Below are 72,089 nucleotides of genomic sequence, written 5' to 3'. Positions count from 1 at the left end.
ATATTCAGTGTTCTTGCTGAAGCATTACAGGCAAATTTTGGGATGGTCACTAAAATAACTCATAATGACCATCACCTTCCTTCATATGTTCTCATTACTTGTAATGTGAAATGCTATTACGCAGACACATATTTATCACTCGTAGTGTTTGTTTATTGTTCACTTAACATAGTGACATGTTCCTCTACCACAGCATCGTGATTACAGTGGTTTTCCTTTACAGACTTGGGATTTCTTCCTGCTGAAACTTCTCCTTATGAGAAGTGAATCTACAGATTCAGAAAAAGAGCCCCATTTAGTAGAATGTGAGAGGAACATCGAAAGGTGTGAGCATCTCTATTACTAATTACTAAACGGCTAACCCAGCCAATGCTGCATGTCACAATTGCAGGTTGCTTATTAAACAGCTTACAGGAACAACAAAAATGTGTTTTTCAGTATTTTTTGGACAAATGTAAAAACTTAAATTGCTATGTAATGTACTCATTATGAGACATAGTCTTACGTTGAAGATTTAACATTGTAAGACTAGTATTACAGTTATAAACCGTGTGTGTGTGTGTGTGTGTGTGTGTCGAGGCAGCATAACTCACTGCACGCAAATTACCCATACTCTGTTCATCTGTTCATCCAGTATTTGAGATGAGAACACTTAGTGACTTACAACAAACTTTACTCATAATTTCAAATCTACATGAACCTTTTTCTCACTGATGTTGTTGTTGTTGTTGTTGTCTTCAGTCCTGAGACTGGTTTGATACCCTCCACAAAATAATGAAAAAAAAATATTTATTACATTTTTGCAGTTCCTGCAGTGAAACTGCCTCTTAACAGCATTAAACTTAATTAATTTATTACTGCTTTACTACTAACCTTCTTTGCAACACATTTTGAGGTCAGTATCCACATATATCACTGAATGTACCTGTAAAATTATATCATTGTATGACGTAATTTGTGAGATATGACACCATAAGCATTTAGATGCATGAAAAACTAGCTGTTGCTTAAAACAGATTCCAAATTACCCATACTATACTTATCCAGTGATTAATAATGAGAGAACTTAATGACTTCCAACAAACTTTAACCTTAATAAATCCATCAAAAAAAGTTAAGCATATAAATGGTTCTCGTATCTTGAAATAACATAGATGTCTTATACTGTATTTTTTGTTAATACAGAATATTGCACAAAGGAAAACTACACTATATGTTCATTTTCAATCAGTTATGAAGTGAAAAAGGAACATTATTTGAAAAAAAAAAAAAATTGCAATCTCCCACAGCATCAAAAAACAGTGCACTGTGTAGTAATGTGCAAGTCCTCCAAAAACTTTCAGGCACTCTCAAATGCAATGGGACATGCTCAGTACCAACCCGTTGCAGGCCTTTTGAGACATATTTTTCCCACTCCTCAGTAGGAGCATTCCTGAGAGCTTCAATCGTTTATGGAGGATGTTGATGACTAGAAATCGCTGTTTTGAGCAAGCTCTGTGCATGCTCTATGCAATTCGTATCCTGTGAGTGTGCTGGTGAATCCGTTCTTCGGATCCCACGTCCTGTCCGAAACCAACACAAACTGCGAGCACGATGAGATCGGGCGTTATCATCTTGTAGAGTAAACCCTTCCCCTACAGTCTCTGCAAAACCACTGATTATGGATCGGAAAATGTTGTTTTAAAAACGACTCAGCCACCAGATTGTTGGTGACGTTCTACAATTGTTGAGGGATGATTATGTTCCCCCGTTCACCTCCGTATGCAAACAGAGTTATCATCAAGGTGCAAGTCCATTTGCACATCGTCTATGAACAGCATTTTGGTCCAATGGTCTCGTGTCCAACATTCATGTGCCCTAAGCCCTCTTACACGAATACTCCTGTGATGTGGACGGAGTGGTGGAGTCTTGAAAGATCCTTGACCATACAGCCCCCTACAGGGAAGTCTGCTGCACACAGTTTGGGTACTTGCGGTAACCCCTGTGGCTTCTCTAAACTTATGGCGCAGTGTAGTTGCTGTCTTTGTAGGGTGTGTCTGTGCACATTTAATTATGTTCTGGTCCTGAGCTGCTGTAGTTTTGTGTGGACAGCCTTCGTGATGTTGATCCGCTATTGAATGTGTTTCCTGGAACTTCCTCCACAGTCTGGAGACAACACTTTGATTAATGTGAAAAATATGGGACATACAATGCCGGCATTGCATTCAGTTGGTGGACTATGGTGAGGTTGGGTTATGTCATTTGTGGGGGGGGGGGGGGGGGGAGAGAGGCGAAGACAGGAAGAGTGGCTGGGGAAGAATAGCTAGTGGCTCAGAGGGAGGCAGCAGGTTTGCCAACTATGAATGCGGGGGAGAGGAGTGCTAGGTGTGCAGGCTATAGTTGAGACAGCATAAGAAGATCTCTGACAGCTCACAACGCCATTGCTGGCACTCGCCAGCGAAACACTAATGGCAACGTGCACAAATAGTAGCTGTGTACAAAGTTCTGACAACACTGAAGCATTGCTGTAGAGACATTTACAAAATGGCATTACGTAATTGGTTCACGTAAGCCCACAAAGCTAGTGCGCCCTGCCCGCTGCAGTCAGGGATCAACTATAGGCACATGATGCGTGGGTGCCGGAGCCGGTGAGGCGCACCGGTGATGTGGGGGCATAGTTTGGTAGTGGGTGTCAGAACAGAAGAAGGGGAAATTGTTTGATAGAGGGTGTGGGGACAGTGGGTTAAACGTAATTCCATACTTTTTCTTGCTTGGGTGCTTAACGTCAGATATTTAAAAATTAGCTCATTTGTAAAGTAATCAGAAGTTTAAAGCTGTGTTATACGTGGGAGTTTGATTAGTAAAAGAATCAGGGACTTAGTGGTAATGTACTGATGGGTACTGTTGTTTATTACTTATACCATCTCTTATCTGAAATCTGTCCTGTGCCTTGTCTCATATGCTCTCTGTTAGTGTTCGTCATGTAACACAAATATAAAATAACTGAACAGGGTGATAATGTTGTCCACACCAAGAGGGCTTAACGCTCACTGGTTTTCATTTGTCAAAAGTGGTACAAAAATTTTAGCGCACGCTCTTTGCAGCCCCTCGGTTTGACATCCACTGGGAGGAGACAAAATACATCTGCCTCTCTCTTTTTCTCATTTAATTTAGAATAACTGGAAATGAAATGGCAACAGAGATAAAATTCCTTAAGTGAGCACCTAATTGATAATAAAGAATACTTGATGAGAAAAATAAAGATGATAATTTTATGTCATACCCCAAAACTAAACAGAAAGAGCTACGTCACAGCCAGGGGAGTTGTGATGTGTTACAACCTCGCCCACTTTTAAGTATGTTTTCATATGTATATTGTGAGGCAATAATGTATCCACTGAATATTACAAGCATCTGATGCCCTAGAACAAAACCCAGCCAGTAGGATACCATTTTATTATTCAAAAACCACATAATTGAGATGAGGCTTTTGAATACTGCAAATGTTACTTCAGGTAAAGTTGGGCAGTCCTGTTGTTCAGTGTAAATTTGATCTGCAGAGTAGGCAGCTTTTGTAGGTAGTCATTTTGTGCTATTTCATTCAAAAGATTAATATAGATAACTTTTTTGTTGGATGGTTTATTGCCGCTGGAAATTCGTCCAAAGATGAAGTAGTTTTGCCTCATTCCTCATTGTTTTCAATAGTGAAGAAAGGAATGCAGATGTGTCCACGAATCTTTTGAAGATATTGTATTGGATGATGTCCCAAAACTACAATCACAGATGAAAACATAAAAAAAAAAGCTGAGTATTATATTCTACAATGGATGATTATGAATGTCCAACGTATTCGTCACCTTAAGCATATTCAATGAAGATTGCGGATTGCTGAACAACATCAAAAATCAGAATAAAGTATCAGGGCAATATCTGAAGTGTTTTAAAAAGAATGTAAGTTTTTTTGGTGCTGTTTAGTTACTGTGGATGAGACAAGAGTCCACAGTTTCAACCTAGAAGAAAACAGCAATAAAAAAAAAGGGGGTTGAGGCCCACTCTGCACCACAAAATGTGATGTCACATTCATTTGCTTGGAAAATTTACAGCTAGCATTTACTGGGATGCAAAAGGGATTTCTCTCATCAATTGCCTCACAAAGAGTAAAATAGCATCTGTAGAATGCTGTGAAATTATCGTAGACTGACTAGATGGGGAAAAAAATCTTTCATCGGGACAATCTTGTTACCCTCAGAGGTGTTCTACAGTGGAAAACTGAATGGCATTAGAAACAGGCTTGTGTCATTTACCAGATTTTGCTAAACTGTTTTCCACGTACTCCTGCGTCTAAAGATATTTATGGTTGAAAATGTTGAGAGCCAGTGGAATGCAGCTATAGATGCCTATTTGTAGACCTTGCAGAATCACACTTAAAGCATGAAATGAACTCATCAAAACATATGACATAATACTCTGACCTCTGAATGCATCCCTTAACATTTCACCTTGCCCCCATATTGCTCAGTGGTCTTGTGACATTATGAGTACCATCTGTTAAACAAATAAAATTATAAATAACTACACATGGGCCAGAAACTGGTGCAAAACATTTCCCTTCTTGAAATTAACGTTCATAGAGTTTATTTGAAGAACTTGGTAACTGCAGTATTAAACGAGTGTAAGTGGGTGGTGACAATACAGCTACAGTGTTAATCAGTTAGTGTCAAATTAATTTTTGTTAAATTTTTTATGTTTACTACTTTTACCTTGTTTGTTATATTGAAAAAGAAGCATTTAAAGTGAAGAAAGTTAATTTTTTACCATTCTTGTTTTAATACAATATATTATACCATGTACGTAATGCTAAGCACAATTGAGAACAAAATGTACATTCATATGAAATGATTACACATTCTTGTACTGAAAGAAACAAATTAAACACGAATTCACAGTTGTTGTTGTGGTCTTCAGTCCTGAGACTGGTTTGATGCAGCTCTCCATGCTACTCTATCCTGTGCAAGCTTCTTCATCTCCCAGTACCTACTGCAACCTACATCCTTCTGAATCTGCTTAGTGTATGCATCTCTTGGTCTCCCCCTACGATTTTTACCCTCCACGCTGCCCTCCAATACTAAATTGGTGATCCCTTGATGCCTCAGAACATGTCCTACCAACCGATCCCTTCTTCTGGTCAAGTTGTGCCACAAACTCCTCTTCTCCCCAATCCTGTTCAGTACCTCCTCATTAGTTATGTGATCTACCCATCTAATCTTCAGCATTCTTCTGTAGCACCACATTTCGAAAGCTTCTATTCTCTTCTTGTCCAAACTATTTATCGTCCATGTTTCACTTCCATACATGGCTACACTCCATACAAATACTTTCAGAAAAGACTTCCTGACACTTAAATCTATACTCGATGTTAACAAATTTCTCTTCTTCAGAAACGCTTTCCTTGCCATTGCCAGTCTACATTTTATATCCTCTCTACTTCGACCATCATCAGTTATTTTGCTCCCCAAATAGCAAAACTCCTTTACTACTTTAAGTGTCTCATTTCCTAATCTAATACCCTCAACATCACCCGACTTAATTCGACTACATTCCATTATCCTCGTTTTGCTTTTGTTAATGTTCATCTTATATCCTCCCTTCGAGACACCATCCATTCCATTCAACTGCTCTTCCAAGTCCTTTGCTGTCTCTGACAGAATTACAATGTCATCGGCGAACCTCAAAGTTTTTATTTCTTCTCCATGGATTTTAATACCTACTCCGAATTTTTCTTTTGTTTCCTTTACTGCTTGCTCAATATACAGATTGAATAACATCGGGGAGAGGCTACAACCCTGTCTTACTCCCTTCCCAACCACTGCTTCCCTTTCGTACCCTCGACTCTTTATAACTGCTATCTGGTTTCTGTACAAATTGTAAATAGCCTTTCGCTCCCTGTATTTTACCCCTGCCACCTTTAGAATTTGAAAGAGAGTATTCCAGTCAACATTGTCAAAAGCTTTCTCTAAGTCTACAAATGCTAGAAACGTAGGTTTGCCTTTCCTTAATCTTTCTTCTAAGATAAGTCGTAAGGTCAGTATTGCCTCACGTGTCCCAGTATTTCTACGGAATCCATACTGATCTTCCCCGAGGTCGGCTTCTACTAGTTTTTCCATCCGTCTGTAAAGAATTCGTGTTAGTATTTTGCAGCTGTGGCTTATTAAACTGATTGTTCGGTAATTCTCACATCTGTCAACACCTGCTTTCTTTGGGATTGGAATTATTATATTCTTCTTGAAGTCTGAGGGTATTTCGCCTTTTTCATACATCTTGCTCACCAGATGGTAGAGTTTTGTCAGGACTGGCTCTCCCAAGGCTGTCAGTAGTTCCAATGGAATGTTGTCTACTCCGGTGGCCTTGTTTCGACTCAGGTCTTTCAGTGCTCTGTCAAACTCTTCACGCAGTATCGTATCTCCCATTTCATCTTCATCTACATCCTCTTCCATTTCCATAATATTGTCCTCAAGTACATCGCCCTTGTATAGACCCTCTATATACTCCTTCCACCTTTCTGCTTTCCCTTCTTTGCTTAGAACTGGGTTTCCATCTGAGCTCTTGATGTTCATAAAAGTGGTTCTCTTATCTCCAAAGGTCTCTTTAATTTTCCTGTAGGCAGTATCTATCTTACCCCTAGTAAGATAAGCCTCTACATCCTTACATTTGTCCTCTAGCCATCCCTGCTTAGCCATTTTGCACTTCCTGTCGATCTCATTTTTGAGACGTTTGTATTCCTTTTTGCCTGCTTCATTTACTGCATTTTTATATTTTCTCCTTTCATCAATTAAATTCAATATTTCTTCTGTTACCCAAGGATTTCTACTAGCCGTCGTCTTTTTACCTACTTGATCCTCTGCTGCCTTCACTACTTCATCCCTCAAAGCTACCCATTCTTCTTCTACTGTATTTCTTTCCCCCATTCCTGTCAATTGTTCCCTTATGCTCTCCCTGAAACTCTGTACAACCTCTGGTTCTTTCAGTTTATCCAGGTCCCATCTCCTTAAATTCCCACCTTTTTGCAGTTTCTTCAGTTTTAATCTACAGGTCATAACCAATAGATTGTGGTCAGAGTCCACATCTGCCCCTGGAAATGTCTTACAATTTAAAACCTGGTTCCTAAATCTCTGTCTTACCATTATATAATCAATCTGATACCTTTTAGTATCTCCAGGCTTCTTCCACGTATACAACCTTCTATCATGATTCTTAAACCAAGTGTTAGCTATGATTAAATTGTGCTCTGTGCAAAATTCTACCAGGCGGCTTCCTCTTTCATTTCTTAGCCCCAATCCATATTCACCTACTACGTTTCCTTCTCTCCCTTTTCCTACACTCGAATTCCGGTCACCCATAACTATTAAATTTTCGTCTCCCTTCACAATCTGAATAATTTCTTTTATTTCATCATACATTTCTTCAATTTCTTCGTCATCTGCAGAGCTAGTTGGCATATAAACTTGTACTACTGTAGTAGGTGTGGGCTTCGTATCTATCTTGGCCACAATAATGCGTTCACTAAGCTGTTTGTAGTAGCTTACCCGCATTCCTATTTTCCTATTCATTATTAAACCTACTCCTGCATTACCCCTATTTGACTTTGTGTTTATAACCCTGTAGTCACCTGACCAGAAGTCTTGTTCCTCCTGCCACCGAACTTCACTAATTCCCACTATATCTAACTTTAACCTATCCATTTCCCTTTTCAAATTTTCTGACCTACCTGCCCGATTAAGGGACCTGACATTCCACGCTCCGATCCGTAGAACGCAAGTTTTCTTTCTCCTGATAACGACATCCTCTTGAGTAGTCCCCGCCCGGAGATCCGAATGGGGGACTATTTTACCTCCGGAATATTTTACCCAAGAGGACGCCATCATCATTTAATCATACAGTAAAGCTGCATGCCGTCGGGAAAAATTACGGCCGTAGTTTCCCCTTGCTTTCAGCCGTTCGCAGTACCAGCACAGCAAGGCCGTTTTGGTTATTGTTACAAGGCCAGATCAGTCAATCATCCAGACTGTTGCCCTTGCAACTACTGAAAAGGCTGCTGCCCCTCTTCAGGAACCACACGTTTGTCTGGCCTCTCAACAGATACCCCTCCGTTGTGGTTGTACCTACGGTACGGCTATCTGTATCGATGAGGCACGCAAGCCTCCCCACCAATGGCAAGGTCCATGGTTCATGGGGGGGAATTCACAGTACAAATAAAAAACAAAAACAACTAATTATTTTTGGTGATCAGAAGCAAAACACTCAATATACAGGTATAGTCTCACATTATACTTCTTGCACTTGGTACTTGCTGATTTCTTACATCCCCTTCTTCTGAGTTCTTTTATTTTCATAATCAGGTGCTTCATTCCATGAAACTGGAGCTAGTGGACTTGTATTCTGTGTGGATGGAGGATCCAGGAACTTCAATGTGTTTCCTTGACCACTAAGAATTTCTTTTAACATTAATTATTGGGTTCAGAACAGCTTCTGTAGAAACAGTGAAATTGTCCTGCTATTTACACAACAACAGACCACGTTCTTTTCGTTTAGCAGAATTAATAGCACCTTTTTGTCTTTCTCTATTTCCTTCTTATTCGGAAGGGGACAATGTTGGGGGATACAGTTTTCTCTTAAAGTCCTGATGTCACCAAAACCTTGTTCCCTAAGCAAAATTAGAACAGCAGTAGGCATGGTAGAATAATTAGCATGTGTCCACGTGCGACCAATTCTCGAGTACCGTTCGTCAGCCTGGAGGCTGTACTGAGTTAGATTGACAGATGAGAGAAGACATAAAAAGTTGACCCGCAAAGTTCATTACAGGTTTGTTCGGTCAGCATAAGATACAGAAATGTTCAACAAACTGCAGTGTGAGCAGTACTAGAAAGACATTGTGCATTATGGGCAGCTTTACTTACAAAATTCCAAAAGCTCACATTTTAAAATGGGTCACAAAATGTATTAATTTCTCTGACATTCATTCCCACAGAATGGTAAGTGTTAAAAATGATGCGGGTACACAACAAACTCTTAGCCACACACTGTACAGAGTAGATGTAGACATGTAGGCAAAAGCTCACCATATACAGGAATGTGTGAGGACAGAATTGCACCAGGAATTGTTTTAAGTAAGGAGAAGTTTCCCGAAGTAATAAATCTAACTGCTGGATGATGTTGCAGCCTTCTGACAGAAATTTTGGCATGTAAGAATGTAACTGGAGTGAACACCTGCACTGGCTTTGAGTGTGCTGTGAAATTCCTGCAGTGGCGATTGTACACAGATTTTATCTCAGTGTCACTTAGCTGCGAGCTCCCAGTCCAGTTATGAGCAGCTCAGTGTGGTGAGTAAAGTAGTTTCCGAGCAGGAAAGAGTCATGCAAAGTTCCCTGCAGGTGTATGAACAGAAGCAGAAATGTCTGGCAGTCAAACTCTGCCTACTGTACTGAGCTAGGGCATAAAATGCTCAGTGGCACAGGTATGGTCCATAAACTTTGTTTGCAGTCAATGTAACAAGGAAAATCCACACAAGCATGTACTGGAAACTTAAATAAACTTAAGTTTCTGAGTTATCAACAGCAGGATGTAAATTCCACTCGAATGCACGGGATAACATGAAAATACACCTTGGCATGCTGAATTAGAAACCTTATTGCTTTTATCTTAAATCCAGTACACAAAAGTAAGGTCTGAGCAGAAGTCCTGCATAAATTTCTGGTAGTTTCTTGTGGTTTATTTTATTATTTATAAAAAGACTAGCTCAGAAAATGTCGCACACACTTAATTTATCATTATATAAATAATAATTTATTTTACATCATACAACATCAAATTAACATGCATTTTAGCATGCTTTGCATAATTTACGTAAATTGTCTGATGGGGTCATTAATTTTAAATTTTTACATCATGTAAGATACTTCACTTGTGGATGAGACCTATCATTTGGGGACAAAAAATGACACATTGTGCTGGGAGATATCAGATGAGGGTTCTGTGTGGAGAGACAGTACAGAGAGCCTGTGTTTCAGTTCTGGGTGCTGGCCAGCAACACAGTCGAAAGTCCTAAGTTTTGCGAGGGATGTCAATGTTGAACTCAGATGCTTTCGCGAAAGATTTTATGTTGTGAACTTTAACGTTTTTGTCAGGTGTCTTGACAGAATGGAGTAATAGGTATAGGAAATGAATTATGTTATTTATTTAGTGATGTACAGTAAAGTATTGAGAACACTGGCTAGTGATTACATTGCTATCTCAAGGGATTTGTTTTCTTTTTTTAAATAAACATTTTTATTTAAAACTACAAACTATAGTGTCATCTAGTTTACTCCATTAGCAACCAGCATTACATTATGGTACTTATGACAGGACTGGACTTTCACTGATTTCTTGCAAAACAATGAGCTTCTGTAATCTTGTTCCACCTGTTTAAGGCCTGTTGAAGATATTTTCTTTTATTCCTGTGTTATTAGTTGTGAGAAGCTGTCTATTACGGAGAATAATTGTCAGTTGAATTAAAACTACTTCTTCTTTTCTTCTTCTTCTTCTTCTTCTTTTTTCAGTCCAAATCTGATCACACAATGGATTTAGATTTAGTATAACTATTAAAATAATGTTCTATTGGGTTCAAGAACTGTAAATTGTTCCTTAAACTACCAGTCACATATCATTTATTTAAATTTAATCAATATTATTTGTGTCTTACAGACACATGCTAATTCTTGAGCTTTACACAAAAGTAATGCTAAGCAGTAATTAGAGCACTTGAATAATGTTTTGTGCACGAATTGCACTTTCTTACTTACTTAAGATTCTTCCAATAAATCTCTGTCTGGCATCTGCCTTTCCATGTCTAGATTTGTCCAGTCAGTCCACTTTAAAACTCACAGACATAATCTCCTAGATATTCAAATACTTCTATTCAATTCTTTTTCTGTATCAGGTGTTCCAGTCTCGTTATTAATTTGCTGCAACTGTCATATAATTGTGTATCTGATAATTTCACATCACCAATTTCTCTGCTGTGCATTAGCTGAGTAATTTTAAGAAGAAGAGTGGTAGTACAGACTCTACCCATGTACACAAATCAGAAATCCATTGGAACCAAAAGCACTTTTCAAGGATTGTACATATAGAGAAACATTTCATTTTGTGTTTCTGTCAACAATTTGTTCTCAAAACAAATCTTGTGCAATCTACGGTAAATTGTGTGAGGGTCTTCAATTTTTGTAGTCCTGTCTTCCTCAGCTGCGTGTAATATTACGGTATATTGATAATTTTTACTTATGGACCGTCTGACAGCAACTGAATAAAACACAATTTTAGTGCCATACGCATTTCGCCTTTATTTTCTGCAAGGCATCATCAGTGGCCTGGAATATGTACATATGTTAGCTATTTCATTTACATTTTTGTCACTGTGCCTATAGGTTATAAACAGTTCTGGTGGTTGGTATTTCCTATTAAGTAGTAATGTTTTGAACTGTACTTACTGGTTGCGTGGACAATTTCTTACATATTACGCTCCTGTTGCATTTTTGGTGTTGTTCTTCTTCTTATGTTCGCCAATTTGCGGTTTTTTCGACATTCCACAGCACTATGCACTGAACGCTTGTTTTAATGCAATGTTTTGGTTTCTGTTGTCGACTGTCAAATGTTTTTGCCAAAGATCGAATGTTATTGCCGAACTTATGAGTGTAACTATAGAAGTATCTGTGTGTGTGTGTGATGTATATTTTTTGTGCTGTGTGTGTCTGTATTTTGGTATGGTACAATATTTTTTTTTTTTTTTGCTGTGTATGTGTGTGTGTGTGTGTGTGTGTGTGTCCAGATGGTGTGGGGAAGAGTTTTTTTTGTTTTATGTTATCATTTCCTTTATTAAGTGTAGTAGAGAGCCTGTGCTGATGCGTGTTTGTTCATTTATCACATGTTTGTTTTCTGCTATGGCTTTCCGGATATGGAAGTTTTCTTGTGTTTGTATAAGATGTTTGTCATGGTTGCTTATTCTCATTATTTTCATTTCTTGTTCCATGTTTGTAGGATGATGGTTGTAGTGTTTTAAATGCTCTGCAAATGTGGAGTGGTTTGTTTCATACTTCCAACATCTGATATGTTCTTTGTATCTTGTTTCAAAATTCCTGCATGTCATGCCTATGTATACTGCATCACAACTTTGACATTCAAGTTTATATATTCCTGATTGTTGGAATTTGTCCCTCTTGGTAGCTGGCTGGCTTAGGTGTGATTGAAGGGTTTGCCCATGCTTATATGCTATTTTGAAGCCCTGTCTCTTTAAGATGTTTGCAACTCTGTGTGTCAGTTCATGTGTATAGGTCATGGTGTACCATCTGGTTCTTTTCTGTGTGGTGCTGTCATTGTGTATGTGTGTTGAGTGTGTTTGTAAGTTTTCAGCTTGTGAGTTCTTTTTTATTCTGGAAATGTTGAGTTTGTTTTTTATTTGTGTTTTTATTTTTTGATTGAGCCTGTGTACCACATGTGTGTCATACCCGTTGTTCCTAGCTATTTGTATGATTGTACTCATTTCTTGTTCATAGTTTCTCTTGCTGAGTGGGATTCTGTTTAATCTATGTAACATGTGTCTTAGTGCTGCAAGTTTCTGGCTGTGGGGGTGGTTGGATGTGGAATGTATTATTGTGTCTGTGGCTGTTGGTTTTCTAAAGATGTTAAATGTATGTTTGCCATTTTCTTTTTTAATTGTAATGTCAAGAAAATGTATTTGATTTTCTTTTTCAAGTGTGAGCTTTATGTTCTGATGAGCTTTGTTTATTTCTGAATGGAGTTCATCTATTCTTTCACTTGGCTCATCTACCAGACAAATAATGTCATCCACGTATCTGTACCAATATATGATTTTGAAACTTTCATTTGTGGTTATCTTTTCAAATATCTGATTTTCTAGGTGACTGATGAAAATGTTTGCTAGTGTTCCTGATATTGGGGATCCCATGGGCAGTCCATCAGTTTGTAGATAATATTCTTTTTCAAACTGAAAGTAGTTTTGTTCAGTTGTCAGTCTGAGCATATCTGTTATTTCTTTTATTGCTAAATGAAATAGCTAACATATGTACATATTCCAGCCCACTGATGATGCCTTGCAGAAAATAAAGGCGAAACGCGTATGGCACTAAAATTGTGTTTTATTCAGTTGCTGTATTTTATTATTAATTATCAATATACCGTAATAATGTGTGAGGGTCATTTTTAAAGTGAGAACCTATTTGCAATAGAGTATTTACGAAAGAAGATTATATCACAAACTACAGTAAGCACATTTTCCTTTTTTCAATTTAGTCACCAAAGAACATTTAAACATTTGTCAAGCCATTGCACCAGCTTTTGGATCCAAGCATCAAAGAATGCTGCTGCCTGACCGTCAAACCAGTTAGTGACAATTTTTTTCATCGTGTAATAATTTTCCAAGTGCTTTCCATCAAGAAATCCCTTCAGTTTTGGATTTTGGAAACAGATGAAAATCTGATGGTGCTAAGTCAGGGCGGTATGGCGGATGATCCAGTAATTCCCAATGAAACTTGTGCAGTCACGTCTTTATTCTTGCCGCAACGTGAGGCCGATCATTGTCGTGAAGCAGAATGACACAGCTAGAGAGCAGTCTCTGCTGGTGATTTTGAACAGCGTGCGCCTAAGCTTTAATAATGTTTCAAAGTTCGTATTAGTATTTATAGTCATTTCCCTTGACAGAAAGTCTAACAGAGGCATGCCTTTCTGGTCCCAAAACACCATGGCGATGATTTTCCATGTTGAAGATTCTCGTTTGAATTTTTGTGGTTTCATTGGGGAGTTTGAATGATGCCACTCACTGTATTGATGGTTATTCTCTGGAGTGTAGTGCGCAATCCATGTTTCATCACTGGTTACAGTGTGACTCAAGAACTCATCACCGTCCGTGTGATAGCACTCCAAAATGGACAAAGAATGTGCCATTCACTTTGTTTTATGTTCTTCTGTTAACATTTTTTCATCTTGCACAACTTTTTTGTAGTGAAGTTTGTTGATAACGGTGTGATAAGTTACTGATCGTGAAACTTGTGGAAATATCTGATGCTGTTCGTCAGTAGAGAAGCGTCTGTTTTGGCGAATTGCCTCATCAACTTTTTGTGTCGAGTGTTCATTCGTGGCTGTAGGCCATCCAGATTGTACTTCATCATGGACATTTGTCCTTTCTTCATTAAACAGCCTTCACCATTGAAATGTGGGACTTAGGGAAAGCAGGAAAAGGTGTGGGCGGGGCCTAATCAGTTACTGTTGGTTGTACAGTAAACACACTTTATTTAAGGAAATAATTTTTTTCAAACAGTCATTTTAAAAAGATTGACTGTAACACAAGCTACACTGATGGCTGAAGGCCTTATAAAGAAAGAATTCAAAATTATTTGTCGGCTGAGGGCCACAAGCAATACTTCAGAACAATTAACGACTGAAGGCCTGAATTACACATGAGAAAGACAATTACACGTTAAAGATACCAAAATAATTTTTAAAACAATCATTAAAAAATGACTGTAACAAAAGCTACACTGACAGCTGAAGGCTTTATTATGCAAGAATTCAAATTATTTGTCGGCTGAAGGCCACAAGCAATAGGAATAATTTAAACAAATATTATTTTTAAACAATTGACACAATCAGACCAAATAAAAAAGGGAGTGATCCACAGACAGTGCTCCAGGGATCGACCTGAGACAAGTGCCTGCGGTGAGACAGGCAGCCAAGAGTTACGCTCACCTAACAGGATGGCAACTCAAACTAGGGACAGTTTAAACGCCAATCAATTCTCTTACTAACTCCACCTAACGTGTGATAACCAGTACAGTGATGGAATAATTCAAGCGAGGGCGAAGTGACACACAGCACTGCGTCTTCAGAATCCACTGTTTAAAACATCGAAAGGCAGAAGGAACCACTACACCCAAGGTAGACAAAACAAACCACAATCCACACTGCAATCAAGGATGCTGTCAAACTACACTTCATGCTGGACAGCATCGGCAAGGTGAGGAAAAGTACACTGCCACAAAAATACACTAACCTCCAGGGCAGGTAAGTGGGGCGTTAGCGGCCACTAGGCAGTAAAATACCACTGGTTGCACTTCACCAAATATTAACACAAAATTCAAAACTAATAACAGGCAGTGGAAGACGGCTAATAGATTCCACCAACTCGACACTCTCTACTTGCTGCTGTTCATCTCACGGCGACCCTTGAGCAGCGACACACGAACGAATGGCGTGATCGCAAAATAGTGGAGGTTTCACTACTGGATTAATGTTCACTCAACTCAACGTGCTGGGTCCGGTGGACAATGTGGTTGTGGCCCTCATAACTACAGCCCCTCGATCCGGCAATGCCTGCATGCCACCAGCGGTCCCAGCATGTCCTCAAGCTGCCTAACCTCTCTGCTCCTCCGTCCCAACTGAACTACCAACACACATGACCCGGAAAACACTTCATGTCCTTCCAAAGATAGCACTGGTACTAGATATCAATAAACACTGCTGCTGCCCCTCACGGACAGACTACGCTAGCAAATGGGTAAACAGAAGAAGAAAACGAGACGCCACTATCCCTATTACACGATGCCAACCTACCAACTGTACCAACGCGAGCTGCACACGGCTCAACCTCCTCCCCGGAAACACCAGTCCGGTGGTAACCCAACAAGTGGCCTAACCAAACTTAATTTGATTAAGATGGACCCGGTATTGCTTACCAGTGCGATTGTCTTTAACCAGAAGATTAACTGGGCCTAAGATATGCATAATAGTACAGGGACCCAGGAAACAGGGTGAACTTACCAAGGTTTCTAACACGCACCTCCCTCCCGGTAAAATCACAGACATACACCTAGTCTCCTGGTTTACTCCTAAAGACTCATCGATTATCTCCTTGGTACGTCCCACTCTTTTACACAAAATACTCTTCCTGACAATGAGTTCATCCAAATGCTCACCCACTGAAAGCCGTTTCTTAACCGGCCCCAAGTGGGGTCCTGATCCTGGTGGTTGGCAATGTCGCTAAACAAATGAGGACTATTGCCTAACATGATGCAACTAAGATTGCATGCCGCAGCTTCTTGGGCGTCCTCATTAGATGGTTGTTCAGTAAATACACGGCTAAGGACATCTGCGAACGCATTCTCGGTGCCTCTAAATGTGCTTCACCTCGAATTTAAATGCCGAAATACGTACTGCCCACCTGGCGATACGGCCAGTTTTATGCGGCCTTGCTAACACCCAGATCAATGCTTGATTGTCAGTTTCTAGCTGAAATAGCGATACTTCTCCATCGTGAACAAGACAGCCAATGCCTCACGTTCGTAAACAGAATATTTAAGTTTGGCACTGGTCAACCGACGAGTCGTGTACGCTAATGGCTGCCTTTGACCCTCAGACTCCTGTAGAGGATGGGCGAAATACCCGCACTAGATGCATCAGTTTGTACAATAAAACTTTTTATTAAAATCAGGCACCCCGAGACTGGGTGGGTTGGCTATAGCTGTCTTTATGTGCTCAAATGTGGCCTCTTGGGCAGGCCCCCATTCAAAACACACGCCCCTTCTCAATGCAGTTCATTTAAAGGAGCCGCCAACTGAGCAAAATTAGGGACAAAATGTCTAAAATAATTTGCCACGCCTATGAACCTAACAATCCCATGTTTATCAGCAGGCAGCGGAAGAGCTCTCAATGCTTTAGTCAGCTCCTGGTCAATGGAAACGTTCTCGCCTGATACTAAGGATATCAGCTGCCTGGCTAATGTTAACTTACTGGGTTTAACAGTCAAACCGGCCCCTTGCAGCTTAGCAAAGACTTGCTGGATATGTTCCAAATGCTTCTGAAATGAACAGCTATGAATCACCCAGTTGTCCAAGTAATTATAAACACAGACTAATTATCCAGCAAACGAGTGATAATGGCTGCGCCAGTAGCCAAAACAATGGGAACCATGTTAAACTCAAATAGATTCCAATCAGTGCAAAATGCTGTAGCGTATTTACATTCTTCGGCTAAGGGAATCTGATAAAATAGGCTCGATTCAGATCGAGCATAGTGAACCAATTAGTGCTGGCAAACCAAGTAAAAGAGTTATGAAGATCAGGTAAAGGAACAGAGTCGAAGACAACTATGGTGTTCAGGTGCCAGTAGTCAACAACAGGCCGAAAATCTTGCCCCTGATCCTTAGGAGCAGGGAATATGGGGGAAGCATAAGCATATGTAGAAGGCCTAATAACACCTTGCTTGAGCATCTTAGAGATCTTTCCTCTTAGTATCTTTGTCTTAGGCAGTGAGAGACGATATGGGCTCTGCCTGATGGGAATATGGCCAGACAGATGAATATGGTATTCAGGAAAATTAGTAACCCCCAGTCTATCGCAGAGAAGCTCGGGGAACCTCTGTAACAAATCTCCAAGTTCAAAGGCCTGCTGTGAAGACAGATGAACAAGATCAGATTCATTAACCTTTGCATCAACAGCCAGCATGCCGACATTTCGATGCACCTTACGGTGAGCACATTCACAGAACCCAAACTTGTGAGCAGAAGTGAACTTAAAGAAGAAGGTGTACCCAGAATAATCCAAGACAGTGCCAGTTTTACTGATAAAATCACATTCCAAAATCAAATCAGCCAGCAGCTTTTTAACCAAGGCCAAAGACAAGGGCCAGGAGAAATCCCCAAACGAGATACTCCCTCAGACCCAACCATGCAGAGGCAACACCTGGCCATTGGCATCCCGACATCTCTGCACCGAAGAAGGGACCGACTTAAGTCTCGTAAGATGACCAAATTCAAGAAACCATTCCAAGCTAAACAACGAAAAGGAGCTACCAGAATCCAAAAGGGCACAAATAGGTTCACCACCTACTTGAGAACAGATATAAAGCAGGGGAGGTGATGATCGAGCAACGACATGGGCACCCCAAGGTTTAAAGGCTCGATTCCGAGGTCACTGCCCAACCCAGTGTCATTTATTATCTGGGTGCGTGTGGTTGAACGCAAGAATGAACTAAATGACCTGTCTGACTGCACCTGAAGCAACGCCGTGGTTCCCTTTCAGCAAACTCAGCTGATCTAGATAATCTGGAGTTGTCCTTGATAATGCGGATTGGCTGAATCTTAACTTCATGGTATGAATTGTCCGCGAGCGGTAACGCAGATATCGCTACATCAGCAGCACAAAGTTCTTCCCAGGTGGAGGGACGACCACAAAAAACAAAGTGCGTCTTATCCGCTGCTCGCATTCCCCTCAGAACAATAGAAACTAACTTGTGTTCTGGCAAGTCGACTAACAAGGCCAAGAAGGCTGCCTTGACTCTGTCCACATATTGCTGTAACTCCTCTTTATCTTGCTGCAACTGCCAAATATAGCGACACTCGGGTTGTTTGCGAAATTGGTCAATCTTTCGTTAATTACAAGCTCCCTCAACCGCCGCAAGGAAAACCCCTCTATCATGCTCTGGAATGAGGGTCCTCAATTCCCCTCAAGCTAACTGATACAATAGCAACAAAACTACTTGATGCAAAACACCAAAGGCATCAGGGTGTTGCTCAAGGCGAACGAACAACCATAATAACCTTTCAATTTGCTCGAGTTGGTCTATCACTACTTCTGTGATGTCCCAAAAGAGATGCACCAGAGGATTAGGCAATTTAGCAAACGCTGCATCTAATCTCTCAGTAGACATAAGTGCATCATTCCCAGGCTGGCTTGCGCACCCCCCTAAAGACAGCAAGTCCTGCTCCCCAGTTCTCTTCCCATCAAGCTTTAAACATGTAATCTTAAACTGTAATTCCTTAATCAAGGACCCCAATTGAGCGGTTGATTCCTTATAACGATCTTCTAACTTTAATGTCCTTAAATCCGCTATCTGGTTGGTTAAATGTACTAACTGTGCCCACACTCTCTCTGACTGACTACCACTAGATTGAGTGCCTTCCAAAAAGCTAATGGTGTCCTCAAGGCCCCTAACAGCCTTACACAAAAACTCAATGGCTGTTTCTGTCTCACCCACAACATCTGGCGTGACGTCAACCAGCTGAAGAATGGTAGTACGCAAACGGGCGGCTAAGTCTGAGACACTACCGTCAATAGGTTGGCAACTTATCGCCAGCTCATAAATGAGGTGGTCCTTCCTCAACAGGCCGATACCGGGGCACTGCCTGACCACCATTAAAATTGCTCACCTGAAACAACCAAATAGCAAAGACAAAAATCGTGTAACACTGGCAGAGTTAAAATTTGAACCAACGGTAACTATAATGGCATTATTACAATAGTAACCATGCTCTGCTACCACTGAAATGTGGGACTGAGGGAAGGCAGGAAAAGGTGTGGAAGGTGCCTAATCAGTTACTGTTGGTTGCAGAGTAAACACATACACTTTATTTAAGGAAATAATTTCTTAAAAACAGTCATTTTAAAAAAGTGACTGAAACACAAGCTACACTGACGGCTGAAGGCTTTATTATGCAAGAATTCAAATTATTTGTCGGCTGAAGGCCACAAGCAATAGGAATAATTTAAACAAATATTATTTTTAAACAATTGACACAATCAGACCAAATAAAAAAGGGAGTGATCCACAGACAGTGCTCCAGGGATCGACCTGAGACAAGTGCCTGCGGTGAGACAGGCAGCCAAGAGTTACGCTCACCTAACAGGATGGCAACTCAAACTAGGGACAGTTTAAACGCCAATCAATTCTCTTACTAACTCCACCTAACGTGTGATAACCAGTACAGTGATGGAATAATTCAAGCGAGGGCGAAGTGACACACAGCACTGTGTCTTCAGAATCCACTGTTTAAAACATCGAAAGGCAGAAGGAATCACTACACCCAAGGTAGACAAAACAAACCACAATCCACACTGCAATCAAGGATGCTGTCAAACTACACTTCATGCTGGACAGCATCGGCAAGGTGAGGAAAAGTACACTGCCACAAAAATACACAAACCTCCAGGGCAGGTAAGTGGGGCGTTAGTGGCCACTAGGCAGTAAAATACCACTGGTTGCACTTCACCAAATATTAACACAAAATTCAAAACTAATAACAGGCAGTGGAAGACGGCTAATAGATTCCACCAACTCGACACTCTCTACTTGCTGCTGTTCATCTCACGGCGACCCTTGAGCAGCGACACACGAACGAATGGCGTGATCGCAAAATAGTGGAGGTTTCACTACTGGATTAATGTTCACTCAACTCAACGTGCTGGGTTGGAATGTGAAAATTTTTGTGCAGGTTGGTAAGTCACCCTTAGACTGAAACACTAGAGCCTTCGGAATGCCAATTAGAGCTGTACTCCGAGGAAGCCACATGCCCAGACCTCTGCTGCACAGAGCTAAGTGACATTTCTAGGTGCAGCCATAAGACTAGCTACTACCTATTTGAAAAACATTGCATGATATCACATATCAACAGTTCCAAAAACATTGACCAGCTCTATTTAAATCTGCGTGGGAAATATGAGAAATGCATTCTGATAATTTAAATTCTGTATTACGTTATTGAGAAATTTATTTTAATATATATTTTAGGGTGGCTCTCCCTCAGAACCTTTAATTATGAGGCACACTTGTTATGGAGATATTTGTAAGTATCCTTGACAACAGGCTCTGATACATACACCAGCCCTCAATAAATCTATGTTGCTGTGTGAAGGGATATCGCACGATAGATGCAATATTTGCTGTGCGCCAGCTGATAGAGAAATTTTGTGCAAAAAAGGTGGTCATTACATCTTGCTTTTCTCAATATTGAGAAGGCATTCGATTGAGTACCATTTCAGGTGATTCGGTATACTCTTCGTGATCATAAGCTTGATAAAATTGCTGTATAATAGCACCAGGCAGGTGTGGTGGTTTGCAGGACTGAGTGAGACAACTTCCCTGCGATAGTTGGCATTCATCGAGGCTCAGCTCTGTCTCTGTTGCTTTTTGTTATCGTAATGGATATTGTCATGTGCAACCTACAGAATTGTGTACCACGGATAGAGCTATGTGCTGACAATTTGATGCTTGCAGTTGATACCAGGAAAGGTCTCAAAACTCGAGTCCAAATGGGGCAGGATCATCTGTAAAGATTGGACCTCTATTTGAACAGCAACAAGACTGAGTACCTTGGAATGATTCCATCTCTGGGAACTGTAAAAATTAATTGAGCTCCTCTCACTGAGGTAGATGTTTTGATGCCAATATTCTCGACAACAGTGTTACAACGATGTGGAGGAGGACTGGTGAGCAAGAACCGTAGTGACCTGGAAGTGATTCGGAGACATCACTGGTGGTGTTTATGATAAGAAGATACGTACCCACCTAAAATCAATGATATACCACACGATGGTGAGGCCAGTTGTATTATGTGGTACCAAGTGTTTGTCCACTCTTAGAAGTGCTGAGCACTTATTACACGTCGCGGAAATGCGGATGCCGAAAAGGTCATTAGGCATTTCTGTGCCCAACTGTATAAACAATATGGTGATTTGACATCTAGCTGGAGTGGCTCCAATCAGTGTGAAGATGCAGGAATGAAGATTGAGTTTGCATGGGCACACTGCACATGAACCACCCAGCTCGGTCATCATCTCAGCCCATCGGCTCACTGTTGAAGGCCAGAGACAGCATGGAATCCTAAATTATGGTGGCTGGCAATGTAAATTCGGATATTAGATTAAGATGCCTAAATCCACAGAAAGCATTAGATCAGAACAAATGGCATGCTTCAACTCAGAAAGCCTATCCTGCCCCAGTGGATCAGTGTAACACATCGGACACTATCGGTATGACAGTCTGCCGCTGTCTGTTGCAGCATGGGTTACGTGCACGTCATCCACTTCTTTGCCCACCTTTGATGAATGTGCAGAAACATTCTAGGTGGCAGTGGTGAATGGAATGGTGTCCCTGCGGTCAGGAATGGTATCAGATAGTATTTTTGGACAAATCCATGTTCAGTTTGTTTGAAAATGATGGCCGCAATTTGGTTTGCCACAGATGGGGAGTGGCATCACAGAGACTGCATTTGCAAAGGACATGCGGCACCAACTCAAGGTCTTATGAGGTGGGGTGCTGTTGGGCACAACTGGATATCACAGTTGGTGCATGTCCATGACACTGTGACCAGTGCAACCCCTTGTGACCTGCAACCGTACCCTTCCTGCATGACGCCCCAGACACAATTTTTCAGTAAGACGATGTATGACCACATGTTGCTGCACGAACACGTACTTTCTTAATGTCACAGGACTTGAGCCTTTTGCCCTGACCCACCAGATCACCAGACTTGTCGCCAATTGAAAATTTGAGGGATATGGCAAAACGACAGGTGCAGCGCTGTGACCCAGTGCCCACCACACTTGTAGCCAGGGAATGCAGTGTGGATGGCTACACCACAGGATGCCATTTGCGCCTTATGTGCATTGATGCCATCATGTGTGGAACAAGTGATCAGGGCCCATGGCGGACCCTGTGCCTTCTAGGCAACAGGACACGTGCTGAACCAAGGAGACTAGAATGCCAATCATTTCTGCAGAACATACTAATGTGCATGTCCTGTGAATACAAATGTCCTATCTCTAGTCATTCAAGATGTTCCGTTTTTTCTGAACATGAGTGTACAAGCTGCAAGACATCAAAAACATAAGGAATTTGTCTCTAAAACAAATTATCTTGAATGTGTTATAGTTTCTTTTGCTCTTTTTCTTTTTTAGAATAGCAGGTTCATTCATGTTATTTGGTATGGAAGAACGACCATATCCAAGAACGTCTAATCCCTTGAAGTAAAAAAAAAAATATTGTAATCTTTATGAGTCGAAACAGTTGCCATTTATTTCTACGGTAAATTGCTTATAACATATTCCCTGCATCATGGTAAAAATTCAACTCTGTCTCTCATTTTCCTTCATTTCAATTTTTATACATTTTTCATTTTGTGTAATGAATAATTTTATTGAGAAAATAAGACCACTCAGTGCTAAAATATTTTTCCTCAAATGACTCAAATTTAATCATAGTTTATAAATTTATATTACAAACAATTGCTTACTTCACCATTTTCTGCAATACGGTGAGTGATTTTGTGTTTTTTTGTCTGACAGATAAGGACTAACATTTTCTTACATCACATTACAAAGCTTGTTAACAGTGAATAATTATTTTTTTTTTTTCCATTTCCTTTTTACAGTACAGAACATGGGATATATGAAACAACTAAATGTTTGCCGCCTGACTATCTATAGTACAATATTAAATTTATTCCACTATCCATTTTGGCCAGCAGGCATGTTTGAATGGTTTTCCAGTACCACTGCGGAACCATTGTCTGCAGGTTAAAATCAGTAGTCACATAAACTGAATATCATAACACAGACAGTTTCCTGGTGAAAATCTTGTTATTTAATAAACACAATATTACTCTTGTGTCAGTTGAAGTAGAAACACTGGATATCTCAAGAAGTGGCCCCAATTTTTTGTGGCTGCTGGATTTTGGCCTGGCAAGGGTCCAACTCAAATGAATGTGATGCTGTGCCTTGTCACAATTCTTATCAACTCCATGTAAAACAAAGGAAAATATGTTGAAACATAAATGTAACAAATATTTTAAAATATTGAAAATTTTGATATTTACCCATTGTCACTCAGGTGGAATAGACAGCAGTGTTACTGGCAGTAATTTGTGACACTGGAGATTGAGTTTGGTTGTATCTCAAACAAAGAGGAAGACAGGATATAATTTTGTGCTGCTGATACATATATCATGAAATTACTTGTGTTGTCCAAGTTTGATTCCATTAGAACAGTTATGTGCAGTGACTGTGGTACATTTCAAACGAGGAAAGGAAATCCAACAATCAGTCACAAATCCAATGTGTATTTTATTGCAGATCTAGGTTTCGGCTATCGAATAGGTACTGACAGTGCTAAAAAAATAGAAGAAAACATACAGGAATCAGTGATCGAAAAATGTAAAATGAAACCTCACTGTAAAGTACTGTGACAACATATTTGGTAACATACCATTTAAACCGAGATCTGTAGACACAATAAGCATGTGACAACATACGGTATCATATGATTTTAACATGTACATAGCCAGATACTAAATGAAACCGTTGTTTACAGAGGAGTACAAGCAGCCACAGCTTATGCCATTCAGGGGGAGCAGTGGCCTCTATACCACTAATATCGACACAGAATTACCAGTTCAGTTTGTACATAAAATCGATATTGAAATTTAAAAACTGAAAACCAAGTAACCTATATTACAATTAAAATTTTTTGGTACTTTTTATATAAACCAAATTACATGTTAAAATGTTACAGATAACATTGAATTAGAGGAAAAAAATTAATTCACTGAATAAATGCGGAAAATGAAAATACTGTAAAATTTTTTTCATGAATGTTATACCTTGATTAAAGCTTAGAGTAACCAGTACACTCCCTGATTATCATTACAGTGCCATCTATTAAAATAATGTACCTACATTAATTAACGTAATAATGTCATTTGAACTGCCGTGCCTTAATTTTAGAAAAGAAAATATTTCAGGATTGCCACAAGTTCTGAAAATCGGGGACTTTCAAACTTGTCAGAGAAATTTGAAGGGGAAAGAGGGGGGGGGGGGGGGGAGGAACTGGAAGAATCTCGTTTTTGTCTCAGTAGATGAAATGGTTTTTTTACTAAGATGTCATGCTTCGTCGCAAGCTGGGTGCAGCTGAGTACGTGCGCTGCTTCCCTACTCCCTCGTTTTTACTGCTTCTTCCCTTGCTACCACTCCCCTCAGCTTGCAGTCAGTGCTACCACCACATCTTGCTGCTAACCTAGTAGCTGCTAACGAGAGGCAGGGAGACATGAGGAGTGATTTGTTTGGATCTGATTCTCAGAAACTCTTGACGCAGTGGCCAGAGATGGCGGTCATGTGTGCATGAGTCGTGTCTGAGTAATTATGTGAAAATGTGTATGCTCTCATTTTCTGGCAAAGGCTCTGGCTGAAAATTTAGTTGTGGGCATGTGATTGTCTTTTCTGCATATCTGTGTGTGGCTCAGTGACCTCTACGGTGAGTTGTTACCTATACTCATTCTCAGAATATTTGTGCAAGTTATGTGTTGCACGGGTTGATCACCTCAGGCTATTTCTGGAGGTAATGGATTGGGCCTGCCAATCCGAAGCCCATCGTTTCCCACTAATGTGCAGGCTCTGCCCATTGGGTCTAGTCTCACCGATCTGCCCGCAGGCTGGGTCTGTTTGTGTGTGGCATAATGCATCGGATTTTTGTGGTTTATCCATAATCCAGGACTGCGGTGCTCCCAGGCGGGCCAGAGGCCACGGGTGATGGATTTCAGGAATTGCGACTGTTTCACCGTAAGTACATTGTACAGTGCAGCGTTTTATAGACATTTGATTTATTCTAGTACATTTTGGCACTTTGAAAGTAGTTCATAATTATATAGTATGCACTATAAAAAGAAGAAAATTGTACCAGTCGCTGGCAGTTTGTACACTACATACTCGTATATTTTTCGAAAGAAAAATCACACAATACCTGTAAAATGAGATGATTGTGTGGCATTGATGGTCAGGAGGCCCCTTCCGGGGAAGTTCAGCTGCCAGGTTTCAAGTCTTTGTTCAGGCAATGCCATATAAGGCAACTTACGTGTCAGTGATCATGAAATGGTGATGACAGCACAACACCCAGTCCACGAGCAGAGAAAATCTCCAACCTGGCTGGGATCAGCTAAGCAGGCAGACACACAATTCCTCTAATAATAGACATAACACAGTGGGTAATAACTGACAATAGTGAATGTAGCAGAATCAATATTTTATTGGTTGTCACCTGTAGTGTTGGTTTACACAACTCTTCCCCACCTTATACAGTTCTTTCAGGAGACCTACTTTTTTCTGAGGTTATTTCTGATATCAGTGAAGATATTTTAAATCCGATTTGTGACTCCAAGGAAATGCAATGTGTTTTGTTATATTAAAATAAAATAACATCAGTGGTGTTAATGAAACACACATACCATTTGGCTTGCTTTCTCCATCTAAAAACAGTGCATTACAAAATATGTTGATGTTAGTTGTTAAGATGTTTGCTCACGTTTAGAAATACAGAACTCCTTACATTTTTTTGTCAACCTACATCTTTACTCAACCTTGAGATCTCAAAATTATCAGGGAAAAATGTTAAAACTTGTTTGGAAATCAGGAAATTTCGCTTGTGGAACTTGTATCAATTCTGGATTTACACATAGTGCCTAGTGAACTAGTTAACTCAAAATGTATTGGATGAAATTGGCATTACAAACATAACACACAAAATAACAGGAAAAAATTATAAAATAGAAACACCCTCAAGTAGTAATAAATTTTGTTCTCACTTGGTGAATTCCTAGGCGTTGTAGAAAAAGGAGAATTGTTAGGCATGCTACACCCACCCTGAGTCTGTAGCAGAGGCATTACCTGTACAAGTATGCCATCAGTAGCTGCCCCTCAATCGAATCTGGCAGAAAAGTTGGTGGTTGAAAGTAAGCTATTGTCAATAATTTAGACTGCACCAGATTTTCAGTTCAAACATTTTATTTGTACTGAGATGTTGAATGAACTGCTGTTTATGTCCAGATTGAGTTTCGTGTATTATAATTAACAGTACAGGTAACTGGATAGCAACGTACTGCATTCAACTGATGTCCAATAGTACGATTGTTAGAGTGCAGCAACCTATTACCAATGGAACTATTCGCAAAAGTTCACATGCAGTAAACGTACACAGTGAACACAGTCATTGAATAAAGTTCTAAAATCACTGTCCTTGAAGTCCATCATATCGATATGAAAATGATGTTCACAGCAAGTAACTCTGGGAAGTAATACTGTTGATATTCTTATTCTATTGTATGAATTAGCATTATCTATTATTAGAAGATTAACACAGTTCACAAAAATAATTACAAGTTCATAGTTGAGCATTAAAAACAGTTATTGAATTGTGGAACGAACTCTCGGAAACGAAATTTAGATAAATCCCAATGCATTTTCCGACTTGTGATTTGCAGATGAAACTTCAAATGTGGTACATTTCACCTTATCGGAGGGCATAGGTCCTACTCCTTTCAAACTCATCACAGATTGATCTAAAATGGCTTCCTACAAGCTTCTAATGTAGATTTACAGTAATTAGACCTGACCTTATCTATTGTTGTTTACTGGATTCTCATACATTACGATTAAAGATTTACATTTCTGTGTAACTGAAGAGTGGAAGAAGATTCATTTGAATGTGAACTTCCAGATGTAATGATAATTTCTGTTAAATTACACTGACTACTTTACCTATATATGCGATTTTATTTCGCTAACAATGTTTTTGGTAAGGAATCTAATCACTCTGAAACTAAACGAGTACAAGAATTGCTAACATGTTTTCATCATTGGTTGTGAGACTACTTTGCTTATTTATATATCTTTTTCATCTACTTTACCAGGAAGTCAGTAATCAGGTGTATGTTTAAAAGTGAACAGTGATAAAGAAATTTGAATTTACTGATGTTTCATAATTAGCATGTTTATTAGGTAAACTAATTACATTTATGGATTCTAAATAACAAAAACTAACAGATACTAAAGTTAAGTTGGCTAAGCCCTGAGTTAATATTCAAGATTGTAGGTACTGTGCACATGTCATGTAAATTATAATATTGAAGATATTTGCAAAACAATAGGGGGGAGGGCGGGGGAGAAACATACCTGGTGGAAAGGATCCATCTGCTATGTTACAGGTCATAATGCCTTCTGCCTACAAGTAGGTGGCCATCAAAAAGCTCCCAAAAAATCGTTCCTTCTCTTCACCACCTGCTTGTTGAGATGACCTCCCATGGCAAAAAAATTTCAGTGTGTTCCAGGAGGTGTATAAATCTGCACATTTCAGATTTCTTACAGCAAGGACGGAACACCATGTGGGCAGCGAAGCTAGATTTTTCAACTATATCTCACCTATCCAAGGCCATGTATTCATCAAGCCTAATTTCAAGTCATCTTCCTTTCTGACCCCCATAATGGGAATAAGTGTCTGTACATTTAATTTTATTCACGCCTGATTTGCAATAAAAACTTCTTCTGCCAATACTGTTTGTTAAAAAATACCCAGGATTATTTATAGTTGAGAATGAAGCCATATTTTAGGTTTCCTAAAAACTGATGCTACTCTTGAACTAATTTTTCTGTGATAAAGTGAACAAATTTATTTATACAGAATGAGATTTTCACTCTGCAGGGGAGTATATGCTGATATGAAACTTCCTGGCAGATTAAAACTGTGTGTCGGACCGTGACTTGAACTCGGGACCTTTGCTTTCGCAGGTAAGTGCTCTACCAACTGAGATACCCAAGCACGACTCACACCATGTCCTCACAACTTTACTTCTGCCAGTACCTCGTCACCTACCTTCCAAACTTTACAGAAGCTCTCCTGCGAACCTTGCAGAACTAGCACTCCTGAAAGAAAGGATATTGTGGAGACATGGCTTAGCCACAGCCTGGGGGATGTTTCCAGAATGAGATTTTCACTCTGCAGCGGAGTGTGCACCGATATGAAACTTCCTGGCAGATTAAAACTGTGTGTCACACCGAGACTCGAACTCGGGATCTTTGCCTTTCGCGGGCAAGTGCTCTACCAACTGAGCTACCCAAGCATGACTCACGCCCCACCCTCACAGCTTTACTTCTGCCAGTACCTCGCCTCCTACCTTCCAAACTCGTCCGACACACAGTTTTAATCTGCCAGGAAGTTTCATATCAGTGCACACTCCACTGCAGAGTGAAAATCTCATTCTGGAAACACCCCCAGGCTGTGGCTAAGCCATGTCTCTGCAATATCCTTTCTTTTAGGAGTGCTAGTTCTGCAAGGTTCGCAAGAGAGCTTCTGTAAAGTTTGGAAGGTAGGCGACAAGGTACTGGCAGAAGTAAAGGACGGGGCGTGAGTCTTGCTTGGGTAGCTCAGTTGGTAGAGCACTTGAGCACTTGCCCGCAAAAGGCAAAGGTCCCGAGTTCGAGTCTCGGTCTGACACACAGTTTTAATCTGCCAGGAAGTTTCATATTAGCGCACACTCCGCTGTAGAGTGAAAATCTCATTCTGGAAACATCCCCCAGGCTGTGGCGAAGCCATGTCTCCACAATATCCTTTCTTTCAGGAGTGCTAGTTCTACAAGGCTCGCAGGAGAGCTTCTGTAAAGTTTGGAAGGTAGGTGACGAGATACTGGCAGAAGTAAAGTTGTGAGGACGGGGCGAGAGTTGTGCTTGGGTAACTCAGTTGGTAGAGCACTTGCCCGCGAAAGGCAAAGATCCCGAGTTTGAGTCTCGGTGTGACTCACAGTTTTAATCTGCCAGGAAGTTTCAAATTTATTTATTTTTGTTGTCTTCCAGTTTATTGCTAATACCAGGTTTTACATCTTGTTGGCAATTAGCTGCAGTTTTATTTACATAATGTAATGGATAATCATTTGCATTGGCAGTGTATTTAACAGTTTCTATCTCTATTTCTCGTCTTGCTCAGCTTGTGAGAGTGGGAGCCTGAACAGCCATTTGATAGCAAAATTGAAAAAAAAAGTGTTTGTATGCTGGCTCTAATTGTTCGATATTTTACAATCTAAATAAATTAATGGAACAGTTGATTTCTGCTTCACATGTAAACTTGATTTTATCGTGTAAATCATTGAAGTCAGTTATGAATACATCAATAACATCATTATTAAATGTAACAGACAAAAGTGTATCATCAACATATCTGAAGTAGTATACTATATTTTCTGTTAAACTTGGATTTTAAATGGAAATCATGTTTTCAAGGAAGTTGCTAAAAATATCGACCAGCAGACCAGAAATGGAATCGTTTTGGAGGTATTTTTCATCATTAAGTTTAAAACAGTTACACTTCAGAATTAGTGACAAGAAATCAATGAAACTTATTTACTTCATTTTTAGAGAGCTTATTCTGATCACCTAGATTCTTCCTAATAATTTCAATGGTGCTGTTAACTGGTATATTTGTGTCTAAGGACACAATTTCATGGCGCTGGTATTTTTATGTTACGAATGTTATTGGGCAAATCACAGCTATTTTTGGCTAAATATTGTCTATTGTAGCAAAAATGTTTCTTAAAAATTGAGAATCTACTGGAAGGACCACCATGTCTATCAACAGTCAGTCTTACTAGCATTTTTTCCTTATGAACTTGTGCACTAAGTGTAGGTGTGCAAGGATTAATGCTGTGTTTGTCTAGGTGGAAATAGTTTTCTATATATAAATTTAGCTTTTCACTTAGTTTTTTCTGTGCTACGGAGGTTATGTCCCTATCAATTCTTATAGTCTTATGTTCATCAAAAGTTAGTTATATATTCAGATTTTCCCTCTGTTTCCTTTGACAGCTTTCATAATGATGGTCTCTTCATCATTAAGTTTGTTATCGATCCTGTCGACTATCGCCTTTTCATTACAATTAGAGGGTCCAGTACATTTACTATTAACAATACTACTACAGTCCTACTTTGTTCAATCTTTGAAGACTTTTGAGTGTCAATTGCATACTTTACATTCACAATAGTAGCTTTTATGACTGTACCATTAATTTTAGTATTCTAATTATATTTCAAAACTTTGCTTAAAATCACTTTTCCCTGTTCACTGAAGCTAATGTTTGTCAGATTTACACTTTCTGATAAAAACTAAATTTCTGTTCACTACCTGTATTAAAACCCACAGAGTGCCCCATCAACTTTTATGATCATGTCTTAGTGTTGTTTCACTAGCTACTTTGTTAAGATTGTCCCTTTATTTAAAAAAAAAAAAATGAGATATTAAAAATGAAACATTAAAAAAGTTAAAAGCTCTGCTAACATTAAAGAAGCTAAAAGCTCTGCTATCTCAAAATGTTATCTATACAACTCATAATAATTTTTTTCTCTTTTGATGAACAACTCCCTTATTTCACTTCTCATAATCACAACCTCACATTTTCGTGTACACTTTAGCACTTTTTCAGTCCTTAACCTGCTGTGAAACCTGGCTCGTATGTACCTGGGTGTGACTTTCCTTAAAGGACAAATTATCTCGGCGGGACAGTGACGCCGCCATCGCGACCTTGGGGCGCCCCATTTTTTTTATCAGTTGCTGACCCTCGAATCATGAAACGACGCAGTCATGTTTTCGATTCATGAGGGTCAGCAACTTATAAAAAAAATGGGGCGCCCCAAGGTTGCGATGGCGGCGTCACTGTCCCGCCGAGATAATTTGTCCTTTAAGGACAATTATCTGAGCAAGCACCCACGCCAGCAAAAGGTTGTCCGACACGTGCTGTGCGATAACGTAATGTATATAAAAGGTGGTAATAATTTATTTTTGCGTTAATACGCCATTATTCAGAAGTATATGTTGTGGTGGAGCATTAGATGCTGTAAGTGATTCAGAGGAGGAAGATGTTGATTTTGCTGATATTTTGTTAAGTCATGATGATGTCATGGTGATGTACTTGATGGCACTGACCTTACGTAATATTACGTCTTTAGCTCATTGTGATATCATTGACAGATTTTTCCTCTTGTTCCCTCAAAATGGTTCAAATGGCTCTGAGCACTATGGGACTCAACTGCTGTGGTCATCAGTCCCCTAGAACTTAGAACTACTTAAACCTAACTAACCTAAGGACATCACACACATCCATGCCCGAGGCAGGATTCGAACCTGCGACCGTAGCAGTCGCACAGTTCCGGACTGCGCGCCTAGAACCGCGAGACCACCGTGGCCAGCTCTTGTTCCCTCCTCTGACGTACTTGATGGCACTAACCTTACATAATATGACGTCTTTTGCTCATTGTGATATCATTGACAGATTTTTCCTCTTGTCCCCTCCTAAGTGACATTGAATTTTTTCATATATTCTGCATGTATAAAGAACATCAGAGATGTGTGAATGACATCACTTTTCTCTAATTACACAACTCAATATGACACAACGTGCCATTGCTAATGAGCTCCATCGTAGTGCTCGAAAAGTGTATCCTAGGTGGACAGTTATTACCAAAGGACTTGATGACTTGCAACAAGCTGATTTAGTGGAAATGAGTGCATATTCTAAATACAATTCAGGTAAAATATACTAACACTGATTGATGTGTACTCGAAATATGCTTGGGCAATTGCTTTAAAGACCAAGTCTGGAGATGAAGTTACAAAAGCTATTAAAAAATTGTACAAACATAGTGAGAGAGTACCTGCATTTTTACGAACAGATTTTGGGAAAGAATTCTATAATTCAAAATTTAAAATGTTAATGATGCCACTTAACATCCATCATTATTCTACTTATTCCAATCTGAAGGCTTCAGTTGTTGAACGTTTCAGCAGAACATTAAAAGGACTAACGTTTAAAGAATTTACAGCTACAGGCTCTTACAGGTGGATTAACATTCTACCACATTTAATTGATAAATATAATAGAACAAAGCATTCCACAATTAAGATGTGACCCTGCGATGTTAATGATAATCACCTTTTATCCACAGTATATAATAAAATACGTACCATAGACAAATCAAAGCAGAAATTTAAAGTAGGAGAGTTTCGTAAGAATCAGTAAAAGAAAGCCATTTTTGATAAAGGATACACACCAAATTGGTCTACAGAAATATTTAAGATAATTGGACTCCAAGAAACAAATCCTAGGACACACACTCTGCAAGATTTTGAACTAAATAATATTGCTGGTGCATTTTATGGTCATGAATTACAGAAAACAAAATACCCCAATACTTATCTGGTAGAGAAAGTATTGTACAGGAAAGGAAATAAGGCATTTGCGAAATGGTTAGGTTTTGATAGAAAACATAACAGTTGGATTACAGTAACATAAAATGTAATTTTATTATATAAAATTACAGTTATTTTTAAAGAATTATATAAAAATTACAGTTATGTTTTAAAGATATACCAAACGAACAACTGCTTCTTCAAGTTCCTAATAGTTATACCACAGATGCACACCATCACACAACACATCAGGAATTTTAAAGCATTTACAAAAAAGGCGTGAATACTACGAAATGAAAATAAGCTTCACAGTTTTCACATGATTCACAATTGTCTAACAGATCACACTTGCCTGCTTTTGTGAGGGTCCATTACACTCTTTACTCCACACTGTTCGGCATAATTTTTTAAGTAGTACTCTTTGTACCACTTCACCAGCAGATTTGTATTCAATTTTGCAGTTACTGGTTGGTACCTGCCAATACCATTCAGCTTACGTAGAGAATGTAGTGAAGGGCAGCCTTTCTCCTCCACATTAGTTATTAGGCAGTCAGGTAAGAACTCTCTTACCCATTTCACTTTTTCAGTACCTTTAACGAGTACACTGCAATTTGTTGGTACCATTGATTTGATGGAGTTTAATGTACTATCCAGCGAGACTCCAACTGAATTAATGTTGTAGTGATGATGGTTCTCTGCCAACCATTTTGCTGATTCGATATCAAGTTCGTAATACGGTGTTGTACATTGAAGAATGTAACTTCCAGAGGCAAACACTGTTCCAGCATCGCACAGCATTTGGAATGCTAAGTCCTTAGGAACAAATTCATTCGCACATGTCTTGAAGCCTTGACAGTCGAAGATTACAGTATACATCTTGAAAGAAGGTTACACACACACACTTGCTGCTGCTGCTCGCAGATGTCGACGTTATCGGTTCAGAGGACATGATGTGCTGTGCTCCAAATCATCCTCCTTATATACTAAAATTCGGATACAGCCGGTTAAAACAACTCCTGTTATCAACACGTGTCGGGCAACCTTTTGCTGGCGTGGGTGCTTGCTCAGATAATTGTCCTTAAAGGACAAATTATCTCGGTGGGACAGTGACGCCGCCATCGCGACCTTGGGGGGCCCCATTTTTTTATCAGTTGCTGACCCACCCGCCATCGCGACCTTGGGGCGCCCCATTTTTTTTATCAGTTGCTGACCCTCATGAATCGAAAACATGACTGCGTCGTTTCATGATTTTGCTGACTAAAATAAATAAATAATTGCCGCCTTTTATATACATTACGTTATTGAACAGCACGTGTTGGGCTGTCACTCCAAAAAGACAACTTTTACACGCGCCAACCTTTTGCTGGCGTGGGTGCTTGCTCAGATAATTGTTTCTGGCACACGTTCAAATTCAACTGTTTCGCCACTCGTATCCAAATCGTCGTATGCTGGATTCTCTCCATACCGTATACGATTAGCAGCATCTTCTCTTTGCACTGTTCGAATATCATTACTGCTACGTGAACAACTAACATTTGTTAATGGAATTCTTTCCGCCATTTCAATGTCTTCCTCTGGTCCCGGATATAAAACACCTCCGTCGTATTGTATAGAGCCATGGTTGCCCGTACTTAAATACTGATTTACCCAAGACATTTTGCTGACTAAAATAAATAAATAATTGCCGCCTTTTATATACATTACATTATTGAACAGCACGTGTTGGGCTGTCACTCCAAAAAGACAACTTTTACACGCGCCAACCTTTTGCTGGCGTGGGTGCTTGCTCAGATAATTGTCCTAAAAGGATAAATTATCTCGGCGGGACAGTGACGCCGCCATCGCGACCTTGGGACCCGGGGGGCCCCTTTTTTTTTAACAGTTGCTGACCCTCGAATCATGAAACGACGCGACGCAGTCATGTTTCGATTCATGATGTGCTGGATGATATTAGCAAACCTGATCCTAAGACTCTTATGTCTGTAATATGTTTCACATGCTCAATATGACAGAATTTTTACCAACTTTGATTCCATTGGAACGGTTGTGTGCAATGCCTGTGGTACTCGTACATTTCAAAAGCCTTAATTAGAATCTGGCTGTGTAGATGTTAAAGTCATGTAGCAATGCGTTGTCACAAGCTTGTTGAGTATGGTGTGACTCCATTTCAATCATTTGGTACCTAATATGTTGTCACTACTATTGTGCAATGTGGTTTTAGTTTAAATTTTTCAGTTACTGATTCCTGTATATTTTCATGAATTTTTTAGAACAGCGTGGTGTGTGTGTGTGTGTGTGTGTGTGTGTGTGTGTGTGTTTATCTGTTCAATAGCTGAAATCTAGACCTGCAATAAAATACAATTCGGATTTTTGACCAACTGATGAATTATTTTTTTTTTGTTAGATACTTTTGTTATCCTTAAAGTGTAGCTAAATCTAAAAAGATTCCCTATAATGGTGATTTGTAAAGGTATTCGTGACAAGTGTAGTGTGAAATTTCTGAAATGACCATACAGAGTTGTGTCAAAGTGTTGCTGCTCTAGAAGATCATGTTTAACCATTATAATGGAAAGTGTTTGTTGTGTTACTACAAACACAGTAAAGTTTGTGGAGTATTAGACCAGCATTTTCTTCAGATTGTAGATTGCATAACAACCACAGATCAATATCCTGTGCTCATCAGAGGGAAGTAGCTGGAGAAGTTGCTTCAAGCATACACAAGCAAGAATTGTAGCACCAACACTGTTAACATACGTAATCAGTCTAGTGAATAATTGTCTAAAAATTTCAGAAGGCTGTTTGTTGACAACATGGAAATGGAGCAGCATGTAGGAAGAAAGAGAGAGAGAGAGAGAGAGAGAGAGAGAGAGAGAAATGGAGCAGCATGTAGGAAGAAAGAGAGAGAGAATGTGTGTGTGTGTGTGTGTGTGTGTGTGGAGAGAGAGAGAGAGAGAGAGAGAGAGTGAGAGAGAGAGAGAGAGAGAGAGAGAGAGAGTGTGTGTGTGTGTGTGTGTGTGTGGGCGCGCGCGCGCGCGCGCGCGCGTACGCACGCACGCATGCAACTACCAACAGAGCTATCCAAGCCTGAGTCACAACCTGACCTTACAGCTTTACTTCCACCACTACTGCCTCTCGCACCTTCCATACTTCACAGAAGTTGCACTCCATACCTTGCAAGATGAGCACTGCCGGAAGAAAGAATGTTGTGGAGAAATGGCTCAGCCACATTCTAGGGGATTGTTTTAAAAAGAAATTCCTCTGCAGCAGAGTGTGCACCGTCGAAACTTGCTGGTGGATACCGCAAATGGTAGAGGACTTTCCTGTGAAAAGTAAAGGCCACAGATGCAAGTTCTGGTCCAGTAGTCAGTTTTAATCTGCGAGGAAGTTTCAAATCAGCACACACTCTGCTCTGCAGAGTGAAATTACATTCTGGCTGACAGCAGTTCTTTCTGTGCACTGTGAACTCTCTGCCACACAGTGCAAGATAGCTTTCTGAGTATAAATGTAGATGTACATAGTATTTTCAGAAATAATAATAGATTAAGTTTTAATATTAGCTGTGTATTTTTCATCTATTACTGTACCATTCACATACATTGTCTGTGTGAACTGATTATTGCTTGTATTTCAGTCCAGTTAAGAAATGGAAACAACAATAAGCAGGTGGATTGAACTCATCTAGGGGTGAGAAGTCATGTACCCACATGACGTGTACCACAAATCCAGTTTCAGCTCACCGCAGGTCTGGGAAGGAAGTTTTAGAGTGCTGCAGAGGTAAATTCGAGAGTATGGGGAAGTTAACACAGAAGTGAACTCTGGCAAAGTGTCTGTCACTGACTCATTGCTTTACCATTTGCAGAACAAATTCGTCTCCTTTTTAAGTTTTTGCAAATCACCACTATGTAGTGCTGTTGAGATGTGACATGACTATGGTTTAAAACTTCTCATTTTTATTTTTGAAACAATGGAAGCTTTGAATTTGCCTGATTATTTTGTTTACAGTGAGTGTTTAACAAAATTGTGTAGACAAAAAGTGTAAAAGTTTTTGCTGAATTTTCTTTAAAGACTTGCATAATAGCCTAACTCTACAGTGATACCTCAAATTGCTTTGTTCAACTTTTTGTAATCGATTGCTTTCAGAAAAAATATCTGTTCCCTGTGGGTGTTGCACAGTACGATCGAAACTTAAAAATGAGACTCACGTCAGTTAGCGAAATAAATTGCTCAAAAATTTTGACTTGGGAAAGGAAAAATTCATAAGCAACCCTGTAGCAGGAGGCTCATCTCACTTATACAAGGGCCGTCTGAAAAGTTCTGAGCCTGATAGTGAATACGACAGTTTATGCTATCAAAGAGTATATTTCATCCAGCATTGTTAGATTGCTGTTATTCCCTCTCTGTAGTGTTCTTCCAGAGTGCTGCAAAGTATCCATGTAAAGCCACAGTGGCTTCTCCATTGGATAGAAAGTCCTGACCAGTGAGGAATGTCTTCAGTTTTGAGAACAGGTGGAAGTTTGAGGTAGCCAAATCTGGGGAATATGGTGGATGTTCCAGCACTTGATAGAACAAATCATGCAATTTCCCCATTGGCAAGACCCTTTCGTGGGCAGGTGCGTTGTCCTGATGGAAGATGATTTTTTTTTTTCTTCTTTAGGCTGTTTGTTTTCACAACTGCTTGCATCCAATATTGTGAGAAGTTGAGAGCAGTATTCTCCAGTTATGGTTTTACCTTTTCCAAAACAGACAATCAATAAAATTCCTTTTGCATTCTCAATAAAATTCCTTTTGCATTCCAGAACACCAACACTATGCTCTTTCCCTCCGATGGCTGTGTCCTTGCCATCTTTGTAGCTTGCATTCACTGTATAGTCTGCTGTTTGTATTTGGGTGTGTAGTGGTAAAGCCATTTTTCATCCACTGTCATGACTGTCAACACAAAAAGTCACTTCTGTTTTTCTTAAAACGCACCAAGCACTTTTCGGAAAGTGTAATGTGAATGCAATTTTGATCCTCAGTGAGCATACGTGGCACCCATCTTGCACAAAGGTTTCTTATATTCAGTTCCTAGTGGAAGATGTGACCATCACATTCCTTTGATATCCCTAGAGCATTAGCAATTTCAATCGCCTTTATACGCCGGTCTTCCAAAATCATACCATGGACTTTGTCATTGATTTCTGGTGCATTTGCAGTTTTTGGACATCTTCCTTGTGAATTATCTTGGACACTTTCAAGGCCGTGTTCAAACTCTGCAGCCCATTTCTTCACAGTGGAAATTGAAGGTACAGAGCCGTTATGCATATTTACAAGCCACAAATGAGTTTTGGTCAGTGTTACTCCTTCTTCTATGAATGAGTTAATCACTGTACAATTTTCATTTTTTTCCATTTTCAACACCACACACACCACAACTACTTCAAACGACCGCCTACAGTCAACTTGCAATGTTACATGGTGTCTGTAACATGTGTACCAACATAAGGGGGAAAATATCACGCAAGTAGTGCTGTGATCTCTGGGTGAGGCTGAGAACTTTTTAGTCAGCCGTCATATTTGTATGAGCTGATAAGTTTGCAGCAATCAAGTGTGTCCTAATAAAAGTAACAAAAGTAGTTTCTTGGTGAAGCAATTCCGAGAGAGAGACGACTTATTTCTCTAGTCATACTGGGCTACCTTGACATTTCTTTAGAGGACATAAGTTAACACTGAATGTTATACAACAATATTGTTTGTAGTCATTTAAAATAGGGAAAACCACCCAAAATTTTGCATCATTCTTTATCACGGAAATGCCATCTGACTCAAAATGTCAAATAGTTGATTATTTGACAGAGAAAAACATCATATTTACATCTCTTTAGTTGTATTATGACCTAAAAAGTTATTTTTGTTTGTTTTGTGTAAGTAAAAAATTACGTGGACAGTGATTTCCATCTACTCAGAAAGCTATTGAATCCAATTGGATCGAACAAATGCAAAGGTGCATAAATTTTATAGACACGTATTTTGAGCAACAATAGAATGATTTGTACATAAAAATGTTCTTTTTCAACTGTTTTTATAAATACATAAAAGGCAGCCATTGTATCAAGTGTTGTCAAATATATGCCTCTGATTTGTTTCATGTGTGTGTGTCTGTCTGCCACTGCTTGCTAAAAGATTCTTTGTAAATTTTGCGGAACAGTTTTGTACTGTTCTGTTTGTAACTACACTCATGTCTATACTTTGAACTTCTCTTACAGTTTAGTATGGAAAATAACCACATAATGTTCTTTGTGAACATGTGTGCTGTGGAACTGAAAACACTCAGCAAGCAAGATCTTAAAGTGCTGTACATCTCCAACAGTTTTGTAGAGGTTAGTTTCTGCTGAGTAATTTTGTCACCTATTTGTAAATTTAATGACTGGCCTTAAAACAGGCAAAGTTACTTTTTAGCTATACTTCTTGTATGGTTTTGCTTATATAACCAACTTTGGACCAAAATTTCCATGGTGAGGTAAGAGGGTTGGCAACATTACTGAAGTAATACCTTGTACTAGGCATTAGTCAATTGTGAAGGGTAAACAACTCATTTGTTTATTTTGGGCTGTTTTAGTATCAGTTTTTGTTAATTAGTTGTTTTAGTTCCTTAGTTACTATGTGAAAATTATTGTTTTGGAAATTTATCAACTGCCAGAAGGAACTGTTAATTGTAAACTGTGAGAAGTCATTCTCTGTGAATCTGGGTCTTCGGTACAGCTTTTTATTGTAACATAAATTATTGATACTTGATTTATGTGCCATTTTTACAGTCACCACGCAGTGTTAGTTCCAAGTGTAGTGTGCCCGGTATCAGGCATGTTTTGTTTTCTGTTTAATTGCTTTGTAGTGCTTCAGAGTCTTATAGACTTAACCTGCACATTGATACAAAACATTGGTGGAATAGGTATTTGAAAGCCCCACATTTTGAGGTGACTTCAGTCACAGAGGCTTTTGTTTTGGGGTCTAGAGCAAATAGTATGCAAGAGACTGTCATTAACAGGTGTGAGGATTATCCATTCTGATAGAACAGAGATTATCACAATCTACCTGTCCATTGTAATTAAAAACTCTAAAAGTATGTGTATAGCATCTGAAATTACTAATTCTGAAAATAAAATTAAAACAATCTGGAATGTGATAAAGAGAGAAACAGGGACTGTAAACTACACCAAAGACAAAAATATTGTTTTAACTGTTGACAACTCAGAGATAACTAATAGTGAGGAAATTGCTGAAATCTTTAACCAACATTTTTTAACTGTCCCAACACAGATAGGTTGCCATGGTTCTGTAGATAAAGCTGCCTGTATAATGAAAAATAATTTTCCAGAACCTTTCAGTCAAATAAGTGTGCTTCCCATTACTCTCACTTAAATCAAAAAAATCATACAGTCTTTGAAAAATAAACATTCTGCTGGTATTGACGATATTTCAAGCAAGCTGCTGAAGGCTTGCTGTAGTGAAGTGACCGAAGTTTTGTCTCACATCTGCAACACATCCATGCAACAAGGAGTGTTTCCAGACAGAATGAAATACTCTGTTGTAAGGCCCCTGTACAAAGCAGGGGATGCTACAAATGTGTCAAACTATCGCCCTATCTCTCTATTAACAACATTTTCAAAAGTCCTAGAAAAAGCTCTGTACAACAGGATTGTGGCACCTTGGTGACCTGAACATCATTAACAGTCAGCAGTTTGGTTTTCAAAAGGGAGTTTCAATAGATAACGCAATTTTCTCATTCACAAATGATGTTCTAGAGTCTATAAACCCCCACGAACCTCATGTCGAAATCTTTTTAAACGACTTGAAATACTGACAGCAACATCTCAGTACATATATTCACTGATGTGCTTCATAATAAATAACCCCACTCTGTATGAAACGAATTGCCTACATCATGAACATAACACCAGAAGAAAAGAGGATTTCCACTGTGAGTTAAAGAACTTGACACTTATTCAGAAAGGGGTAAAGTACGCTGGAATGAAAATTTTCAATTCCCTACCCAACAGCATCAAAAGTATAAGGAGTAGTACATCAGTATTTAAACGTAGCTGGAAAAATTATTTACTTGAGACCTCACTTTATTCACTAGAGGAATTCTTTCAGAGAAATAAGTAAAACCCAGATTGGAAAGATGTTTTTAAATTTTTTGACACTGTTTACTGTTAAACTAATGTAATAATGCCCTAATGTAAAAATTCCTCTTTTTCTCATTTCCATTTTTGGGTCACTTTTAAACCCAAAGTGGGAAGTTTTGATTACTGTTCAAGGTTAAAATAGATGCAATAATGCCCTAAATATGAAACTGCTATCTTCACATTTATGTTGACTAGTTTTTAAGCTAATAAGCATGACTTTTGTGCACTGTTATTAATACTATAACAATGTCTTTATTCTATGTATTTTATTATGTACATTGACACGTTCCACATCTGAGTGACTTGTTCACATGTACAGATCTATGGAACAAGTATATAAATAAATAAATAAATAAATAAAATTGGTAGGGAACATTGATTGAGCTTGTGAAGTCTCGCGGCATACTGTGTGATAGATTATGTTCCAGTAACTTGGTTAAGTTACAGTAACTTGGCTTGTACAGCATAACTGTGGTGTATGCGTCCTGCGACAGCCGGGAAATCTAGGAAAAATGCAGTAATTTTTCCATCTGGGGAAAAACCTGGGAATTTTTTAGGATTCTAGGAATTTTTCATTGTTTTAATTTTCAATTAAATATTTGTAATGTTGTCTGGCAAGAACTAATACTCTAACAAAGAATTTTTAGTTTAGCTCACAACTGCAGAATAATGCTGCAGCAGCAAAACATAACTGTGAGAAAAATACCAAAATAAAACTTAAACTGCAAAGAAAATGCACCCCTCACAACAAAAAACAAAGTGCACACACAAGTGTCTGCTAACAACAAAACATGTCAAAGGCTTTAGGATGAAGACTGTGCAATATTTCATAACAACAAACTGCTTTGTATGAGCGTGATGTCACAGCTGTTTACATTTTTAACAGGTCAAGGGAAAGGTATTGCGTGTGGTGGTTTGAGAACCATTACTTTCAAAGTAAATTTCCTTTTATGGGAGATGGATTACGTGTGACGAATTTCTTAAATCGCGGAACATTTGACTCTAATTTGAAACATAACAATTTGAGGACCAGCCACTTTGAAAAATTTTGGGTAAGGAGACCAAACATTTATATCATTAATCATCTTGTGGTGCTGTAGTTCTTCTTATGTCCAGGCTGGCTATGAAAATAGGTCGAGGAATTCCACCTTATGCAAGACATCTTTTCAGTTTTGTTTTACCCAGACATGTTTCAGCACTTTTTGTGCTATCTTCAGTGGGTTATTTTATTTTATTACTGTGAAATTGTTGTTACATATTAACATTTAGAGAAACTTTTGGTACAAAATATTTACAATTGTGAATGAATAATTGTTGTAAAATATTATACATTAATTTGTTTACAGTTCACAGTTGATATATGTATTAATGACCTCATGTATTGTATGTTGTTTATTAAATCGTGTCTAAAGTTCTAGTTATAGCTTGATTGGCAAAAGAGTGGACGTATGCATTAGTAGTTTACATACCTTACACGAAGCTATTGGGTATTTATGTTGGTAGCTAGTCTGGGCACACAATCACTGCAAATAATGCTTAATATTTTACAACAATTATTCATTCACAATTGTAAATATTTTGTATCAAAAGTTTCTCTAAATGTTAATATGTAATAACGATTTTAAAGTAAGAATATAAAATAACCCACTGAAGATAGCATGAAAAAGTGCTGAAATATGGATAAAACGAAACTGAAAAGGTGTTTTGAATAAGGCAGAATACCTCTTCCTATTTATATCACTATTTAAAATTTTAGTGGCACATTTCTGTTTGATGTATCTTAAAGGGCAACACACGCAAAAAAGACCAGCAATATATATGAAAGCTTTGCTTTTCTAGTAGCTACACAACATCTATATTAATTTAAACCATTAACTTTTCCTATTTGAGTGTTTGTGCTACTTAACAGCGATGTCGCTGTCAGCTGTCTACATCATGAGTCCTATGCTCTGAATATCTGCTGTCATTTGCTGTCGAGATTATGTGATATGAGCTATGATTGGCTGACAAAAGTGCATTGCAGTCTTGGTTTCAAAGCTTTGGAATAACGTGCTGTGTTTGGTGAAATTCGTGTTTATACTTTTGTAATATGAAAATAAGCAGCATACAAGTTCCTGCTCATCAGAGTTCTTTCTGAAACACGTTTTTTCTTCTTTTATGGGTTTCGTTTCTTAAAGTGCTGGGAAGTTCTACACCAGTATATAAAACATTTATCATTCAAAGGATTGGTAAGTTTTACAATTAGGAGGGAAAGTGTACTGTCACTTACCACGGAGAAAGTGTATTTTCATCTGGGGAAAAAGTGTATTTTTACTCAGGAAAATATGATTTTTCACTTGGGAAAATGTGTATTTTCACCCAGGGAAAAGTGTATTTTTAACTGGGAAATCCGCGAATGTGTTTTTCCTTATCTGCGTAAACACTCCCCAATGGCCTAATGAAAGTTAGTGACTGTATTAATTATGTTTTGTTGAAGCTCTCCAAAAATTAAGTGGTAGTGGAGGCAGGAACACACAGTCATTGACACAACCCCATAAGAAGAACTGAATGACAATGAAAAGTGAGTCGGATCCAATACTGAGGCAGTCTGGCATTGAGGTAATCAAGAACATCTGAAAGAAAGTGTGGTGGGGCACGGTCTTGTTGTGAAATGAAGTCTCCACTCTATTTCTGTAATTGTGGTATTAGCCATTGGGGCAGCATGCCTTTGTACTTGACACCAGGCAGGGCAGACATCATTTTAGCAGTGACAAATTAATGGAATGTTGTGCATCTTTCACAGGTAAAAGGAGCGTACGATCGCTCTGTGAGATAATTTAACATTTCGACACAGCACTTCACAATAATCACAATACGATACTCCTAAGAATTACAAACTTTTGAGAAATGGCCTATGCTAAAAGAAGAGAGCACCCTGTCCCTTGAAAAGTGTGCAGAGTGTAGTAGGTAACATTGAGAAACACATCGGCAAATAGTTCCTCCGCACTTCTGTGTGAACCTTCAGTTAGCTTGTACTGATGAATCGCAGAGATATTTTAAAGGCGACATGCCACAAATGCCCATTTTGCACGTAGATATACAGGTGATTAGCATTTTGCAGAAAGTAGATAAGAGCCATGTCTTCTACATTCTGTATGTGAAGAATTATTACTCAGTGGATTTCACATTCAAAAATCATATTTGAATGTCAGTTGTTTCTGAGAAGATTGTGTTATTTGCTTGTAAGAAGGAAAAACGTCTACCAGCACAGACCTGAATTGGACAGCAGCCAGACCGTGGCGTATTTAGACTGCAGTTTATGGTTTTGTGATATTGCTGCTCATGTCGTCGTAGAGGCCACAGTCACATAATTGACATTCCGTCTTTCATAGTTGAAAGTTGGTGACCCATCACACAATCCTCTTGACAGTCTGTCTCCATTTTTCCCAGTGTTTTGCATCTCAGAGTAGTCCCTTGTTTGGTGCATCTTCTCCTTTACCTGGTCAGTCTGTCATCTCGGTGGTCTTCCTTACATTGTTTTCCCTTTGACTTTGCCTCAGATGATCATTTTTTTCCACGATGTCCTCCTGTTGTCAAACTATGTGACTGAAGAACTGCATTGGAAACAAGTGCTGGACAACCTCTTTTCCACTGACTTGGAAGGTGGGGGTGGGGGGAAGGTACTTGTGCACTCAACCCCTTGCTCCAGTACTCAGAAATAGGCGCCTTGTCCCCACCCACCCTCCCTTTGCCCCCAGGCATGCGTTTCTTTCCTTTGTTGTCCCCCTTTACTGGGAAATCTGTTAATATTGCATGTACATTGTTACATGACAGTATGTAATGATTTGGTACAGGAAAAATGCCAGTTTGATGAGCTATTGCAAGTTGATCTTTGCTACTGCTCCATGTGATGAACTGTCTTGGTGGTGTTGCCCCAGAATCTGTACTAATCGCACTCTTTTACGGAGGCCCACTGGGGCAGAATCTTCCAGTCGTCTTGTAGTGCACTGACTGCTCGGACGAGCCTCACCTCCCCCCACAGGGCAGCCATCTCATAGCTTATAAAAGAAAGGTTCACGAGTCACAGAAGTGACTCAAAAGTTGATGGCGAGTCAGTGGAAGAATAAGTTACTCGTAAAGCCTCTTCACTCACTTTTGTAAATAATATTGATGTAGCTAATGTTGGTGGCAACTGGAAGTATTCTGGAGTGGCCCAAAGTTGGCCAAGTTCCACAGATCAGAGAGGGGCTGAGAAAAAGTGTGCAATTAGTGTGTCTAAACCTCTTATCGTGTAACGTGTGCACTATTATGGCACTGCACCAATACAGTACACAGTGGTCAGAGTCTGTGGTCACTTAGTTTTACTGCAGCTTGGAATTTAACATCCATTTTCTGTAGGTGGACTAAGTCAATATGGTTCGTTACTTCCACAGATGATCTGTCACCTCGATGATATCCAAATAGAATGTTAGAACAGAATGCTGTTCACATTATATCTCTTCAGTTGTTTATCAGATGTTGATGTTATTGCCTGTCCATCTGCTCCTCTATTTCCAAGACATTGCCAAGCCATGACGGCAAAGCTTAAGCAACGCCTTTACAGCAGGTGGAGGTGTTCAATCACTTCCATGCCTTAGAGACATTCTGTGCTTGTACGTACTTCCCCAGATCTGTGTGTACGTCAATCCGTAGCATGCACAGTGGGAAATTCTCTACATACTAATTACCTAAATAACGTTTTTACACAAACATCTTTCATCTACACAAACATCTAGCATGCACAGTGGGAAATTCTCTACATACTAATTACCTAAATAACGTTTTTACACAAACATCTTTCATCTGCTTGCAAGGAAGAAGTGAAACTTGTTATTGTCGATGAACGACATGTTCCACCACAGGCTCAGTTGAATTGTTTGTCAGTCTCTTGTCCCTTACTGGAGAGTTTAAAGTGGATGAGTTTTTAATTAGGAAGAAATGTGTTGATGTGCAACACCAACTGTTGTAGAATGAGATTTTCACTCTGCAGCGGAGTGTGCGCTGATATGAAACTTCCTGGCAGATTAAAATTGTGTGCCCGACCGAGACTCGAACTCGGGACCTTTGCCTTTCACGGGCAAGTGCTCTACCATCTGAGCTACCGAAGCACGACTCACGCCCGGTCCTCACAGCTTTACTTCTGCCAGTATCTCGTCTCCTACCTTCCAAACTTTACAGAAGCTCTCCTGCGAACCATGCAGAACTAGCACTCCTGAAAGAAAGGATATTGCAGAGACATGGCTTAGCCACAGCCTGGGGGATGTTTCCAGAATGAGATTTTCACTCTGCAGTGGAGTTTCATATCAGCGCACACAGTCCGCTACATAAATTATTTAGGAAACAATATGAGCAGTCTTCTTAGATTGTTTACACTGATGTTGTTTCCCGTGTAGTAATGTCATCAGATCAACACAAATTGCAAGATGATTTAGACATGATATTTTCATGATATGAAAACTGGCAGTTGGCTGTAAATGATAGGTTCTCCACACAAATAATGAAACAATTCCATTAAATTGTGGTTACTTGATCAATAACACAAATTTAAAGGTCATCAATTTGACTAAATACCTAGAAATTACAATTACAAAAAGCTTAAATTGGAACAGTCACGGGGAAAGCAAACTGAAGACTGTATTTTATTTCGTGAACCCTTAGAAGATGCAACAAATCTACGACGACACTGCCTGAATGACACTTGTCGGTCTTCTTCTGGAGAATTACGGAGCAATAAAGGGTCTTTGCGAGGTAGGATCAACAGAAGACATCAAAAAACTTCAAAAGAGGGAAGCTTGTTTCGTATTATCACGGAATAGGGGAGAAACTGCCACTAATACGATATGTGATTTGCGGTTGCAGCTGATAAAACAAAGGCCTTTTTGTTGCAGTGAGATATTTTCACATAATTAGTTGCCAACTTTCTCCTCTCAAGCAGAAGTGTTTTATTGACTCAACCAACATAGATAGAAATCATCATAATAAAATAAGAGAAATCAGAGTGTGCACAGGAAGATTTAGGTGTTCATCTTTCCCACTGATATTGTAGAATGGAATAGATGACAAATAGTCCAAAACTGATTCTGTGAACCCTCTGCCAAATACTAAGTGTTATGGGGAGTTGTCGTGTCATAACTGCAACATTACAGAGATGGAATTGCCAACCAGTACTTAGCTACAGGAGGGATAATTGCAGCACTGATGATAGACACATTTAAAAGTGAAATAGCTGTTCCTTTCCCTGGCAGGACAGAAGGGCACAGGTAGGGGAGGGTTAAGCTGGAAGGGCAGCCCACCCAGGCCCCTCTATCACTTTGTTTGTATGGTAGAATTTTGTTCTGTAAAGTAAAAACCAGCTGGGAAGCTAAATTTTGTGTATTCTCAAGTGTAGTAATACCATTGAATTTTTTGGATTCATAAGTAGTATATTCAATGACATGTTTTGTGATAATTCTGCCTGATTGACAGAATTGTGCTTTTTTAACCCCTATAGATTGAAATGACAGTCAAACTGTAAAGATTTCAACCTATCAGAAGCTCTGAAAGAAACTGTTTCAAGAAGGCTGGACAGTCAGAAAAAGTTCTTGGATCTCTCTTATATAAACAATATTCCTGGTGACTAAAAGATAACTCCCTTGGTTGTATGCATGTTCGTTCTCTCTCTCTCTCACACACACACACACACACACACACACACACATACACTACTCACTTGTGATTGTTGGCCTGACTGTGATACCGAACTCACAGATCTAAGAAATCCATATCTTGTCTATCAGCTCTCTCCTGCATTGTTGTTTCTGTAACCATAATTCATCTTAAGGGGTTTTTCAAGTCTAGAGGTCCGATTTTCTACCTCATTTTCAACTTTTTTTTTAAAGGCGATACCAAAAGATAAGTCAAGCAATGCTTATAACCTTTTATTCATCTATCTTCTAGCTGCATTAAAAATTTTTTTTGGCCAAAAATATTGAGGGATTATTAAACAAAATGGTGCTGAAGATCGTAATGCACACTGTTGACTGGTAGGTGGGTGGACCTGGTTCAGGTAATTGGGTGGCCAGAAAAGATCAGATCAAAAAATTATTAAAATATATGAGCGTAGCTATGGTCAGAACCTCAGAAACTATGGTCAGAATCTCATAAAAGTGAAAAAATGTCTTTTTTTGCACAGTGGTGGCTATTTGAAAGAAAAGTAAAAAAAATCTAGTTTTTTGGGCATTCAAACACATAAAAAGATGAAAATTGTTTTAGTTTTAGAGGTTCCAACCATAGCCAGTTCAATCCTCTACAAAAATAGTTGTGCAACAGCAAAATTGGTTGAGTAGTTTTTCCACAATCCAAACACCCAGGGGAAAAAAAAATTTCTTTTGGAAAATTGCGTTTAAAGTTTTGGATATGATATTTGTCAGTTTTTTATAGCTTACCATCAGCCTGCGATGCGTGGAGCATACACTACACCTTCCTTGAGCTCGTAAATCTAGTTTGCATGCCCTGCTTTCTCGCAGGCTGCAGATCTGGCTTCTTTACGGGCCATAGATGAGCAGTGCTCTGAGCATCCAAGGCAGTCCACATTGTGCCTTCTGCAAAATTTGAATTCCGTGTTGCCAAGTTGAATACCCAGGGCATTCATTGTCTGTGCAGTTCCCATGAAGCTGTTGTCAAAGATAACTGTAGCCAAATTGTTTGCAGTTTCGACTACATCTTTACCAGAATATATGCGTTTTGGAGAAAATGTCCAAATCAATGAATTTATCAACTTAGAGTTTTGAGTGTTTGCTCCAACACATCTATCCAGTAAATTGACATTTGATAGGTCTCCTGAACATTTTCGTCTAGTGGTGATTTGTGCGTGTAAGTCTTCAATGTCCCATCTTTTCCAACCTTCTTCCAATCTTACAAGCTCTCACAGCAATTCTCGTGCCGAGGTTCATCGTCTATTGAAGTCTTGTGGTAGAATGTTGCCCATAGTGCTGGAAAGCGGTATGGGTAACCTTCTACCACAGAACTGCCAGTCCACTGATCGTGTGTTTTGACTGTATGAAACAGTTTACAGGCAAAGTGATTTCGCCCACATATTCTCCATAATCTCAAAATATGCAATAAAAATAATCGATTTTTTGAAACTTCTAGACCAGAAAACCCCCTTGACTCACTTAGCAACAAACCTCTATAATTTACTGGCCAAATGTTATCTGAACTTTGCTGAAGTTAGAGCGACCAGTTTGAAGTGGGCCGTTCCGTCACCATCTCACGGGGCTGCTGACTGCCTGTTAGCTTGCCTGCATTTAGATGCATGTAGCGTAGGCTACCCACCGTGCAGTGCTACTGCACTCATTCTGCACACATATGAGCCACTCAGCCACTGCAGCATGCAGATGGGCTACAGCTAAATTGCCAGCTTAATTAATGTGGAAGAGATTTCAGGTGACTTAAACAATGAATAAGATGAGTTCGTAAGAAGTTTGAAGATACATTACTGACAGCGTGTCAGTGTTGCAGCAGTCTTAGTGCTTATTGAGTGGGGCAGTTCAGTTGACTGTTTTATTTCTAGTCAGTTAAACAAGGACTGAACTGTCATGTAGTACATTATTCTTTTCAGTAGATGAATAGAATGAAAACAAATCATCAGAAGAGCCCGGAAGAGCAAAAATTACTGTGTGTCGCTTCAGTTGCAGAGGTTAGTGTGCAGAGGGCGACTGCCACTTCTTGCCATCTGAGCACAGAAAAAAATTCTTTTCATAAATCCTCTGTTGAATTGTGCTGAGGTTTCCGTAATGGATAAGGGAACTAGAGAGCTGAAAGCCAAATCTCTACACATAACAAAAAATAGGGGAGAAAAAGTAGTAAAAATGAACTAAAACATCAGGCAGTGTAGAGTTATGGAAGGCCAGTGTCAGTAGTTGATAGCTGATATTTATCCAATGTTGATTTTCAAGTGCATTTTCTGAAAAAGCTGAGAATTATGGAGCACTACAACATCAAACAACTACCAGGTTGTAGCTTCTGTACCCAAATAATAAGAACAATTCCTTTTACTTTAGCACGCTGGTACTTGCATCTTTTGGAAGACTCAGCATTTTGAAGTTGCAGGTGTTTAGACATTGTCTAACACTGCACTGTGGTCTGATCTTGTATCAGAATCAATAAAAGCGTTCCATAAATGTAAACGATGAACATCTGTAACTTCTGTTGAATTGTCATGCTAAATTACTTGTAATACTGTGTTGATAATTTCCACATTACGTTCATCTACAGGCAATTGAATAATACCAATTGTACTGTACCAGAAGCCTTTTTCCTTTATTTTTTGAAGGCTTCATCATTGGTTTGAAATATATGCATATCTTGGTAAAATTGTTGTTTGCTAAAGCACAATCGGTTTCATGGCCAAAAACCGCATCATCAGGTGCAACATACATGGTAAAAACCAAAGTACAGTGTCACCACATTTTGTGGATGTTAAAATTAATAAAGGAATTCTAAAATACATTCACAAAGTTCAAACATGATAGGCATTCCCAGCCCCATTGCTCCTTGTCAAAATGTACTGTTCAGTGAATATCGTCAACACTATGACAAGTAAAATATAATGTTGTCATTCTCCATTCTTTAAAATTTGCCTGCATCTAGAAGAAAAAAGAAAAATACTTTATAATGAGTGGTTGCTAAAAGTTTTTAAAATGGGGCTGGATTGGTGATAAAAAAAATATCACTGCTAATATGATCAATTGCAACACTATGGAAATTACGATGTGGAAAGCATTGGGTGGCAGTGTGAAGGCAGTGCAACACAAAAGCGGCCTGCATAAACGACAAAGAGGGACTAGGTGGCTGGCGGAACGAAAGCTACCCATGTGGACTGTGTGACGTCATATACTCATGACTGTGATCGCTGGGTCACTACTTTTACAAGTGAGAATAATACAGAATTTTATTATGTACTATTACCTATTGTAGAATCAATCAAAATTCGCCAGAATACTATGGTGCTTCAATTCCAATTGGTTATTCAGTATGAACTGTGTGTTTTCGTTTTTATGTCTAATAATTTCTGCATCCTCTAATATATTCAAAATACGGCTTTTTTCTGTTTTATGTAGTATTTTTAAATTTTCTGAAGGGCTTGTGATGCTGTGCCCCTCTTTGCGAAAGTGCGCTGTATCGTATTTAAAATAACCTACTGGTTTGCCCTATAAGGGTAATCATTGCATGTAATGCAGTACACACTTGCATCATTACATTTATTTACCACAGCTTTTTCCTTGTGCCTGAGTTTTCTGCCTAGATCCAAAAAAGTAAAATACGCTAGAATAATGTTTTAGATCTTGTACGTCTGCCAATTTTTTTGGATGTTGCACCCAACTAAGCTATTCTACAAAAAGCCAAGGTTCCTTTGTCTGCTCAGGTGGTCCAAGCATTATAAGGAAAATACTGTGGTAAATAATTAAGTGGGTGTATACTGCATTACATTCAGTGATTGGCCTAAGAAATATATAAACCAAAGTGGTAGGTCATTTCAAATAAGATGTCAGAAACACCTTATTTTAAATAACTCACAATCTGCATTAACAATGCATATTTGCAAAGAGGGGCACGGCATCAAAACAGCTTCAGAAAATTTATAAATACTTCATAAAAAAGAAAAAGACATATTCTGAATATGTTACAGGAAGAAGAAAATTTTAGATATAAAAACGAAAACACACAATTTACATTGAATAACCAATTGTAATGAAAGTACCATAGCATTCTGCAAAATTTTAATTGTTTGTACGATTAGGTGTTAGTATTCTCACTTCTAAAGATGGGACCAGGGCCCAGCAATCCTAGTCATGAGTATATGACATCACGCTGCCCACATGAATAGCTTCCTTTCTGCCAGCCAGTTGGTCTCTCTTTGTTGTTGTTACAGGCTGCTTTTGCCCTGTCCTGCACTGAGCTGCTCTGCCGTCACATTAGTAAGACACTGCCACGTGATACTTCCCACATAGTAATTTGCGTAGTGCCACGACTAATGATGTTAGCAGAGACAACTTTTTATTGCCAATCTGGAACCATCTGCTCAATATAAAATATTTTTCCTTTTTTCTTGTTAGAGAGCAGGCAAATTTTAAAGAATGGAGGACGTCTTGTTTATATTTTGCATACTGTAGTATTGACGATATTCACTGAATAGTAGCGATGGGTATGCCTATCACCTCTTAACTTTGTGAGTGTATTTTACACATTCCTTTATTGAGTTTTATATCCATAAAATGTGGTGACATTGGACTTTGCTTTTTACCATGTATGTTGCACCTGATGATGTGCTTTTAGGCCATTAAACCGGTTGTGTTTAACAGACAACTATTTTACCAGTTGTTAGTGGAGTTCTTCCTAACATCGTGCATTTCAACAGCTGTGGTTGTCCAGAACATAAAATAATTTGTGATATGTGCATCTGTATGTGTACCACTTTGCTTTGCATTCTAGGCATTGTATTTTCAGATTTTATATAATGTAATAATGATTGGAATTTGTACAGTAGTCTGGAACAATATGAAGAAAATGTGTGTTCATACTCTGTGCTGTGCCAATGAAAGGTCGAAAGACTGGAAGCGGAACAGCAGCTTTAAAGACAAAAAATGAGCTCATATTTAGAGCAGCATTACTGTATTATACAAAATGATAGAGTGCCAGCACTGCGTCTGATCTGGAAGTAGAGTGTCTAGTATGTAAAGCAAATTGCTATACTCGTGAATATGGATATATTTCAGGACACTGAATATGCCTTTTAAAAAATAAAGACGAAAGGTGTACAGTGTGATAAGATTGGTTTTATTTAGTGCACACAATGGACATAACCAGAAGAACTATCACCTTAATAGTACGATCTTTAATCTTAAAATGTAAGATTGTATGTGTAACATCAAGTTGAACAAATATATTTCAAAGAAGACGCAATACGTGAAAGTCACAGAGTGAGACATGTATACACTTTAACAGTCAAATCATAACTGAGTCCAAGTCAAGCAGCCACTGGCTGGCTGGCCACTTAGGTGGCACTGCTGCTGCATGGCTGGCAGACAGCGCCTCATGTAGAGGATGCGCGTAGCTGCGCGGCGGCACTTTGAAGGATCGGCGAGTCACAACACTTTTTTGCACAGGTCTCGATGGAGGTAGATTGCTAGTAGTAGATTGCTAACATCCATAGGTGTTGTTTGACTGTCCGTAAAGTCTCGAGGAGGAGGCTTCCCGTACGGACGGAAGTGTCCCCGATGATAACGGGCCAAGATGACAGGAGACGTGGGGGTTGAATCTGCTGGGGCCCCGCGCACCAATCTGCCCAATGTGGCAAGTCCGGTTGTTATAACAGGAGACATGGGCAATGTGTCCGCGTCCATAGGAGAAGGAGGCGAGTAGAGTTGCTCCAACAGATGATGGTCATCTGGTTCCTGCATGGGCACGTCTCCTGGTGGCATCAGTCCTTGTGCTGGCACTGATACGATGGTGAGAGGACTGCATTGTGAGTAATGAGAGATGAGAGATTCCAGTATCCTGAGCATCAGGTAGAACCAAAGGTGGTGTAGCGGCATCCGGAACAGGCGTTGCCAGTACACGAGGCCGAAGCTGGTCCGAATGACGCACTGCAACACCCATGTCCGAACCGGCCAACCGAAGGCACCCGTGGCCGTGAGGTGGAAGGCCGCAGAAAATGAAGTAGCATGCGGGGCTGTGGTTGCCTATGGGGGTGAAATGGTAAGAAGCCAGAAATTGGAGAAGCTCATCATCAGCAGAAGAAGTCAGGAGTTTCCTCATCTGAGCCTTAAATGTGCGGACCAGTCGTTCAGCCTGTGGATGGAACGGAGGGGCCTTGACATGCATAATGAGCACAAAAATCCACAAAATCGGAAGAGGCAATTTGCGGACCATTATCAGTAACAAGAGAAGAGGGAAGGCCTTCCAAAGAGAAAATGCGGGCTAAAGCATTGGTGGTGGCCGCAGTGGTAGGTGACGTGCAACGGACAATGAAAGGAAAGTTAGAGTTGGCGTCAATAACGAGAAGCCAATAAGTACCTGAAAAAGGTCCTGCGAAGTCAGCATGAATACGCTCCCAGGGCTTCTCAGGCGAAGGCCATGGTGACAAAGATGTTTCCGGGGCGGCGGCCTGTGATGCACAAGGGCCGTAGGCAGCAACCATGTGTGCGATTTCAGAGTCAATGCCGGGCCAGTACACATGACAATGCGTCAGAGATTTTGTGCGAGAGACACCCCAGTGCCCTTGGTGAAGGAGGCGCAAGACCGAAGCACGCAGAGACGCAGGTATCACAACACGCTGCGAAGCATTTTCGATGGAAAGGAGGATAACACTATCCCTAGCCATGAGGCAGTAACGCAAAGCATAGTACGAGGGTCAGTCAGAAAGTAATGCCTCCTATTTTTTTTTCTACGTTTAATTGTCAGGAAATTTAAATGCAATTACATAGGTTGAAAACCACAACATTGAGGATCATTTTGTCATTTTTCAATGTAATCTCCGCCCATCTCTACAGTTTTGGTCCATCTTTGAACAAGGGCATGTATCCCAGCACGGTAAAAATCACAGCTCTGCTTCCTAAGCCATTGACGCACGGATGTTTTGACGGCCTCCTCATCTTCAAAATGAATCCCACGATGAGCTTCTTTTAGTGGCCCGAACAGATGGAAGTCTGATGGTGCCAGGTCAGGGCTGTATGGGGGATGAGGCAAAACTTCCCATCCAATTTTGACAATCTCGTCAGAGGTGTGACGACTGGTGTGTGGTCTTGCATTGTCATGCAAAAGAAGAACATCTGCCATTGATTTTGTTGGGCGAACTCGCTGAAGACGTGCTTTAAGTTTTTTGAGGGTTGTGACGTATTGAACAGAATTTATTGTGCATCCCTGCTCCAAAAAATCAACCAGAATCACACCCTCTGTATCCCAGAAAACTGTTGCCATAACTTTCCCTGCCGATCGCACAGTTTTGAATTTTTTCTTCCTCGGCGAGCTTGTGTGACGCCACTCCATTGACTGCCTCTTTGATTCGGGTTCAAAAAAATGCACCCATGTTTCGTCCCCGGTCACAATTTTTTTCAGAAACTCATCTCCCTCCAAACGGAAGCGCTGCAAGTGTTGGGAGGCTATTGTTTTCCTTGCCTCTTTATTCTGATCGGTTAACATTCTTGGAACCCACCGTGCACAAACTTTTGAGTACCCCAATTGTTTAATAATCGTGATCACACTGCCTTTACTAAGAGAAATAATGCAACACACTTCATCTGCAGTCACCCGACGGTCACCACGAATGATGTCATCAACTTGCTGAATGTTGTGTGGAGTCACTGCACTCACCGGCCTGCCGCTCCGCTTTTCGTCAGTCAACGGTGTTTGCCCTTCAGCTTCCTTACAACGACGAACCCATTGTCTAACAGTGCTGACATCCACTGTCACAACACCATACACCTTCTTCAGTCTTTCATGAACGCGTATGGGCGTTTCACCTTCTGCATTCAAGAATTCAATCACACAACGCTGTCTCAAACGAACATCGATGTCGGCCATCTTACAAACTTCTGCTGTGCTGCCACCTGTTGACACAGAAAGTTACTACTGCAGTGGATTGCAGAAGAAGGTTTGAGGAATGGCGCCAAATTCAAATTTTTCACTTAACTTAATTTCTTTAAGTAGAAAAAAAATGGGAGGCATTACTTTTTGACCGACCCTCGTAGTTTCGCAACGGATCAGAAGTCTTAGCGGACGGACGATCTGGCCACCCTTCTGAATACAGCGTAAAACCCGGGAGAGGGTAGGGTCAGAACCCGTAGCAGCCGCCAGCCGGTCCCCGGTGATGGGGAACCCGTCCACAACCCGCTGCTCGCAACATCCAGGTGGAAACACAAAAGTTCGTCCCTATCAAATGCCAGATCAGGACCCATGGGAAGGTGAGACAGTGCATCAGCATTCGCATGTTGAGCTGTCGGCCGGAAATGAATCTCATAATTGAAACGTGAATATCAAGAGCTCAGATGGCAACACAGTTCTAAGCAAAGAAGGGAAGGCAGAAAGGTGGAAGGAGTATATAGAGGGTTTATACAAGGGCGATGTACATGAGGACAATATTATGGAAATGGAAGAGGATGTAGATGAAGACGAAATGGGAGATAAGATACTGTGTGAAGAGTTTGACAGAGCACTGAAAGACCTGAGTCGAAACAAGGCCCCGGGAGTAGACAACATTCCATTAGAACTACTGATGGCCTTGGGAGAGCCAGTCATGACAAAACTACCATCTGGTGAGCAAGATGTATGAGACAGGCGAAATACCCTCAGACTTCAAGAAGAATATAATAATTCCAATCCCAAAGAAAGCAGGTGTTGACAGATGTGAAAATTACCGAACTATCAGTTTAATAAGTCACGGCTGCAAAATACTAAGGCGAATTCTTTACAGACGGATGGAAAAACTGGTAGAAGCGGACCTCGGGGAAGATCAGTTTGGATTCTGTAGAAATGTTGGAACACGTGAGGCAATACTAACCTTATGACTTATCTTAGCAGAAAGATTAAGAAAAGGCAAACCTACGTTTCTAGCATTTGTAGACTTAGAGAAAGCTTTTGATAATGTTAACTAGATTAAGAAAAGGCAAACCTACGTTTCTAGCATTTGTAGACTTAGAGAAAGCTTTTGATAATGTTAACTGGAATACTCTCTTTCAAATTCTGAATGTGGCAGGGGTAAAATACAGGGAGCGAAAGGCTATTTACAATTTGTACAGAAACCAGGTGGCAGTTATAAGAGTCAAGGGGCATGAAAGGGAAGCAGTGGTTGGGAAAGGAGTGAGACAGGGTTGTAGCCTCTCCCCGATGTTATTCAATCTGTATATTGAGCAAGCAGTAAAGGAAACAAAAGAAAAATTTGGAGTAGGTATTAAAATTCATGGAGAAGAAATAAAAACTTTGAGGTTCGCCGATGACATTGTAATTCTGTCAGAGACAGCAAAGGACTTGGAAGAGCAGTTGAACGGAATGGACAGTGTCTTGAAAGGAGGATATAAGATGAACATCAACAAAAGCAAAACGATGATAATGGAATGTAGTCAAATTAAATTGGGTGATGCTGAGGGAATTAAATTAGGAAATGAGACACTTAAAGTAGTAAAGGAGTTTTGCTATTTGGGGAGCAAAATAACTGATGATGGTCGAAGTAGAGAGGATATAAAATGTAGACTGGCAATGGCAAGGAAAGCGTTTCTGAAGAAGAGAAATTTGTTAACGTCGAGTATAGATTTAAGTGTCAGGAAGTCGTTTCTGAAAGTATTTGTATGGAGTGTAGCCATGTATGGAAGTGAAACATGGACGATAACTAGTTTGGACAAGAAGAGAATAGAAGCTTTCGAAATGTGGTGCTACAGAAGAATGCTGAAGATAAGGTGGGTAGATCATGTAACTAATGAGGAGGTATTGAATAGGATTGGGGAGAAGAGAAGTTTGTGGCACAACTTGACTAGAAGAAGGGATCGGTTGGTAGGACATGTTTTGAGGCATCAAGGGATCACAAATTTAGCATTGGAGAGCAGCGTGGAGGGTAAAAATCGTAGAGGGAGACCAAGAGATGTATACACTAAGCAGATTCAGAAGGATGTAGGTTGCAGTAGGTACTGGGAGATGAAGAAGCTTGCACAGGATAGAGTAGCATGGAGAGCTGCATCAAACCAGTCTCAGGACTGAAGACCACAACAACAACAACAACAACAACAATTGAAACGAGACAAGTGAGGAGCCCAACGCTGGAGGCGGTGTGCAGCCTTGTCGGGAAGTGACGTTGATGGATGAAACGAGAAAACAAGTGGTTTGAGATCCGTAGCAAGATGAAATTTGGATCCATAGAGAAAAACACCAAACTTATGAAGAGCATAAATAATGGCCAAAGCTTCTTTTTCAAATTGAGAATACTTTTTATGGGCATCTGTGAGCATTTTGGAGGCATAAGCAATGGGTTGTTCAGAACCGTCAGAAAAACGGTGCACAAGGATTGCACTGACCCCGTATTGAGAGGCGTCCGTGGCAAGACCACGATGTTGGCCAGGTCGATAAGTAGCCAGGCACGGGGCCTATTTCAGCATAGTCTTCAGTTTCCGGAAAGCTGCATCGCATGATGCGGACCAGTGAAAAGGCACGTTTTTATGCAACAGGCGGTGCAACGGCTGAGCCACCGAAGCAGCAGACAGTAAAAACTTGTGATAGTATGCTATTTTCTCCAAGAAGGCCTGCAGTTCCTTAACAGATGTAGGGCAAGGAAGGGCATCGATCGCAGCGACAGTGTGCTGAAGCGGACAAATACCATCCCGAGAGAGTTGAAACCCCAAGTACGTGATCGATGCCTGAAAAAATTTTGATTTCTGAAGATTACACTTAAGACCGGCAGTCTGTAAGACATGAAAAAGTGTGCAGAGATTTTGAAGATGTTCGTCAGTAGTGGAGCCAGTGACAACAATGTGGTCCTGGTAATTTATACACCCAGGGACAGGGAGCAAGAATTGCTGAAAGAGAGCAGGGGCGCTAGCAACCCCAAATGGCAAGCGTTGGTATTGATAGAGGCCGAAAGGTGTGTTAAGGAGCAGAAACTGCCAGGAAGCAGCGTCGAGAGGAAGTTGATTATAAGCTTCCAACAGGTCAATTTTAGAAAAATACTGGCCTCCAGCAAGTTTAGTGAACAATTATTCAGGTCGAGGCATAGGGTAAATGTCGATAAGGCATTGAGCATTTACAGTGGCTTTGAAATCGCCAAAGAGACGAATATCACCATTTGGCTTAGCAACGACGACAGGAGAGGACCACTCACTGGAAGTGACAGGAAGCAAGACCCCTGAACCAGTGAGATGATCCAGCTCCCGTTTGACCTGATCACGAAGGGCCACAGGAATGGGCCGAGCCCGAAAAAACTTAGGCCGACAGTGGGTTTGAGTGTGATATGAGCTTCAAAGTCGTTTGCGTGGCCTAACCCAGGAGAGAAAAGGGACGAAAATGTCGTCGATAAGGAATCCAATTGAGCATAAGGGATATCATCAGAGACAATATTGACAGAGTCATCTATGGTGAACCCAAAAACGTGAAAGGCATCGAAACCAAAAAGATTCTCTGCGTTACTATGGTCGACCACAAATATGGGAACAGTGCGAACGACAGATTTGTAAGATACCTCAGCATCAAATTGTCCCAAGAGAAAAATCTTCTGTTTATTGTACGTCCGTAATTGCCGAGTGACAGGTGACAGGATTGGAGAACCCAACTGAAGATATGTCTGAGAATTGATGCTAGTGGCAGCAGAACCAGTATCCACCTGCATGCGAACATCTCGACCAAGTATTTGGACAGTGAGGAATAACTTCCCTGAAAGGGAAGAAGTACAGTTGACAGACAACACAGAATCAGAATCAGCATTATGTTCATGAACATCATGTATGTGGTCGGATTTGCAAACGGATGACACGACTTTTTTTTTTTTTTGCATTTGTGACACACGGCCCAACGTTGTGGACAATCTTCTCGTAAATATTTTCGTAAAACACCGCAAACATGAAGGAAGTTGCCGTGGGTTTTGCTGCAGTTTCTTAGAGGTTTGTTTACAGTGAGGCCAATGCTGCTCTTGGGAGCGTACTGTGGCCACGTCGGCCAGCGGGGACACGCCACACGCTTCGTCAACATTGCAGAGGTTGTATATCCCCGACGTCACCCCATGCCTCTATTTGCGCTCCAGCGGCGCGAGAAATTTCAGAAGACTGAGCAATGGATAGGACGTCATCTAGAGTTGGATTTGCCAACTGAAGGGCATTTTGCCTAACTTCTTTGTCGAGTGCCAATCCTGTACCATGGAATCGGCATAGGATTCTTTGTGAACTTCAGTAGCAAATTGACACTTTCTACTGAGGCCGTGAAGTTCAGCAACCCAAGCGCGATAGGATTGATTCAGTTGTTTTTGACAATGATAAAAGGCAACACAAGAGGCTACCACATGCGTTTGCTTTTGAAAATAGACGGACAGAAGTGAGCACATTTCAGCAAAGGACAAAGACGCAGGATCTTTCAAAGGAGCCAATTGCGACAACAACCGATACATTTGAGGTGAAATCCATGAAAGGAACAGAGACTTACATGTTTGTTCATCCACGACATGAAATGCCAAGAAGTGCTGTCGAAGACATTTTTCGTAATCAGACCAGTCTTCCGCCGTCTCGTCGTAAGGAGGAAAAGTAGGTAGAGACAATGACGAGAGACGCCCCGCATTTGATGCTGTGACGAAATCACAAATCGCATTTGTGAGAAGCTTTTGCTGTTCTATGAGACCTTGCAATAGTTGCTCTAAAGTAGCCGTGGAAACAAATGGGTCAACGATGGGGGAAAAAAAAAATCACTACCTCGTCGCCAATTGTAATAACTTCTAGTTGAACAAATATATTTCAAGGAAGACGCAATACATGAAAGTCATAGATCAAGTAAACAGAGTGAGACGTGTATACACATTAACAGTCAAATCTTAACTGAGTCCAAGTTTAGCGGCCACTGGCTGGCTGCTGCTGCTACATGGTTGGCAGACAGCGCCGCATGTAGAGGACGCGCATAACTGCGAGTCACAACAGTATGTTATATTAATCTAGACACTTTTTATAATTTTGTAATACATTTTTTAAAAATTTTGGAGTATCTGTAAGATTGCTTTTCTTCATTCCTGACAGTCTCAGGTATTACTATTAATAGGTGATTAATACTCTGAAAAAAAAATTAACTCTTTGATTATGAGCAAAGCAAAATTTTAATTTGAATAATATTTTTAAAAATATAGTTACAATCTAATACAGACTTGTAAACACTAGTAAGTACCGAGAAAGAATCTGGAAGGTAGGAGATGTACTGGCACAAGTAAGCTGTGAGGGCAGGTTGTGAGCCATGATCGGACAGCTCAGTCAGTAGGACACCTGCCTGTGAAATGCACAAGTCCAAGTTCGAGTCCTGGTCCAGCACAGAGTTTTCAAATGGCAGGAAGTTTCACTCGAAAGCCTGTTTGTAAGAAAATAAAATTCCATACAGTATTCAACAAGCCATTTCCTACTGGTTTTACAATTGGTTGCTTATTTTGCATATTTCCAATAAATACAGCCCTAGGGCTATATAGCAAAGGCCAAAGAAGTATTTATTGTACAGAAGAGTACAGTAATAATACCACGTAATGTTGACAGCCGAACATCTTGCAGAAGCATCTTCAGGGATGTTAAGGTTCTTACACATAAGTGCCAATACACATATCTCGAAGCTATTTATAGTGAATTTAGGATGCAGTGGCACTTCACAACCACAGTACTAGATTAAAAGTAAATTACTTGTAGAGTATGAATCCCTACCTGTGGTTGAGAATGGAGTTTTACACCTTTAGGTTTAAAAAAAAAAAAAAAAGTATAACAGGCTCATGGTGGACATTTGGCAGGAAATCGAATATCCCCGGATCTTCAGAAACAAGGTAAAGAAGTAATCTATTCATTAAAAGGGGATGGAATGGCTAGCTTCTAGAAGGATATTCGAAATTCTTAGACACGCGTATAAGTAGGGAAACAAAAATTCGTGGCTTTCAGAACTGTTAGTTTATTCCAGCAGGAGAAAAGAGATACTTAGATATGAGGGCAGGTCAGTCAGACAGCAAGATAAGGACATGGGGAGACAAACATGCTGGGGAAGTTGTCAGAGAGAGTGGGAGGTTCAAGGTCTCACCATTTACACACTCATGTTCAGAAAAAATAGAACATCTTGAACAACAAGAGATAGGATCCAGAATGAGATTTTCACTCTGCAGCGGAGTGTGCGCTGATATGAAACTTCCTGGCAGATTAAAACTGTGTGCCCAATTGAGACTCAAACTCGGGACCTTTGCCTTTCGTGGGCAAGTGCTCTACCATCTGAGCTACTGAAGCAGGACTCACGCCCGGTCCTCACAGCTTTACTTCTGCCAGTATCTCGTCTTCTACCTTCCAAACTTTACAGAAGCTCTCCTGCGGTTCGCTGTGAGGACCGGGCGTGGGTCGTGCTTCGGTAGCTCAGATGGTAGAGCACTTGCCCGCAAAAGGCAAAGGTTCGAGTCTCGATCGGGCACACAGTTTTAATCTGCCAGGAAGTTTCATATCAGCGCACACTCCGCTGCAGAGTGAAAATCTCATTCTGGAAACATCCCCCAGACTGTGGCTAAGCCATGTCTCCGCAATATCCTTTCTTTCAGGAGTGCTAGTTCTGCAAGGTTCGCAGGAGAGCTTCTGTAAAGTTTGGAAGGTAGGAGACGAGATACTGGCAGAAGTAAAGCTGTGAGGACCAGGTGTGAGTCGTGCTTCGGTAGCTCAGTTGGTACAGCACTTGCCCGCGAAAGGCAAAGGTCCCGAGTTCGAGTCTCGGTCGGGCGCACAGTTTTAATCTGCCAGGAAGTTTCAAGAGATAGGATTTTGATATTCACAGGACATGTACATTAATATGTTCTGCAGACATGATTAGCACTCCCGCCACCTCAGTTCAGAATGTGTCCTGTTGCCTAGTGGGCACATAGTCCACCATGGTCCGTGATAACTTATCCATGCGTGATGGCATTGATGCGTATAAGGATACACTGTTCCATAGAGCCGAGGAGGGCGCAGGTCTGTCCTGCGATGCCATTCAGAGGAAGTGTCGATTTTCTCGAGGTGTGGTGCAACGTGATACATCTCATGTTCTACGGCGTCTGAACCATTCTGCACACAGCTGTTGCAGTGCCGAAACACTTCGTCCCACACGAGCAGCAATTTCGCAGATGGATGAGTCACAGTCTCTCATTCCAATAATGCACCCTCTTTGAAACTCACTGATTTGATGGTACAGTTCGTAAATGTGTCTGCGAGGCATCCTGCACGTCTGCTCAAGTCACATTACGTTCAGTTTATATCGACATCGAGTCGCAGGCACGTTTTACCAATAGGTGGTGTTGCGCTGCTATATTGATGTTGACCTCGAACCCACGATCCGATGTTGTTCAAATGCTAATCATTACTGCAGAACATACTAATGTACATGTCCTGTGAATATGAATGTTCTACTTTTAGTCATTCAAGGTTGGTTGAGGTTTTATTTATTTATTTATTTTTTAAAGCATGAGTGTATATGTCTGTCAGCAGCAATTAGAATGTCATATCCTGAGGGTAATGACTAGCCAACTATTCTGTCTCTTGATAATTTTTTGGTTTTATTAAGAGAATTTTTATTTTTACACAGAGTGCCTTATTACAGTCTGTCCAAAATTAGTTCAGTATTGACAGTTTTGTAGGAGCACATACAGGAACAGAGCAGCCCTCACAGAACAGTTGCATAGTATTGCTTTCATTTAACCTCACTTGATCTGGGAAACTATTAAATGTACAAATATGGAACTGGCTCCGTGTTTCCATTTTATTTTTATTTTTGGCAACAAGTTAAGGCAGTGATGTTGTCATACCTTCAGTCTAGAGACTGGGTTACTTGATGCAGTTATCCGCACTAGTTTATACTGTGTGTGACTCATCATCTCTGCCTAACAACCACAGTGTACGTTGGAATGTTATGTGGCTTATTTTCCTATTGTGGACTGTTGAAACAGTCCAGTAGTCGATCTGCAGCTTATGTATTTTACAGGATTTTCCAATTCTCTTATGTTCTCTGTTGGTCACTGTACAATATCGATGGTACACTGTCCCTGCTATGTCTTTCTCTCAGACCGTGAACCAGTTTCTCCCTGTGGACTTGGATCTGCTGTGTCTATGACAGATAAAACGATTTTTTCCTTCTATCCGGTGGAATAATACACTGAGGGAAGTTGAACTCAGTGTATTTCCTGTAACATACAATGCTAACTTCTAATTGATTGATGACATAGGTGTAAAATTCTGCCGAGATGTTTGAATGAATGCACCTCATAAGAGTATCTACTAATTTTTACAATAAAATCTTATCAATAATCACTTTGGCGATGATTTCTTTGATGTCATGGAAGTCCAATGCAGTCCGTGCCCTTCATTTGCAACCCCGTGGAACGAACGACTCCACCCGCCAGGTAGAAGCACCAGTCAGTCATCCTCGTTAACACAGGATTGGTGCAACTTAGATCTGCACAAACCGTCAAAAACCTCCCAAAGTGGAGTGCTTTCTACTTAGTAACTACCTTAACTCACGAACATCTTTCGTCAGCTAGTGGATATCAAGGATGTCAAACATCTCATTCTGTAAATGACATATTACACCTCAACATCTATTTGAGCCTGCTTCTCATGTTTGGATCTCAGTCTCCCCTCGCACTTTCTTCCATTACCGAATTGACAATTCTTTTGTGCCTCAGGATGTGTCCTGTCAACCGATCCCTTCTTTTTATCAGGTTGTGCCATAAATTTCTATTTTCCCAGCTTGATTCAGTACCACCTTGTTTGTTATTTGATCCACCCATCTAATTTTCAACATTCTTATGTAGCATCACATTTCAAAAATGTGTATTCTCTTCTCGTCTGAGTGATTTATTGTCATGTTTCACATCTGTATAAGTCTACATTTCCGCTGCATTTTAGATAAATACCTTCAGAAAATACTTCTTAACACGTACTTTTATGTTTTATGTTAACAAATTTCTGTTCTCCAGATCTACTGCTTTTAGTGTTTCATTTCCTAATCTACTTCCCTCAGCATCACCTGATTTAATTCCGCTACTTTCCATTACCTTTGTTTTATTTTTGCTGATATTTGTCTTGTAATCTCTTATCGAGACACTATCTGTTGCATTCAACATCTCTTCCAAGTCCATTTCCACCTGTGATGGAATTATATCATCAGCAGGCTTTACAGGTTTTATTTCTTCTCCTTGAACTTTAATTCATTTTCCAAATTTCTCTATGGTTTCTGTCGCAGTTTGCTCAGTGTGCAGAGTGATTAACATCATGGATAGGCTAAAACCCTGTCTCACTCCCTTCTCAACCACTGCTTTTGTTGCAAGTCCTTTCGTTATTATAACTGCAGTGTGGTATCTGTGCAAGTTGTAACCAGCCTTTCGCTCTCCGCATTTTATCCTTCCTGCCAAAAAAGTTTCAGAGTTCAGCCCAGTGCACTTTGTCAAAATTTTCTCTAAATCTACAAATGCAGGTTTGCCTTTCATCAACCTATCTTCAAGAATAAGTTGTAGAGGGATTATTGCCTCACATGTTCCTGTATGTCTCTGTAACCCAAGGTGATCTTCCCTGAGGGTGGCTTCTTCCAGTTTCTCATTCTTCTGTAAATAATTCTTGCCAGTATGTTGCTGCTATGGTTTATTTAACTCCTCGTCCACTGGTACTCACACCTGTCAACACCTGCCTTCTTTGGAACTGGAATTATTACATTCTTCCTGAAGCCTTATGGTACTTCCCATGTCTCATATATTTTGCACACATGATGGAATAATTCCCTGAAACGTGGCTTCCCGAAGGATCTCAACAATTCTGAGGCAATGTCGTCTGTTCCATGGACCTTGTTTCCACATATGAGGTGCGATCAAAAAGTAATGGAATTTCTGTGTTTCAAGAAGAGTCTCTATTTTTCATCACCAACAACTTTGTCTTCTTCAAAGTAGTCCCCCTCAGATATAATTCACTTGTGCCAGCACTTTTTCCAGTGTTGGAGCATTTCTGGAAGTCACGTTTCATTGTGATGTTCAGCCCCTTCAAGGTGGGATTCCTATGCAGTGTCTGACGCATGCAGCCACTGTTATGCCTCTGTCGCACTGTACTGCTACAGATGGCGTTAAACGGGACTGTGCAGCTGACGCTACGGCTGCGGCTCAGCCGGTTGAGAGCAGTGTAGACGCAACCGCAAAGGAAAACATGACAGCATGTCAGAGGGAAAAGTACTGTTCACGGTGGTGGAAGATGAAAAACTGGTAGAAATGGTTTCTAAATTTCCTTGTATCATTACTAGTATACAAGTACCAAACTGTGAAGGATAATGCTTGGAAAGAGATAGCGAAATTCGTGGAAAGAACAAGTACGAAAAGTACTATATATTTTCTGTTTATTCGTAATGTTTAATACTTAGTTGTCAGGCAAATAATGCATATTGTAATAAACAAGAATAAGTAGCATTGTCCCACATAATATTCAGTTGTTGTTATTATTATAATAATGAAGTATACACAAAGTGAATACCAAAACCTGATGTATAACCGAGAGAGGGGGGCGCAGTGGTTAGACACTGGACTCGCATTCGGGACGACAACGGTTCAATCCTGCGTCCGGCCATCCTGATTTAGGTTTTCCGTGATTTCCCCAAATCGCTTCAGGCAAATGCCGGGATGGTTCCTTTCAAAGGGCATGGCCGACTTCCTTCCCCATCCTTCCCTAATCCGATGACCTCGCTGTCGGGTCTCCTTCCCCCAAACAACCCAACCCTGATGTATATTATAAAAATTCAATTTATTATAATGTGCATACAAATTTTTAAAGATTAGGGAGCTCAAAGATTACTGAATTCTGTTAACGTGATCACTTTTCCACAGCGTTATTCTTGCACCTGCACGGCTGTTGAAGTATTCTGTAAATGAATCTTGCACAGAAAATCCACCAGCATGTGCATAACCGCCACTACTTGCTAATGGTCCAAGATTTTCAGTAGGTAGCGTTTCACTTCTGTTTAATTCAAAATAAGGCTCATTAACTTTCTCTAAGAATGCATGTCTAAGTAAATTGTGTAAACAATAAGCAACAATAATCAAATTATCAGTCGTTTCTGGCTTCAGACTGATCGGCGAATAAAATATGTGAAATACTTGACTTAACAGAGCGAAGGCATTTTCAGAAACTCTATGAGCTCGTAAAGACAGTAGTTACAAAATAGCTTTTTTTTTTTTTTGGTCAGTACTAGCAACTCGATAAGAAAAAGGTTTTATCATGTCTGGATGTAATCAAAATACCTCGTCTCCTACAAAAACGTGGCACTACTATGTCCGAATCCGGCAGCTTAGTAGGTGGAAGAAACATCTTACCACTTGAAAACAGTTTCCCGATATTACTTTTATCAAAAATTCTATTGTAACCTTCTTTCCCATATGACCCGACATCAATGAAAATGAACTTGTAGTTCGCATCAACCACAGCAAGAAGGATGGTAGAAAAAAAATGCTTGTAGTTGTAATACAATGAGCTTGACAGTGCAGGGGAAAAAAATTCGCACAGTTAGGAAATTGTCATTTTTCTTCAAATTCCTTATATTTTGATTTCAACTGGTCAGATGACATCGGTGGCAAAAGGATTGGCAGTAACTTCTTATGTAGAACTGATAGCACAACTTGTATGATTTTACTGATGTAAGAAGGAGATATTCTGAATGCAGATGCCAGTGATCTGAATGTTTTTCCCCTTGCCATAAACCTAAAAACAAAATAAAAATAAGATAGATGTAACTTTAAAAATTACTATTTTTTTTTACATCTAACGAATATTAAGGTACACAATTATTTGACTGTATTGTGTTTTATAGTTGAAGACGGCAGAGAAAAGGAAAGTACTGGAAGTTCTGCTTCCAGTAAAGGAAATAATTGGTCACTGGCTGATATTTTAACATTTTTAAACAAAATGGATCACAAGCGAGTGTAAGTTGCCATACAATTTGCCTGTTTACATGATTTTTTTATTCTGTTTCATTTTATTATTGTCACTGAATTACCTGTATTTTTGTAATATATTTCACAGAAGTACATCCAACGTTGAGGCAGATGAAGTGCAAAGCCCACAATATGATGGTGAACTGAGTAACAGAGAGGTGTGCCAGACATTGCCAACTTTGTCAGAAAAAGAAATTTTTTTTCCGAAGACGTGGAAGACATCGCATCATTCAGACCACCACAGAGACCGAAACGCCAGCTTATTAATGCATTTAATGTTGCAATAAGTGTTAATTTCATATTTTTGTATTGTGCAATTTTAATTTTTTACACTGTATGCATTATTAATAAAGCAATAACACATCAACAAATTTTATTGTACATACCTCAATGTTAAAGCTAGTTTTTTTTATCTGGTGTTGTAGGGTATGGATATCTGGGAGACAAATCCTTCCCGATATCTTCTTTGACAATATTGAGAACATAGTTAAACTGTGCTATGTTCAACCTGAAATATTCTCTAAATTTCTGGTCATTTTTTAACAAGTGCTGATTGATGAGTTGTTCAAAACAGCCTTCCTCAGTTCTTGTGAGGTAAATTGGATGTTTTTCAGCATTTCCCTCACATAGCTGAAGCTGAATTTCTTCATCTTCAACGTCTTCTAACATTAGATAAAACAACAAATCGCGCTCACTCATCCTTTCGGCACAGACGCAACAGACCAACTAAACACTGTGTGGCCGCCGCTGTATAGGAATCGCCAGCTATGTGTCTGACACACTACGGCTGCCGCATGTGTCAAATGCGGCATAGGAATCCCACCTTCAGCAAGCCTGTTTTTACCTTGCCAGTGGTGACAAAACAATGTCCTTTCATAGTTCAGTCTCAGGAATAGAAAGAAGTCACTGGGGGCCCTGTCCGGCAAATACGGTCGCTGAGGCAATATAACGCTTCTGTTTTTTGCCAAAAAATCATGAACAAGCATTGAGGCATGAGCGGGAGCATTATTGTGATGCAATTTTGGTGAGTGGTGTTGCCACAATTCTGGTCCCATTCTTCTCTAGGTAGTATTTCTTATTGAGTGTATGACCTTAAGACAGGAATGCGTGAAGTCCTATCCCATTGTAATTGAAGAAAACCATGAGAAGAACCTTCACATGGGATCAAACTTGTCGAATTTTTTTTTCAGTCTTGGCTCTTCAGGCAGTTTCCATCGAGACGATTGGGCCTCAGTTTTGATGTCATACCCATGTTCTGTCAGCTGTTATAACCTGGATAATTGTTAACTTCTAGCAGTTCCTGAGTGATGTCTGTGTGACATCATTCTTTATCATAATTTAATAATTTTGGAACAGATTTTGCTGCTACATGTTTCATGCCCAAAACATCTGATAAAATTGCTTGGCATGAGCCCAAGGATATGCCAGCATCATCAGCAACGTTTCTGATGGTGATTCAGCAATTTCCTAGAATGTTTTTTTTTTTTTCCTTCCACATTGTTGTCAGTAATTGATGTGCTAGGACATCCAGGGCGATTATCATCTTCAGCATCTTCTCAGACCTCTTTGAAACATTTATACCACTTGCAAACACTTGTCTCACTCCCACTAGACTTGCCAAAAGCTACAGCTGACGTTTCACATGTAATCCTGTGTTTTATTCCATTTTTCAAACAAAATTTAATACAAATTGTTTGATCCGTATTTTTCGAAAGTAAAAAGTTTGCCAAACACTCGAAAACATGTGTAACCTTTTCGACTGTCAACAATAAACTAAATACTCAAAACAGCTGAAAATGCAAACATGCATGTGGAATGTGTGGACCCTCAAGATTAAAAATAAAAAAAAATAAAAAAAAGAATGGAAAAATCAGATGTATAAAGCCCGCAAAATTAAAAAATTCCTTACTACTTTTTGTACACACCTCATACTTCTTTTAGTGCTGTGTCAAATTCTGCTTGCCGTATCATATCTCCTGTATCATCTTCATTGATGTCCTCTTCCCTTTGTATAATATTGCCTAAAGTTCATCCCTTTTTTTTAACCCTTCCATGTACTACTTCCAGCTTTTCCTTCTTTGCTAAGCACTGACTTGCTACCTGAACTTGGTATTTATAGAGCTGCTTCTTATTTCTTGAAACGTCTCTTTAATTTTCCTATTGGTGGCATATATTTCTTCCTTATTTATTCATGCTTCTACATCTTGCATTTGTCCTTAAGCCATTCCTGTGTGCCATTTTTCAGTTCTCCTAGTATAATTTTTTAGGCATCATTATATCCTGTGGACCATTCTATTTGCTGCATTTTCATGTTTTCTTCATTTGTCAATCAAATGCAATATCTCCTATGTTGTCTTTCTGCCTATGTCATCTTCTGCTGCCTACTCTATTGAATTTCTCGCAGCTACCCATTTGTTTCCTATTTTATTTCTTCCCCCACTTCAGTCCACTGTTGCCTAATGCTTTCTCTGAAATTCTCAACAACATCTTGTTCCTGAAATTTATCCAGTTTCCATCTCATTAGTTTCCTACCTTTTTGCCATTTCTTCAGTTTTAATCTGCAGCTCATAACCAGTAAATTGTGGTGATAGTCCACTCCTGCTCCTTGAAATGTCTTATTGTTTAAATCTGGTTCTGAAATCTCTGTCCTCATTATTCGGATGTAATGTACAAAAAAGAGAGAAAGAAGTATTGTAATGAGGCACAAAGTGAATTCTTTATTATTATTGAAAAACATAGTCACTCCGAAATTGATGTCCGACCAGGAATCAGGATGCTTCAATTGCGTACACACCTACACAATGTCTTAAACTCAAGAGGGAACACAGCAGATAAGCGTAACAGAAATCCAAAAGATGTTTTTATCCATATGGGAACAAATTTGCTTCGAAACAACAGTGGAGAAGAAATTGTAAATCACACAAGGAACCTCATCTGAATGGCCAGAAGGCTCTACTCAAATTCCAGAATAATAATAAGTGGCATTGTGTACAGGAGATTGGTGAGTGATAGCTATGTGCAGAGAATAAATGGCAATATTAAAGAACATTACAATAAACTAGAAGTCATTTTCATTGATCCCAACAAATTTCCAAGTGCAAAGTGTCTTGCCAAAGATGGTCTACATCTGAATAGATTGGGCTCAAAAGTATTCAGTAAGATGTTCATAGGGACTAGCCAGGTAATAAAAAATAATGGAACTGAAAAGTAGCGGTGGGGTGAAAAAACTTCTGTAGCATTAAGTAAGACAAAACCAAACCATTATCTGGCAAGAGATGTGCTAAAGCCCATAACAAATAGTCAAAGTAGATATGTTATCCCCTGGTATATAAATGAAACTGATGCTTCAAACAATAAAAGCTCCAAAATAGACGAAATGGAAATCATTCTGTCAGAATACATGAGTCCCTATGTAACTTGCTTCTCCTGCAAAAGCTACTTGCTAATCTGAAGTTACCTATTTAGTTTAAAATTTTAATTGTGTCATCAGTAAACCAGTGCTCATTTAAACAAACAGCTCTAATATTTGCACATTTTATCAGAATGTTTGGTGAAATTCATTCAATAAAATAAATTCATTCAAAAAAAAACATTCTGACAGAATGTGCAAATATTAGAGTTGTTTGTTTAAATGAGCACTGGTTTACTGACAAGGGAACCTCCCCATCGCACCCCCCTCAAATTTAGTTATAAGTTGGCACAGTGGATAGGCCTTGAAAAACTGAACACAGATCAATCGAGAAAACAGGAAGAAGTTTTGTTGAACTATGAAAAAAATAAGCAAAATATACAAATTGAGTAGTCGATGTGTAACATAAGCCACATCATGGACAATGTGATCTGAGGAACGCCGTGGTCTCGTGGTTAGCGTAAGCAACTGTGGGACGAGAGGATCTTGGTTCAAGTCTTCCCTCAAGTAAAAATTTTAACTTTTTTATTTTCTAGCAATTGACGTGTGCCAATTATCAAAGTTCAGGCACTCACACAATCAACTTCACTCTCGAAAATTCCAGGACATGTTCAGATTTGCTTGGACATATGCAGGATTTGACGGTCTAAACACGGAAAAAATTGGAAAACGTTAAAAACTTATGTTTTGACAGAGCACAGGGAAAACTGTGTGACTGTGAAACTGTTGCATTCATTTGTTGCAGTTTATGTTTTCATCACTTTTTTGGGAGTTGTTATCACATCCACAAGAAAACCTAAATCGGGCAAGGTAGAAGAATCTTTTTACCCATTCGCCAAGTGTACAAGTTAGGTGGGTCGACAACATATTCCTGTCATGTGACGCACATGCCGTCACCAGTGTCGTATAGAATATATCAGACATGTTTTCCTGTGGAGGAATCGGTTGACCTTTGACCATGCGATCAAATGTTTTCGGTTCCCATTGGAGAGGA

At 39.8% G+C, this 72,089-nt stretch overlaps 1 long non-coding RNA gene across 1 annotated transcript; it reads left to right on the top strand.

Moving 5' to 3' along the window:
- The first annotated feature begins 35,887 nt into the window (after window positions 1-35,887).
- Window positions 35,888-68,057, top strand: LOC126210597 (uncharacterized). Its single transcript, XR_007540710.1, has 4 exons — window positions 35,888-36,624; window positions 39,093-39,206; window positions 67,563-67,674; window positions 67,775-68,057. It is a non-coding gene; the product is annotated as an uncharacterized LOC126210597 (long non-coding RNA).
- The last annotated feature ends 4,032 nt before the right edge of the window (window positions 68,058-72,089 follow it).

This window comes from Schistocerca nitens, chromosome 10 (genome assembly GCF_023898315.1).
Source record: "Schistocerca nitens isolate TAMUIC-IGC-003100 chromosome 10, iqSchNite1.1, whole genome shotgun sequence".
Classification (NCBI taxonomy): Eukaryota; Metazoa; Arthropoda; class Insecta; order Orthoptera; family Acrididae; genus Schistocerca; species Schistocerca nitens.
Note: the sequence above shows the minus strand (reverse complement) of the source record. Positions and strands in the feature narration are given on the sequence as shown.